This window comes from Hemicordylus capensis, chromosome 1 (assembly GCF_027244095.1).
Source record: "Hemicordylus capensis ecotype Gifberg chromosome 1, rHemCap1.1.pri, whole genome shotgun sequence".
Lineage (NCBI taxonomy): Eukaryota > Metazoa > Chordata > Lepidosauria > Squamata > Cordylidae > Hemicordylus > Hemicordylus capensis.
The window spans coordinates 322003248-322075336 of NC_069657.1; the positions used below are offsets into that span (position 1 = coordinate 322003248).

A 72089-nucleotide genomic window follows, 5' to 3' on the forward strand; every position below is an offset into this window, starting at 1 on the left:
CAATGGGGAGAACTGGGGTGTCCTCAGGCTCCCCGCGTCCTCTCCCTCCCCGTGCCGCAGGCGCACCCCGCACCTGGCCTCTCCCACCTCTGCCTGCCAGCCTTGAGCGAGCCCTGCCCGCCACACGGCGCTCAGACATGCTGCTAGGTCAGAAGGAGGGAGACTTTAGGAGGAAGGCCAGACAGGGTCAAAAAAATAATTTGGAGGGGCTTAGGGGCCAAAAAAAAGGCAGCTGATTTGGAGGCGGCGGGGGGGAAGTTTGTTTTCAAAAAAGGAAGCCAATTGGGGGGAAAGGAAGACTTTTTGATATGGGGGGGGAAGCCAATCGAAGTGAGGGGGAGGGTGTCCTTTTTGAATTTGGGAGTCAACCACCAAGCCAATTGGGGAGATGGGTCTGGGAGGGTTTTTTTTTAGAAAAATAGGGGGTTAAAGGGTGGAACCCCGGTGTGGGAGGGTGGCACGGGCAGTTGGGTGGAGTAGTTGTGGTGTGGGTGGCAAGTTTTTAGCTTTTTGGGGGGGGGAGAGTGGATGGGGGGAGGGCACAGCACCTACCGGGGGTGGGGGAGGGATGCAGTCAACGCTTGGGAACCTGCAGATCAAAGGAGGAAACCCTTATTTAGTGAACTGGAACACAAAGTGTGGGTTCTGGGGGGTGGTTCTCAAGTAATGCTCCTGTGGGGGGAGCATCAAACTCAATGCAGCCTATTTAGTGACTCTAAATTGCACACAACCAAAACCAGAACCCAGTCACACCAACACAGAGGTTGAACCCACCCACTCTGTGACTCTGCCTGCCCAATGCCATGGCAAGCAAGCAGCAGCAAACACTTGATGGCAGCCTCATGGATTGAACATCATGATCATCATCATACGTGTGTATTGGCCCAGCATGTAGTGGCAGCATCAGAGCCCAGCCAGGACCCCACTCAGACTGCCCCAGAGGCAAGGAAGCACTCTGGCATGGCATGGGCCCAGCATGTAGTGGCAGCATCAGAGCCCAGCCAGGACCCCACTCAGACTGCCCCAGAGGCAAGGAAGCACTCTGGCATGGCATGGGCCCAGCATGTAGTGGCAGCATCGCATCAGAACCCTGGACCCCACTCAGACTGCCCCAGAGGCAAGGAAGCACTCTGGAAGGCACCTGTTCAAAAACCACCTGCAAGACGCATGCAATGCAACGCAACACACAGCAGCAATTTCTTTACTGGGCATGGGCATGAAGACACAAGTTTTACAACAGTACATCTCCTCTCCAAGGTTCCCTCCCTCCTCCCCACACCCAAATGCATTTCAGAATAGGGGTGTCCCTATTTAAAACCGCCAGCTAGGGAGAGAAAGGGGCAACAAAAGGTGCACAATCGCACACGCACTAACCCCTCTTCTTCCGGTCCTTCTCCTGCCACTCACTGCTGGTCACGGATTCGCCGCCGCCAGCCAGCCACCCTGGGCTGAGACACAGCAGGGCGGCCGCACGAGGCACACAGGCAACCGGGGTAGTTCAACAACGATGGAGGGGCAGAAGTGAGGAGACAACACTATTTGTGTCGCTCAACTCACCCCCAAGCAGAGACAAAATCAACCAAAAACTATAAAAAGAAAAAAAAAACCGATGGCAGCCGCCAGGTGGGTAGGCTACTGTGTGCGGCTGCAGCTGTGGGAGAGGAGGTGGAAAGTGAAGGGGAGCAGAGAGAGAAAAGACTAAGAGAGAGAGAAAAGAGAGGGGGGGCAGGGACAAAGAGAAAGAGAGGAGAGAGAGAGAAAAGAAAGAGAGAGAGAGGAGAAAGAGAGATGATAGAGAGAAAGAGGAGAGAGGAGAAGCGCAGCGCAGCAGGGAGGGGGGATTCAGGTGTGGGGGGAGGACACAGCAGTAGCAGCGGTCCAAAGAGGTGGGGGGAGCAGAGAGGGTGTGTGTGGTTGGGGGCTAGTGTGTGGCAGGGGGCCTGGGGTAAGTGGAGAGAGTCGGGGGCAAGGAGGAAAAGAGGTGGGGTGGGGGGAGCAGAGAGGGTGTGTGTGGTTGGGGGCTAGTGTGTGGCAGGGGGCCTGGGGTAAGTGGAGAGAGTCGGGGGCAAGGAGAAAAAGAGGTGGGGTGGGGGGAGCAGAGAGGGTGTGTGTGGTTGGGGGCTAGTGTGTGGCAGGGGGCCTGGGGTAAGTGGAGAGAGTCGGGGGCAAGGAGAAAAAGAGGTGGGGTGGGGGGAGCAGAGAGGGTGTGTGTGGTTGGGGGCTAGTGTGTGGCAGAGGGGTGTTGGGGGGAAGGGGAGGGGGCAACAACAAACAGCAAAGGAGAAACTGGAACAACTCGGGCAGCAGCAGCGATTAGGCTGGATGGGGTGGTTGGGGGAGGAGCTGGGCCTGGGCTAGGGTAGGGTCTGGGAGGAGGGAGGGTGGGGGGGGCAGGCAGGGGGGGGAGGAGGAGGAGGAGGAGGGTAGCAAAATATATAAAGCAATATATATCAAGAGAACACAAGCCAGAAGTTTAAAAAAAAAATTAAAAGAAAGACTATAACCAGCAGAAAAAACTTGGGGGTGGGGGTGTGGGGAGGGGGAACCAAACACAGACTCTGAGGGGGGCCACTAAGTGAACAGAGACAATGAAACCACAATTGCTGCAAATTAATAATAGCAAATGAATAAGTGGAACCAAGCAAAGAAAACTGGACTCGGTTTGGCAGCAGCAAACTTGGGAGAAGGCTGGATGGGGTGGGGTTGGGGTGGGGTGTGGTTGGACTTGGAGGGGCAAGTTTGGAGCAGGGAACCAAAACTGATTATATGGGACAACAAGAAACAACAACAGAATCCTCTGGGGGTGGGGGGGAGGGATTCAGGGAACCAACTCGCAGGGCAGCAGCAGTCAGCAGAAACAAACAAAATGGTACAATTTAAGCAAAACCAGCAAGCAATATATAACTGAAACCAATGGAATGCAATGTGAAAATCAAAAAGTTGGACAACAACAAGGCAGGACAAAGAGCAATAATTAATGGAAGAAGATTTAAAGCAATGAGGATGCAGTGGGTGGGAGTGGGGGAGGGGGAGGGTAGGCCCAAAGGATGAGAAGGGAAAGGGGGGGAGGGGGGGGGAGAAAAGCAGACAGACAAGGAACAGGGAAAATTGGGGGAAATTAAGAAGAAAGTAAAGTGAAGTAACACACAGTATACAGACAAGAGACAGACAGAGAGAGGAGACACACAGAGAGTCACAAAGGGCAGGTGGACAAAGGATTAGACAGAGCACACACAGAGAGACACAGGACACAGTCAGGACTCACAGAGACACCAGAGCAGCCAGCAAAGGGCAAGCAGGTCTCAGAGATGATCCCACAACTGCAGCCAAGAGAAGTTTCCAGAGAAGAGGCTTGGGTTTATATAGGTTTGAAATTCCCTCCTTTGGGAGCCCCCACCTTTGCACTCCCCCCACGGCCAACAGGGTGCCAGCTCTCAACAGTGCAACAGCCAAGCAGCCTACCAGACCAAAGGACTCATTCTGGCCAATCAAGGATCAATAGCGCAGCCAATACAATGCCTGGAAATAGCATCACAAAATGGATGCAAGGAGGAGCAAAAGTTTCGGGAAGGAGACACAAAATGGAGGACACACTTTAAAGAGACACTGAGTGAGACTCAATTTCATTCCCGAACCGGTTCGGGAAACCCGAGCCGGTTCGGTACCGAACCGGCTCGAATTCGGTCCGGCTCGGTCCCCGGGAGGGCCCGATTCGGTCCGGGATCGAGCCGCCGGATCCGGACCGGTTCGGACGAACCGGTCCGGATCCGAACCGAACCGCACATCCCTACTGCAGCCCCCTATCTCCAGAGACCTCCACACCCTCACCTGAACCCCACTCCTGCTCCTCCCTCCAGGAGCAGCAGGAGTGGTTGACCAGGCCATTCCTCGCTGCTACCACCACCATGGCCGCTCATTCCCCTCAGGCTGCTGACAGGCCCAGGCCCATCCCTTGCCTGCCTGCCTGCCTGCCTGCCTCTCACAATGGCCTCAGTAGCCCCAAACAGCAGCAGTGGTTGACTGGGCCCTTCCTTGCTGCTAGTGCTGCCATGGCCGCTCATTCCCCTCAGGCTGCTGACAGGCTCAGGCCTGTCCCTGTCCCTTCCTTCTGTCTCTCCTTCTCTCTCCTTCACTCGCTGTTCCCCACTCTTTCTTCCCCCTCTCCTCATGTTTTTTCTCTTTTTCCCTCCCTCCTTGATTTAACAGATTTTGTTCATCTTGTTTCCTCATTTAATTCACACAATGGCATCCTCCTTCTCCTGAAGGGGCTCTTTCCTCCCTCACGACCCGTCTTTTTGCAGACCCCTGCCTGCTATCTTTTTATATATATAGATTCCTCTCCTCTACAATCAAGAACATCTTCCGACCAGTAACAGTTGCATTCAAACTGACCTTAACCATCACAGGCTCCTTCTCCTTATCTGCACAGGGAATCCCCACTGCCCAATCACCACAGTGCCACAGGCTCCTCCTCCTTATCTGCATATGGAATCCTCACTGCCCAATCACGATGGTGCTTCTGCTCTCACAGGCTCCTTCTCCCTATCTGCATATGGAATTCCCACTGCCCAATCAGGTGCTTCTGCTTGCAAACTCTGTCAGCCAATCACTTCCTTTCTACCACGTCCCCACGCATGGCCCATCTTGGAGAATTAATAATGATAAATACCGCCCTTCTGAAAATTCTCTGTAAAAGAGCCTACTGTGAAAAGTGTGCAGTAGATTATGGGGAGTTTACTGATGCAGGCTGGGAGGCTACTCATGTGTAGGAGTCACACAGCACCAACACATGATCAGTTAGCCCGGAATAAGAGCACGCTGGCACCCTTCATTCTGGCTAATAGCCGGGTCTCCCTACAGGGTTTGCTGCCATGCTGCCACTGGGAGCCATGTGGCTCCTGGCAGTTCACACAGCAAAGACCAGGCTTTGCTGCCTAAGCTCAGCCTTTGCTGCCCATGTGAACAACCTCAGTAAATGTTATCTACAGCCAGCATGGTATAGTGGTTAGAGTGCTGTACTAGGACTGGGGAGACCAGAGTTCAAATCCCCATTCAGCCATGAGACTTGCTGGGTGACTCTGGGCCAGTCACTTCTCTCTCAGCCTAGCCTACTTCACAGGGTTGTTGTGAAAGAGAACCTTAAGTATGTAGTACACCGCTCTGGGCTCCTTGGAGGAAGACTGGATATAAAATGAATAACAACAACCACAGCAACAATAACAACAACCACCTTTAGTCATTAGAAAAAGGTTTTGAAACATTATAGTTCTGCAATGGAACAAATTGCCCAGGCAGATTGTAGAACAGGAGGTTACCTTGATACTCCAACTGTTGTTGAGCTACACCTCCTATCACTGCAACTGTTGTGGTTGGGGATAATGAGAGTTGTAGTTCAGCAGTGGCTGGAGAGCCAAGATTGCCTATTCCCTATATAGAATCTTCTTTACTGGGACTTTTCAACAAAAGGCTGAGCAGGCGACTGATTTACTTTAGAGTAGTGAATACACTTCAAGAATAGTTCCTCGAATGAGCTCAGTATGCCAGGAGATGAATTGGCTCGTATATTATGAAGACTGGATAACCTTTTCCCTGGTGAGAAGACTGTAATTTTAACTAACTTCAAAGGCTCTCCCAAGAGTGCCTTCTTGGAGTTTGCCATAATGGTAAGTGCCGGGAATCAAATTAAAACCAAAAGTCAGAGCTGCTTGCTTTGGATTGGCTGAAATAAAGATTTCCCCTAATCCTTTCTACCAAAAGAAAACCACAGGGCTCTGTGGGCGCCAGGAGTCGAAATCGACTTGACGGCACACTTTACCTTTAATCTTTCCTTTGTACATGATTACTACACAGACCCAACTGGTGGATTTCTACATACTCTAACCAACGCTATGGGCTAAAGGTTAAGACAATATTATCATGGTTTTTCTTCTAAGCATGTTTGTGGTGCCCTTGTGGCAGTACAGTACCATAGCAGGGGGTATGAAGATAGGGTCTTGGATAGTTTCATTTCACAATAGGCTGACACCTACTGACAACCAGAAGCAAGGCAAGGGCAACCAAGCAGATATGTTGAAGACAGTGGGTAATTAACATCCTGACCTCCATATGCCAGCATAGGATGCTACCTTTGCTTGAACAGGACATGTCATTGTTTGAACTGGTCTCGCATTAGTATAAATACTGTTGCACTAGTGTAGGAAAGTCATTGTGAGAAGAAAGCAACCTCTGTTCTAAGCTAATTCTTGTGCTAGCAAAGTTAGTAATGGTGGGGTACACCGCATTGCACTACTGCTTACACAAGCTGATATAACCACTCTGAGAAAGTTCCTCTTCCAGTATTGTGCCACTGCAAAGCACCACAAGCACAGAGTCCTTCTGCAAGCCTTGCTGTGGATGCTACCTATGGACTTGATTTGAGTCACATCTGCCTGCATCCAAGTTATATAAGCTTCACCAACTTTTCAATTAGGCATGTCCTGTTTTCCCAAGAGTTAAACATAATTGTATCACCCCACTAGTTTGGCAGAGCATTAATGTATTCAGTGGGAAATTGTGGGAGTGTTAAATTTTGACATGCTTCAAAAATACAGAAAATGTTGAGGGGGCAGTAGTTGTAGAAAACCATTCAGAGCCCTTACAATGCCCATATCAGCACTCCTTTATTTTGGCTTGCAATCCAGGGTTAATCAAGTTGGTGAGACTGTCAATTAGTGCCAGTTGTGATGACAGCTTGTTACATTTTCAAAAGGTCACCTAGACATTTATCTTTCCTGGCACCCTGTAGAAATCAGCTAGATATAAATAATACTTCAGAGATTTGTCAGTATTTCTTCCACCTTATTTAGCACAGCACTAGGTACAAATAGCTCTGATTTCAGAATATTTCAGGCTCACAGTGTTCTGCAGCATAGACTATATTTAGTGTCCTTATGTACAATGGCTGACTGCAGAAGGTTCATTCATCCAGGCAACAATTGTGGGAGCACTTCTCTGCATGCCTGACTTGTTGAGTTAAAAGGAAACAGTCAGGAGAAAAACCATAATTTTGAGCATGAAAACCAACACTGTTGCTGTTGGAGAGCAGCAGCTTGTTTTACTAAAGAAATATACTTTTTGCTGATGCATTTTTATCCCTTCCATACAGCTATACAAGCATATAAAAATAATAGGAACATACTATTAGTTAAGCATCAGTTTAAATGTCCCATGTTTAGAGGTACCTGTTTTTATGGCTCCCATATCAGTACAGGGCAATGCATTACCATGTTGAATGCAATGCATACTAACTTTGTTTTGCCTCCCCTGTCCTTTTGCTTCTTTGCCTCATCAGATTTTCTAGCTCATATGGACCTATTTTCTCTGCAACCTACTTTCCTTCTTGCCCTATCTCCTTTAGGAGAGCTGGTCTTGTGGCTGCAAGCATGACTTGTCCCCTTTACTAAGCAGGGTGCAAATGAATGGGAGACTATACGTATGAGCACTAGAAGATATTCACCTTGGGAGATGGAGCTGCTCTGGGAAAAGCATCTGCATGCTTGCATGTAGAAGGTTCCAAGTTCCCTCCCTGGCATGTTCAAGATATGCCTGAGAGAGATTCCTGCCTGCAACCTTGGAGAAGCTGCTGCCATTCTGTGTAGACAATATCAAGCTAGATGGACCAGTCATCTGACTCTGTATATGGCAGCTTCCTAAGTTCCTGTTTATTTCAACAACACAGAGCACTTGTCTGTTGATCTTTTGTGAAATTCCACCCTCCCCACAAACACTCACACACAATCAAAACAATTATTCAATTATCTTCACAGAATGTGTATGTATGTATGCATTTTTATATTATATTGCAATAATTTGATGAATGCCCACTCAGAATATTCATTAATATTCCATGACATCATAGGAGCTCAGCCAACGGCAGGTTCACAGCTGATACATTTGGTGTTTGTTTTTAGCCTACTTTCCAGTAGGGTTATGAGATCACCAGGCATTCTGTGTGTCCGTGTGTGTGTCTTCCTCCTCCCACCTCATCAACTTTGCAATGCCTACACCAATATGAACCAAATCAGGTACAGTTGAAGGGACACATAGGGACACCTCAATGGCATCATTTGTGATTCGGTCATCCACCTCAAATCAAATTGGTGGACATGTGAACGTTTGAGGGACAAGTGGGCTAACTTGTGGACTGTCCAACCAATTTGAATTAAACTAAGTACATTTGTAGTGAGACACACACTGGGGACACCTCAATGGAGTAGTTTGTGATGTTATCCACCCTGATTCAAGATGGCCAATGCGTAAACTTTTGAGGCGCAAGTGGACTAACTTGTGAACCACTAAATAGTTTGAACCAAATTTGCTACAGCTGTGGGGACACATAGGAGGGATGGTGTAGGGACAACCTGAGGACTGTAGTTTGTAATATCGTCAGCCACCTGAGATGTCCAAGATGGTGGACATTTGAGGCGCAAGAGACCTAACTTGTGGACCTCAATTTGAACCAAAATCAGTACAGTGGCAGAGAAAGGGAAGGAAAGTAGGCAGATTAGTTCTTACTAGAACAACTTGTTTTAATGTGATAGTGTTCCTGTCCTTATCAATTGTATTAGTTTTATTATATAGCAACCTCTTTCTGTTTATTTAAACAGAACAGTCCAGTATAATGCTTCACTTCTTTCCAGAATAGCCATCTTTCATAAGTTTATCTTTACTTATGATTCAGATCATATAGGCTCTGTAGCCTTTGCCCTCAAGAGACACCAAACAGAATCTGTTGCTTAGGGATGATGGCCTTCATGGAAATTAGTTTGAATTTCAAAAGCACAAGACATCTCTTATTAGGCAGGGGTTTTAAAATAATGAATTCCTCTGAGAGTGTGTATTAGGATCAGTGTAGAATCAACCTTCCACAATCAACAGCAACAAGGAAGGTCTCCAGTTTCACATTGAAAAGTAAGCAACTATAGATGTTTCCATTTGTCATGTGGAAATATGTAACCACAGACACACACCCCCACCCAAAAAAGAAGCTCAATAAAAGCATCCTTATTACACAGGCATGGGAATGCCTGTGTATTATGAGGAGTGGTAAAAATCACCTGATACCCCCACCCACCCTTCTGTGGCTTCTCAAAGCTTGCTGTTTCCACTATTCTTCCCAGAAGGGGCACTATTTATTTTATCATATTTTATTTATCACTAGTACACTCAGAATCACTTGGCCCACAACTGTGTCAGTGTTTTGTTTTTAAACAAATCCATGGGGAAATGGCTAAGTTAAGAGAAGTAAAAGTTGAAAAGTAGACATGAAACCTCAAGATCACAGTTCAGTCCCCACCACCCCACCCCAATCTTGATAATGGGATGTTTTGGTTCCAAATAGGAAAGGACTGACTCAAGTGCTTCAGGTAAGGTCTCTTTAGATGGTCTGACTTCTATGCAACATGCTTTCATAGGTTAGTTGAAATAAATATTTATATGCTGCCTGATAGATACACATTTCTAGGCAGCGTACACAAATGACAATATAAAAAACAAACACTTTCACCGAACAATTAAACACAATTCAGAGTAAAACAATTAAAATAATTTCACAGGATAAAAACAATTAAAGAGTTTAAAATTGTTAATTAAAAGCCTGAACAGGTGTCTTAAGGGTCTTTTAAAAAGCAATCGGAGATGGAGAAGTTCTTATTTTGACAGGAAGTGTATTCCAAAGCACTGGGGCAGCCACAGAGAAGGCCTAGCCCCAAGTCACCCCCAGACAAACCAGTGGCAACTGTAAACAGACCTCCCCAGATGAGCTTAATAGGCGGCAGGGTTCATGGCAAAGAAGATAGTCTCTTAAATACCCTTGTCCAGCAGAAAGCTTCCAATCCTATGAGCTGCTAAGTTCAAGAAAGCAGGTTATTAGTTCCATGGCATACCATGATATAAAGGAGGCAAAGTTCTTGCACTTCCATACACATTGCCACATTTATCCCAAGGTAGCTTCCATTTCCCTCAAAAATTACACTACAACTGACTAGCTATGCTGGTGGAATCTTGCTACCTCTAGCCCAAGTCCCTTTATAAAGCCACTCTTACCCTTTCGCTACAAAACAATTCTCTTTCCTGATATTGGCAGGTAACACTTTTTAACAGAAAGTTGGGCTGACTCATAAAGGTCATTGTCTTATGTGGAAAATGAATCATGCTACTTGGTACAAAGGCCTCCAGCACATGTTTTGTTTATGTCAAACAATTTTTAATTACTGATCTATAGTAACACGTGTACTCTAGGTGAAAGTAAGGGCTTATCTACTTTGTTTGATCATATTTTTATGACCCCTGATATGTATATCCCTAGGTGGTGTAAAAGGTAAAGTGTGCCATCAAGTCAATTTGCAAGACACCACTTTTTGCAAGCAAACTAGTTCACACATATTCACCAAGCCAATGGTCCCCTTTGTGGAAGAGTGTGTAGTCTTGCCCTCTTCCTACCATGGTAATGTGTGAGACTGTTACCTATCAAAGTGATTATCTTGGCCTGTATTACTTCTTTCATACAATTGCATTCACAGGGCACTCCAGGTAGAGGTTGTATGTAGCAACCTATGATACCATAGCACAGTACAGCAGTCCATTTAACATCGGAGAAAACTCCACATGCACATTGGCAGCAACACAGAGACAAAACATTCCCTATATGCATATTATTGCGGCTGTAATGGGGCAGACTCTTGTTTCCTTTTCCAGAAATAATACATATGCTCCATTGCTCTTTCATCCCATCCACCCACCCACCACATTGTGATCATATCAGAAACATGTCACTGCTGAATTCCAAAGTCTACATAAAGGTCAATATGGTTCGCATTTGAGGAGGGACAGTAAGTAACTCAGGAAAAAGATGTTTTGCATGCAAAAATCTGTTTTACATATCCAATCCCTGGCACTCATCTAAAACCCTGGAGAGCTGTTGCCAGTCAGTGTCAACCGTTCTGACCTAAATGGACCAATGGTCAGACTCAGAATGAGTACCTCTGTTACAGACTCCCGTCTTCAGAATGTGAAGCAACTTTAATATGTGTGTGTTTGGTTTTTTGCAAAGAAAACCCATATAGACAGAAATTTATGAAAACATTTTTAATAGGTCAGCATTTCAAGAATGGATATAATTTGTTAACAGCAGCAGACCATTCTGGACTGCTAAAGAAAGTTCATTTTTCCTGGTTTTGTTTTCCTCAGTTATTTCCATGGAAAGTATACACACACATACCACACACGCAATTCAACTTTTCATTAAAACTATACACTTGAGGTGTCCCTCTGTATCAGTTATGTAAAAAATAAACAATTTCATAATGACAAACATTAGTTCTAAAGAAACAGATTAAAGAAATTCATCAGCTTTTCACCTGTAACAAATGCATACTGTGATGCTTTGTTTTCAAATAGCAAAAATAAATGAATACATCTTCCTATGAGGGCAACATTGCATGAACTGTAGATGGCAAAAGTCACATGATCGAAGGAGTATTAAAACTCTGACAGTTATTTAAGCATAAACTCAGCTTTTAAAAAAACCTTATAAAAATATCAACAAGAAAGGAAGTTAAAAGGGGGGGGGGAGAAACACTATTTTCTATACAAACAAGATAGATTACATAAGTCCCCCCAAGGCATGTACACTGTCCTCAAGAACTCCCAGTGAAACCCCTTTTACTCATAGCAACAGAGTTGTAGAACAGTATGTCACAGCTTTGATGAATCTGTGTATGTGTGATATATATATATATATATATATATATATATATATTCAATTTGATCTTCCACATTGAAAAACCTCTTTTTGTTCTAGTAGTAAAAGAGAAATGCATCATATAACTTCAAGCAAAAATATATTTGGAAAAGAAATATACTCTACCCAGAATTTCTTAACAATAGACTGATTTATTTCTAACTTTTAAATCTTGGACTGTTGCCTTTTGAAATGCATTCAAATGATTCCTGTAAACATGCGTGTAAAACTGTGCATGTGGGGCTTGTTACCAGTAGAATGGAAGAATTATCCAGTCTTCAAAGGACATGTGAATTGATTTCAAGTTCACAAGGCACTGTTCTAAAACAGTATATTGAGAAGTAACAGAGCCAACATGGTTAAAAGCATTCCCACTTTTCCTTTAACACATAGCTTCCTTCCTGTTAAGTGCTTTCCTGCTACACCAATGTCCTCTTTGCATTTACTAACTCAAAAAGTAGCACAACTGAGGAAATCCAGAGCATAAAAAAATAGAAGTGGGGTAAAGAATTGCAACTATATGGCATACACAAAAAGAATAACTGATCACTGGAAGCTTTTTTGGATTGTATCCAGCCTTGAATGAGCAGAATGGCACTTTCACAAGACAGCTTACAGCTCTTGACACCCCATCCTATAATATTCTTGTGGTGGGGGAGGGGGAGTTCAGGCATATTTTCAGGGAGCGCAAGGGGCTGCGTTGGGGTAGGGGCAGGAAAGCCCCACTGTGTAAGCTTCTGCTATTTTGGATGCAATCCTTTATCTAGTGCCCAACCCTTTACCAGCCAGATAAACCCCGATTTCTTCCAAGCCACTAAAAAAGTAAAACATGAAATTCTTGGGTTGTCACATTGTGCACCAGACACCAGATTTTGCACTTGCAGAGAAATCCATAGATATGCTGCATAAAAATAGCCTTGCCCTATCCACCATAGCCCCACTGAATGGGCAGCGAGGTGTTGACAGCACATAAAACACTTTGAAGAAATTGAAAACTTGAAGTCAGAACAACATCGATATTGACATCGATGGCAGATTACTTTGTTAGAGGACAATGACGTTTTATTAATAGGAAGTTTAGCTAATTTTCAGGGAAGAAATTAACTAACAACTCTGAATCAATAAAGTCTCAGACCATGAAACAGAGTTTCTGCCATGATAGAATATTTTATTTATCATGTCATTAAACAATACAAGGTACTATGAAAATCATTACTGCTTCCCATCTGAAGAGGCAATTATACTTTCAGTTGTTATTTGAAGGAGGACATTCTACCACAAGAGCCTTACTGGGAGCTACAGCAAACAAACGAGCCCCTCCATCATCTGAGATTAGGTGGGTGGTAATGAGAGTGGGTGTTTTGGGTCAGTCTGCCTCATTCCTAGAATGCCCTCCGCAGAGAAGCTTACCTGGTACCAACTGTGATGTCCCTTTGCCACCAGTCTCCCCCCACCCCGCCCCAAGGCAACAGCTTCCTGATGAGTAACTATCCTAGTATTATACAGCAAACACAACAAAGAGCTAGCAGCACTTTAAAGACTAATAATTTTATTGTAACTTAAGTTTTTGTGGACTAGTAGACTGTAATCCAAGAAAACTTATGCTGCAATAAATGTTAGTCTTTAAGGTGCCATTAGACTCAGTTTTTATTTGCCCAGGACTTCCAGCATATGTTTTAGCAAGCTTTAATTGTCACTTTGGAAACTTTGTTGAAAAGCCGTATATAATTAGTAGTAGTAATTATGATACTGATCGTTTTATCATCCAATGGAAGCTAAAACCATTCCATGGTTTTATGGTATCAATTGTATTATTAGCTTTTAGTTTTTTGCTGCCCTGAGAGTTTATACTGAAGGATAGTTAAATTTACTATATATATAAAATAAAATAATGTCATCTGTTGCCATTTAAAAAGAAGTGGGGGTGGAGAGAGGGAGACAACCCTGATTGTTAATTACAGTGGAATTGCTTCTAGTGTTGAATAGGTTTACTTCACCTACATTGCTAAAGTTCATTTAACAGATTGCAGATATTTTAAGTTATCTGGAAAGGCATTTTAAGACAATTCCAGAAGGCAAAGTTTTCCCCGCTCCCCCTACCACTGGGAAGGATTCCAACTAAGTACCAGCCAAATAAATGCACACAACTTACTCATGAATAACTTAAGTCCTATTAGTTTTTTATGACTAACTTAGCCTGGATCCTGTGCATTATTATTTTCATATTTTCTCTACATAACGTAAGCCAAGTTGGATCAGGCCAAGGCCTATCTAGTCCAGCATCCTGTTTCCCCACTGTGGTCAACTAGATTCCTCCAGGAAGCCCACAAGCAGCAGATGAAGTGACATCCCAGTCACTCTAAATACCAGTTGCATGGGAGCAACAGCAGAAGAAGGCATGCCCTTACCTTTTGCCTGTGGGATTCTCAGGGGCATCTGGTGGGCCACTGTGTGAAACAGGATGCTGGACCTAATGGGGGTGATCCAGCAGGGCTGTTCTTATGTTCTTCTCTCCCGCCACTGCTCCCCTGCAACTGTGTGCAGAGGTATGCTACCTTCAAACCTGGAGATACCTTTAAAAGCCATCCTAGCCATTGGCTATCACCTTGCTTGTGGCAGAAAATGCCACAGATCAATTATGTGCAGGGTGAAGAAATACTTCATTGTATCTGTCCTGAATCTCCTGCCAATCAGTTTCATCAGATGACCCCTGGTTTTAGTGATGTGAGAGTGAGAGGAAAAAACTTACTTTATGCATACCATGCATAATTTTATAAGCTTCAATCATGTACCACTTAATGACCTTTTCCCTGAACTAAAAACTCTTCTCAAGTAGAAAAAGATGTCTTTAGGGCAAACATCAAGACATTTGAAGCTGGTGACTTCTCAAGAAGAGAGAAAATCTGGTCTGGTCCATAATGCAAGTGTATTACTCCTTGTGAGAGTATGAAAAGGAGGTGGAAATTATTGTTCTCTCTCACTGTCCCAAACTTTTCAGTCTAATTCCATCCTCCGTAAACATTTCATACCGAACTCCACCTATCTGTCTGTCCATTTTATAAGTTTCAAGACGTTTGTAGATGTTACCATTTTGTAAATCGAAGCGTCAGTGTGTATTTGTAACATAATTGAAAGTTCCTCCGGCCCAATGAAGAGTTGAACATGTTTTTTCCCCAAGCCACTTCCCTCCATCATGCCACACGGCAAGTTTCTCTTGAAACTGAGGGGAATCTGAAAAGGTGTATGACATGGAAAGGCATTCAAAGGAAAAGTCAGCATTTCTAATTGGCACAAGCCCTTGAGTGTGCCTAAAGTAGCAAAGGGGATTTAATCCTTTCCTCCACTGTGGAATTTAATTGTAATCCAGATTGCCTGCCATTTTGTACTAAGAAAGAAGCTGCCATTGATATCAATTGCAGTCTTCCTTCTAGGGAAACAGGAGCATGGGGCAGGGAAGCAATCTGAATTGGAACCTTGGCAGGGCAAAGAGTTCAAGCCCCCTCCCCACATCCTGCAGTCAAAATACAGATTGGAGCCCTCTTGTAGCTGCTATTTATCAGGGAGCAGACCAAGTGCACGAGACCCAAGAATGTGCTTGATGTACACAGTTGGCCGCCAGTCTCATCCACTTAAGCAACAGAAGTTTATAGATTTAATTCTCCCAGATGTCAATAGAACTTATTAATGCCTGACATTTTCTGCCTTGCACTGAATGTTTACATATAAGCCCTCGCTTACAGAAACACGCACTGGATACATCTAAAATTCAAGTAAACTCATAGCCCCAACAGAAATTGAAAATCTGCCCTGATGAAAACAAAATTTGTTAACAGGTTTGTTTGTTTTTTACTAGAACCACGCAGGAACCAAAACAAACAAAACTAGAAAAACTAAACGAAATTTTTTTAAAGTGCACAAAGATAGTAGAATCTATTTTTAATGTAACTGTAACTTCTGAAAACATTAAATTAAATAGAGACTTTTTGGCTCTACTGTGTTGGCATAAAGCAGCAACATTGTTTATAAAAACATAAAAGTTCAGCTAAATATACCATAAAATAGCAGCATTAAAAACTTCTACAATTAAATGGACCTGCAGTCGTTTCCATAAACCCGACAAGTATTCAAATTAGATTTTCCTCCTACCACAGAACCCTGGAGGTAGTGGACACAATCCACACAAAACTTCACATGAGTGCAGAAGAGAACTGTGTACAGAGCAGGAGTTTCTTTGAAGCTTCCACTGCAGAAGCAATAACTGCTGAAAAGGAAAGCTGCCTTTAAAACTGCAGCTTGCCTCTTCAACCGGGAGAGCTCTTTCAAGGAAAGCCCTGGCTACACTCGTGATTCTTCCCTCCTGCACATGGAGCTTCTTTCGCTTGTGGCCAATAAGTTAGTTAGTTATCGTTAACTCCAGTAGCAAAATCTAACTATGATCACATTCTTAAAACCGCACATGGTACTGGAATATGTACTAAAAGTTAAAAATATGACAGTTGAAGAGCCATGTTTTTTTTAAACCTACCAAAAACCAAACATACATCAGAAAAGAACAACAGTGTCCATTGGCTGCAAGTTTTACACTACTGACCGGTGCTCCCCACACACATAAATGGCACTGGGCCGGATGCGTCTTCTGGTGTGACCAGGTAGCTGTGGCAAAAACTTGAAGTACTTGGGCATCAAATCTAAGCATGCATCATGAAACTTCTTTATTCTCCAGTAGTAAATCAGTGGGTTCAGGGCAGACTTGAGGTAGCAGAGCCAAAGAAGCCAAGTGCTTATCTCAAAAAAGTTGTGCTTGTGATAGAAGTGGCTGTTAAATGTGGCAATAAGGCTGTAGGTGGTGAAGGGCGCCCAGCAGATTATGAAGACAATGAACAAAATCAATATGGTTGTGAAGGCACGAGTTTTAAAGCTCATATCAATGTTCATTTGAAAGGGTCTCTGAAGGCTCATGAGACCAAGTTTGCTGGCTTGACTGAGGCATATGCTATCTGGGTGGCTATGGATACGAACTGCATTGTGCCTTACAGTATTGAGGATGCCCATGAAAGAATACAACATCACCAAGAATGGAATGAAAAAGGAAATCATTACCACCAATATCACATAGGCACGGTAGCCAAGGCTTGTGGTGTAGCCAAAAACACACTGAGGTGCTTTAGAAGGTATCTGCAGGTTTGGGTTTCCCACAGAGAGTGGGAAAGCCACGACAAAGGCTGTAACCCATGAGACAGCAATGAGGATCTTTGCACGGTATGGATTCAGCTTATCCTGCCTCTGGACTATAATAAGAAACCTGTCGATGCTAATAATGAGCAAAATGGCTACTCCTTCTATGACAAACAGCCAGAAAAACATGGCAGACACTCTGCAAAAGACATCCCCAAAAACCCATTGAGTAGTGATGATGGTTATCAGAGCAAAAGGCATGTTCAGCACAGCAAGCAACATGTCTGCAAAAGCCAAGCTTGCTAAGAGAATGTTAATAGCAGACCGCATTGCAGTTTTCTGGTAGACCATGAGGCAGACAACAAAGTTCCCAAGGAAAGAAACCAAGAGGATAAATATCATGGCAGCAGAAAGAATGATCTGGAGTGGCAGGCTCAAGCTCTTGAAGTCTGGCTGTAAAGGAAGGGCAGCTGTACTGTTGACTGTCAATGTAGTTACCTCAGTGGTAACCATGGCACCCAAATTATATCTCAGGTGCTGCGTTGTGCCACTATGAACCAAGAAGAAGGGAGTGGTGATATTTCTGTAGGCATTTTCATAAACAATAAAAGTAGTATTCAACGTCCCCGAATGAGCCGACATCAGCATGGCAGAAAAAACCATTGCTCCAGCATAGTAGATGCAGAGAGAGGCAGCGGCTTCAAGGCATTTTAGTATAGAAGGGCAGTGTCATGATCCATGGCCATGGGCTGAATTGTAGTTACATACCTCAGAGAGGGAAAGTAGAGCTTCACCCTTCATGGCAATGCTTTGGTCTGAAAAATCAAACAGGAATTGAAATATTAAAATGAGCAGATTACTTTAGGTTTTACTGTCACTGCTGTGGACTAAAGTACAGAGTTTAAGATAGGGGAAAACCCTGCTCATGACAGCTAGATTCAAGTTAGGAACATACAGGCAGGCAGCACAAATGACAGAGAGGACTTCTTTCCCTTAGTGGAGTTGGGCAGATTAACATACAAAGGAAGTGAGGCGCAAGCTGCCTGAGGTAACCCAGGCAGCTCGTGTCACCTGGAGCCAGCCAAGGAAAGCCCTGTTCTTCTACCTCGCGTTTTACTGAGGTAGAACCAACCATAGGTTCATTCTACATTGGAAGGTGATAATTTTGGTGATCACCACTGGATAGGCGGTTTCCCACGGCCTGCCGAGATTTTGGGCAGTGAGCCGGGGGAAGGAGTGGCTAATGAAAGCAGCCACTGCACTGCTAGCGTGGGTCTCTTTGGGATGTGAGAGGACTACCTCCTCCCAATCCCAGCTTTGGCCTCTGCCGCACCACCACTCATGTGAGCATGTGAGCATGTGGCAGAGGCAAAGGAGGCCACCACACACATGCGGGCAAAGGCACGTGAACTCCTGCCTTCCCCCCAGCCCTCCCGAGTGGCAGCGTGAGGTCGTGTGAACGCCCTCAGTGTCTATTAATCAAATTGCATGTATTGCCTGCGACCCTTTGTCCTTGCCTTGCAGTAGATTTGACTTCTAGATCCACTTTTCTACCACAGTATACTAAAATTACTAAAAATAAAACAGTTAATACTTCCTAAAGTCAATTATATTAGCAACAGCAATCATAATCATAATCAGGAAATAGCTCAGCAGCAGCTCATAATACATTTAGATCAGCAGTAGGCAAATGCCTGTTGGAAAAGAAAAATCTTGACCAGAGAGTGAACAGAAGTCATAGTGGGGGCCTGCTGGGTCGCTAAGGAGAGAGAGTTCCATAATCTAGGTGCCACCACCCAAAGGTACTACCAAATGTTTCTCTGATAACAGGAGGGACCCAGAACAGACACACACATGCCACACAGGACCTCCATGTTTGGGCAAGCTCATATGGAAGAATATGGTTCTTCTGGCCCTAAATTGTTCAGGGCTTTAAAAAGGCAATAACCAACACTGAAGGACAATTGGAAGCAAGTGGCAATAAGAACAGTAAATTATAGGCACCATCTGCTCTCTATACTGGATTACTGAGAACAGTCTAGTTGCAGCACTATGAAATAGTTGGTTTCTACATGCTCTTCAAGGACAACCCCTATAGCAATCAAACCTTGATGTGATGAAGAAATGGGCAATAGTGGCCAGATCTGCTGTTTCCAGAAAAGGATACAACTAGTGTATAACCAGTTATGGCTGCAAGTCCATACATAGTTATGCTCTCTTCAGGTGGTATCCAGCCATCAATATGTACTCACCATCTGGTGTGGTGGTCACATTTCGCTGAGCACATCTGGTAAAACTGCACTGTATGTGTTAGTCTCCCAGATCCATCCAGGCAAACCAGCAAACCGAGAATAAAGTCCATACTTCTCCCTCCCTGTCCTACTTGAATGACTGCCAGCCATCTCAACCCAGTCACCTTTCAGGCAGTGCAACATCTGGTAGCTAGGCAAAGTGCTAGACAAGAAATACAAGCAATTCTTTTCCAAAATAAAAGACTTTGCACATGCTTCAGAGGCATTCAGCCCGATAGGAGAAGAGCTGGTCTTGTGGTAACAAGCATGCATTGTCCCCTTTGCTAAGCAGGATCGAGCCTGCTTTGCATTGGAATAGGAGACTACTTGTGAGCACTGTAAGATATTCTCCTCAGGATATGGGGCCATTCTAAGAAGAGCATTTGCATGCAGAAGGTTCCATGTTCCCTCTCTGGCATCTTCAAGATAGGGCTAAGAGAGGCTGCTGCCTGCAACCTTGGAGAAGCCACTGCCAGTCTTTATAGCTGGATGGACCAATGTTCTGACAGAGTATAAGGCAGCTTCCTACGAATGGCTGCAAACAAAAAGGTAGCACAAGTTACAACTGCCCAGCAGTAAGTTGGTAATGGTGGTCTGTAAGGCTGTAATTGGCATGGTGGTCTGTAAGGCTCCTAGGAGGGACAGGGTTTTTGAACAGTTTCTGCAGTTACTGCCGGATTAACCTGGTAGCAAAAGTAGCATATGCTATGGGCCCTGCACTAAATATTTGCAAGCTGTCTGGTGAAATTGGCATCTCACTATATTCTCACGATCTGGCAACGCCATTGTTTACATGTCGGGGGAGCTGCATGCCGCATGGCACATGTTAGTGGTTCTGCGTGTGTTGGTTGCTGTGTTGTGTGCAGGCGGGGGGTTCTTTGTGCTATCCCCCATGCTCCCAAGCTGCTGTAGCATACGCTGTTACGCCACTGGAGGGTGCACCACCACGGTGCGCCTGCAACAAGGGATGTGTGACTCCAGGGCTGCATGCGGTCAGATATCAGTGACTAATTACTGTCACTTTGTGACTTGCAAGTGTGATTGTGTGCCATGTATAAATGCCCGCTTTGAGGGGGGAAGAGAAAATACATGTGCGAACTTGTCGTGGTGTTCTTCCTTGAGCATGACTGAAGTAGTACGTAATCATTACAGACGTCATTAATAACATGATATGAATACATAATTTCATTCAAATTTAACTTTATTGAATTGGTTAAGTATATGTTAAGTATAAGTGTCAGACATTTGTAGTATTATCTGGATGTACAGCAAATGAAAAAGTTGAATTACTTCACTATGCAAATAAATCATTTATCTTTTAATACTTATGTGCATTTTTTAAAATTTAGGGCCCCCTTATAACATATGCTACAGCCCCCGCACTAGCTTAATCCGGCCCTGGCAGTTATAAAGAAATGTAATAATATTATTTGTTCTCATTCTAATAAATTACATTTAAAATAATCTTTCAAAAATTAATGCTTCAAATCATTTATTAATATTTAATCAGTTAAAAGAAAACCCTAAATTTACATTTCCCAAATAACTATGCTCCTTAAGGAGGTCAGTTGTGGAACTAGGGTAATAAATTTGTTTGTATTTTCATTACAACGGCCCTGTGTTGCTTCTCCATTGATTTCCTACATAGAAGTACCCTGTAAATTAGGGAAATACATGTATCTGTATTATATGGAATCCACAACTGTCACCTCCACAGCATGAATCATTTAATGCAGATTAGTTATCATTAACTCTCCATAGACACTTGGTTGTATTCACAACCAGGATAGATTTGTCCAGCTTTCTAATTTGTGCTTAAGGGTGATGTTGAAAGTCTGGCAATTATGAATATGAACCCAGGGTGACTTGTGATGAGCCCAAGTGCATGATCTTGTGCTGTGCACATAGTATTAGCATTTCATCTCTCAACCTCTGAGACCAGATGCCATCAATCTATCATATGAATACTTATTAGACATGCTACTTTACAGATGGAAAGATTAAATTTAAACTGGTTCCAACATTTACTGACATAGAGCAACTCATTTTATGCAATTTTAGGTTCATTTCAGTCAAGATTATTTTCGATTATTTATTCAGTTTATAAACCGCCTAATAAAACTTCTCTAGATGGTTTACATAAAGGTCAAAAGAAATCTAAAAACCAACAATTAACACAAATAAAACCAAGTTTAAAAGTTTACACAATAAAAACCAACACAAACCAATACAAATAATTCCCCCCCCCAAAAAAGCCTGAAGAAACAGGCTGTCCCTTGAGAGCTTTCTTAAAGTGCATTCCAAAGTCCCAGGATGACCACAGGGAAGGTCCAGGTCCAAGTCACCACCAAACGAACGAATGCCAACTGCAACCGATGATCTCAGTAGGTGGTGGGTTCATGACAAAGGAGGTGCTTTCTTAGATATACAATCGGCCCAAGCCATTGAGCTTTATAGGTAATAGCCTATAACCGATGTTCCCAGAAACATACTGGTAGCCAGTGAAGTCCTTTTAGAATAGGACAACTGCGGGGCAACTCTTCAGGTTGCCCCAGAGAACCTGGCTGCCACATTCTGCAACAATGGTAATTTTCAGACTACATACAAAGGCAGCCCAACCATAGAGCACACTGCAGTAGTTAAGCCTAAAAGTTACCAATATATGCACCACTGTTTTAAAATCCTTTATCTCAAGAAATGGATGTAGTTGGTGTATCAATTGAAGCTGATAGCAAACACTCCGGGCCACCGCCTCAATCTGAGACACCAAGGAGAGATATGGATCCAGGAGTACTCCCAAACTAGTTACCAGTTTCTTCTGGAGGAATGTAACCCTATCCAGAACAGGCAGATCTAAATCCTCTCTCAAAGAGGAATTTCCAGTCATTTGGTCGAATTTTAATGTATTATTTTATGTCTTGAAACATAAGATATGTATCTTTAGAAGAAGTTGGGTGTGTCCCCCCCACTTTTTTTCCTCTTGTTGGCTGTATCTTATGTTTAAGGGATTTTTCTTTTTTCAGTTATACTCGTATATATTATTACTATCCTCAATCGTGTTTTTTACATTGTCATCTTAATTTCATTGCAATAAAGGGAAAGTGGGGGGAGTTCTAAGTCCTCTCGTGAGTTCCATCCCTGCACAAGAGGACCTCCATCTTACTTGGATACCGCTTCAGGTTGTTATCCCTCACCCAGCCCATTTCTGCCTCCAGGCAGGCATTTAGGAAAGTTACGCCATTTCCTGATGACGTTAACATGAATAAATAGATGTGGGTGTCATCAGTATACTGATAGCACCCTGCACCATATCTCCTGATGATCTCTTCCAGCAGTGTCATGTAGATATTAAAAAGCACCGGAGACAGTAGGGAATTCTTGTTTTGAAGAGCAACAGTCTCCAAGAGACCATCTGCAATTTGCCCGAGAGGTAGGAGTGGAACCACTGTAAAAACGGTGACTCTGTCCCAGTCTGAACTCCCTTAGGTGACTCAGAAAGATAGCGTAGTCGATGGTATTGAAAGCCACCAAAAGATTCAAAAGAATCAGAGTCACACTACCTCTATCAGTTGGAGATCATCCATCAGGCTGACCAGGGCAGTCTCCACGCCATAACACACCTGGAAGCCAATATGAAATGGGTCCAGATAATCTCTCTCCTCAAAGACTGCCTGGAGCTTAAAGACCACCAGCCTCTAAACCAACTTGCCCAATCATGGGAGGTTGGAGGCAGGCCTGTAATTGCCTAACTGAGGGATCCAATGTAGGTTTCTTCAATAATTTAAGTATTTAAGAGTATTAAATACAAGTATTTACGGTATTTAAGAGAGTGTCTTCTTCTACACAATCCCCATCGTCCACTACATTTGTCAGGGGAGGTCCGTCTGTGCCTACCTTTAAGTTGTTAGTGAACCACGACTTGAAGGTAGCCACTCAGTTTGGCGGCCACTCAGGGACAGGCCTTCTCAGTTGTCGCTCCGAGACTTTGGAATGCGCTTCCCGTTAACATAAGACTCTCCCCCTCTCTAGCGGTTTTTAAAAGATCTTTGAAGACGCATCTTTTTAACCAGGCCTTTTAGCTTTTGTAATTTTAAAAATTGTAAACTGTTTTCATTTTAAGCAGCTTTTTGGAGTTTTAATTGATTTTAAAGTTTTATTTATTTGTATTGTTTTATAGTTGTGAACCGCCCCGAGACTTTGGATTGGGGCATTATATAAATGAAATAAATAAATAAATAAATGCCTCCTTAAGCTTCTTTGCTGCTCATATTTCCAGGAGCATAAACCTATAAATGCACTCTGTATCATAATCGCTCGGATTCAAGTTGAGTCTTTTGCCACTTGCACTTGCACTCTAGTAATCTACTTTGCTGCTTCAGCTCCTTGCTGCTTCAGTTCCCGTAATTCTCCCACATACCACGGCAGCGAATTTTTAAGCAGGTTAGAAAAGATGCTTAGGAACAATCGTGTCAACTGCCCTAGCAAGTTCATCATTACTCCACCAAACATGCTAATATGCAATCTACAACAGCAGGGGACATGAATCTTTTCAGTTGTAACGAGGAATAATTTAACATTAAATATCCCTGACAAGGAGGCCCACAAAGGCCTATGACTCAAATAATGTAGCAAGCAGTGAGGAGAGATGCTAACAGCAGTAGCCCACAAGGGAGGAACGTGAATGGAAGCATGACAGGAACAAATAATTCAGGGAAAGAATGGCAGGTAACAGAAAACAAGGGAAGCTCTTATGCTCATCTGCTTCAGTTCTCTGTAAGGCACACCAGGGGCAGCAAGTTAACAGATATAACTAGTTAGAGCGGGAGAAAAGCTAGGAGCTTCAAATATACTGAGGAAAGTATTCATCAGGATGTTCCAATGCAGGGTAATTATTTTTTAAGTAAAAGCAACAAGTAGTCTTGTGGCACCTTAACAATTACACATTTATTGCAACATAAGCTTTTGTGGACTCCAGTCCACTTCATCAGATGCATGAAGTGTGCTCCTCAATAAGAAGGGTATGTGTATACAGGTGAAACTCGGAAAATTAGAATATCGTGCAGAAGTCCATTAATTTCAGTAATGCAAATTAAAAGGTGGAACTGATATATGAGACAGACGCATTACATGCAAAGCAAGATAAGTCAAGCCTTAATTTGTTATAATTGTGATGATCATGGCGTACAGCTCATGAAAACCCCAAATCCACAATCCCAGAAAATTAGAATATTACATGGAACCAAGAAGACAAGGATTGTAGAATAGAACAATATCGGACCTCCGAAAAGTATACAGTGTACTGTGCTTGATTGGCCAGCAAACTCGCCTGACCTGACCCCATAGAGAATCTATGGGGCATTGCCAAGAGAAGGATGAGAGACATGAGACCAAACAATGCAGAAGAGCTGAAGGCCGCAAATGAAGCATCCTGGTCTTCCATAACACCTCATCAGTGCTACAGGCTGATAGCATCCATGCCACGCCGCACTGAGGCAGTAATTGCTGCAAAAGGGGCCCAAACCAAGTACTGAATACATATGCATGCTTATACTTTTCAGAGGTCCGATATTGTTCTATTCTTCAATCCTTGTCTTCTTGGTTCCATGTAATATTCTAATTTTCTGGGATTGTGGATTTGGGGTTTTCATGAGCTGTACGCCATGATCATCACAATTATAACAAATTAAGGCTTGACTTATCTCGCTTTGCATGTAATGCGTCTGTCTCATATATCAGTTTCACCTTTTAATTTGCATTACTGAAAGTAATGGACTTTTGCACGATATTCTAATTTTCTGAGTTTCACCTGTATATGTATGTGTGTGCATGTGCATGTGCATTTATATGTTTTACACACAGAAATGCAAACAGCAAAATCAAATGCAAGAGGAAATACGAGAGGCTTAATCAAGCTTTAAAATAAAAACAGTGACAATCCACAACAGCAGTAATAGGCAACAACAACCTCCTAGCAACATTAAGTTAACTAAGTCTGTAATGCAATTAAAAAAACCCTTTGTTCCTATTAAGGCCTACAGAGATGGTGTCGAGCCTCATTATAAATTTGAGTCCACTTATTCTTTTGCGTAGCAACTGACCCATTTATAGACAGCAGAAGGGCACCACTGGCAGACAACAGCATCTATCCTGTTGGAGGATAAGCAAGTGAATGAGCCCCTGATAGTATAGCTAACATACTCGGTCTTATAATGGTGTGATACAAGTAGCTTGGGGACAAAGCTGGCACTGAGGTTTGTAGGAAGTCTGATCTCTGACTTTGTGTTTGTTACATAATTTGTGGCCGTTGGCGAGTAACCTTTTAAGATTGGAGACCATCTATAAACAAGGACAGGCTTACCATGCAAAGCTATAGGTCTAACTTCAAAAGCAGTGTCCTTATTAGATTTTGATAATGAAGGGGATGAAGCTAGTTAGCTTGTTTCAGCCAGTCTTAATTTGTTATGTATCATCATGTCTCATCAACGTAATATTGTCCATTTATGAGAAATCTGCTGCTCTTCAACAATTCTGTAAAAAAAGAATGGATAAGTTGTAATAGTGACCTGACCAGACCGGTCATTCACTGCTGCTATTTTTTGAAACAGAATAGAACTGGGTACTTAGGAAGCCTCTTCTTTCTTCTTCAAAGGAAAAGAATACTGTTAAGCAGTCATGAAACCATCTTACAGAGACACCCACTATACATTTATCCAGAAGGAAGTATCAGTATGTGGTGAAAGTGCATAGAATGGCAGCTTTAAGGTTCTCTTCCAGTTTCAATGATCTCATAAACTGCATTTTAAAAGGTAGGGAGGAAACTGCATTTCTCCGGAAGAAATACTATACAAGATTAGATTGGATCATTTCAGTTTGTGATTCCTGAGGAAGTGGACAAACTGCTTCGGATTGTTCTCTTGACCAGTGTTCCCTCTAAGACAGAATCCCAGATGTTGTTGACTGCAACTCCCATTGCACCTAGGGGTGCTGGGAATTGTAGTCAACAATATCTGGGAATCTCTGTTAGAGGGGACACTGCTCTTGACGCTTGCCCAATTTGGCTTATCTCATCTGGCAATCATATTATCAGAGAGAGTCTGGCAAATATTATAAATGCTTCTCTGATGGAAGGCAGGATGCCTCCTTGTCTTACGGAGACTATTACCAGACCACCTCTGAAGAAGCCTGCACTGGATCCCTTGGAGTTAGCTAGTTACAGACCTGTTTCTAATCTTCCGTGGTTGGGCAAAGTGATTGAGCAGGTGGTTGCCTCTCAGCTCCAGACCGTTTTGGATGATGCAGATTATTCTAGACCCATTTCAAACTGGCTTTCGGCTATGGGGTTGAGACTGCCTTGGTTGGCCTGATGGATGATCTCCAACAGGCTATTGATAGAGGTAGTGTGACTCTGCTGATCCTTTTGGATCTCTCTGCAGCTTTTGATACCATCAACCATGGAATCTGGTAGATTCCAGATGGTGTCACTTGGAGACTCTTGTTCTGCAAAGCGAGAACTGAAGTGGAGTTCCACAAGGATCCATACTGTCTCCAATGCTCTTTAACATCTACATGAAACAGCTGGGAGAGATCATCAGGAGGTTTGGTGCAGGGTGTTATCAATATGCTGATGACACCTAGATCTATTTCTCTATGCCGACCTAATCAGGAAATAGCATATCTTCCCTAAATGCCTGCTTGGAGGCAGTAGTGGCCTAGATGAGGGATAACAAGCTGAAGTTGAATCCAAATAAGATGGAGGTACTTAAAGTGTGGGGTCAAGACCCGAGAGATGGTTTAGATCTGCCTGAAAGATCAGGTACATAGCTTGGGAGTGCTTCTGGTCCCAAAGCTCTCCCTGGTTTCTCAGGTTGAGGCAGTGGGCAGGAGTACTTTTTATCAGCTTCGGCCGATATGTCAGCTACATTCATTTCTGGAGGTAAATGACCTGAACACAGTGGTACATATGCTGGCAACCTCCAGGCTTGACTACTGTAATGCACTCTACATGGGGCTACCTTTGTACGTAGTCCAGAAACTACAACTGGTACAGAATGCTGCAGCCAGATTGGTCTCCGGGACAACACGAAGGGACTACATAATACTGAATTTAAAAGAACTGCACTTACTGCCAATATGTTTCTGGGTGAAATCCAAGTGTTGGATATTACCTATAGAGCCTTTTATGGCTTGGGCCCAGGGTTTTTAAGAGAGTGCCTTCTTTGTCATAAACCCTGCCTCCTGTTACCATCTTCTGGAGAGATTGTTACAGTTGCTGCTGGCTCATCTGGTGGTGACCTGGGATCAAGCTTTCTCTTTGTCTGCCCTGGGGCTTTGGAATATGCTTCCCACTGAAATAAGAGCATCTGCTTCTTTGTTTTCAGGAAGACCCTCAAGATTCATCTGTTCTCGCAAGCTTTTAATTAGATTTAATTTTAATAATTTGTTTTAATAACTTTTATTAAATTCTATTGTTTTAATTGTGTTTCATGCATTTTAATCTGTGACTTTTAATATTGCTTTTAAAATTTTGCATACCGCCTAGAAATGTACATATCAGGCAGTATAAAAATATGATAAATAAGTAAATAATCACTATTTGTCTCTTACTGCTTCAAGAACTTATCGGCCTAGGAAGCTCTTTTGTTGCAACTCAAGTCCTTGCATATCAAAAATTCCTACAGACACATCACTATTTGTGCCTTAAATGAACATTACACATTGGGTTCAGCTAAACTGCTAAGGTTATGTATAATCTTAGCAGTTTAGCCGAGTCCAATGTATAATGTTCATTTACAGATACACAGGTTTTCATCCTCAATATAATAAACTGGCTGCTCTGCTAATGAGACTGGTATCAACCATAAACTGTTCATCTCTCATAGCCTAGCTAAAGTACCAAATAGAACAAGCGGGTTTGCCAGCAAGTATTCAGCACTGACAGGAACTTGGAAGAAGTAGGTCCATATGCAAGTTTCCAGATCTTCCCACACAGATGACTTACCCTCAGTAATTTTAAAGACATTTTCCTTTTCTTTTGTAGTAGGAGCTGCCATCATTTCAAGCCCAAACCCACTGATTGTTCTGCAAGCAAAATATTAAGGTAGGGGCCAGATCCCTAAGCAATGTTCATTATGCTGGTGGAAAAAGCCACTGGAAAATTTTTGTAGCTCACTTACATCCTGAAAGAATTCCGACGACTGTAGAACCTAGTATGACTAAATACAGAAGAAGACAGGGCTCCTATATCTTTAATAGTTGTCCGAAAAAAAGGAATATCAACAGACGCAGCATGTCTCATTCCAGCAAGGAGAGGTTTCATCATAAACTGCATTCCACAAGAGCAAGTGTTTAGAGCAGGGGTGACTAGCCTGAGGCTCTTCTACTGTTGTTGGCTATAACTCCCATTATCCCTCGTCACAATACATTTGAGCTGGGGTTGATGCGAGTTTTAGCCCAGCAACAGCTGGAGAGCCTTGGGTTGGCTGTCATTCATTCGATTTCCATAGCACCCTTCCAAAAACAAAAAAAAAAGGCTCAGGGTGGTTTACACAGAGAAATAATAAATAAGATGGATCCTTGTCCCCAAAGGGCTCACAGTCTAAAAAGAAACATAAGACAGACACCAGCAACACAAGAAGGAAAGGAAGGGGCGCCTTCTTGAAATTTTCCATTTAAGTCAGCAACAAACATGCACATACACCCCCAAAGTGAAACGATAAATTCAGCCTCCTTTTTAATCAATCCTTTTCTTATTTCAGTCCTTAACAAGCCTTCGAGACTCCCAACAGCCTGTTACCAAATGCGCCTGAAGCAGATACAAAAATGGAGATGTGAAGTCCTCCTCACTTAGGCCAAAGACAATCATTTCTAAACGACGCCTAATGTCCCTGGGATAAGTAAGCACATAAAGTGGACCAACCCAGCTGAAAGGCACTAAGAATGATACATAAACATGTAACCAGATCTCAGATGTCTGCTTCAGCCAGTGATTAAAAAATGATTTTTTTTTAGGGGAAAGATGTTCAATGATCAATTCAAGCCATTAGTTGGGATAATCCAATTGTATTACCTTTTGTTCAGCTCAAGTGACATTGCTCTTAAGGACCTGAACTCTAACCACTATATATGATTTAAAAGATCAACATGGTCTTAACACAGGCCTTAACATATTTTCTTTGGATCTAGGAGCCAGACAAATGACACTTGACAAGATTTCTGGACTTAGTGACAGACATTGTGGAAGGGAGAGGTAAGTGGGCCTCTTATCTCTTTACAAGTAATGTAATTAGAATAGGAACAGGGCGGTTTGGGACAAATACATATTTTATTAAGTCTCCCTCTCTCCTACATTAAGCCGAGTCTTAACGTTAGATTTCAAACAAACCTTAACAGAGACCGAAGGCACGTTATGCTGTCAAGCATGGCTCTTGTGGAAACTGATGGAGTTTGCATGGAAGATTGTTGGTTTGCACTTAGAAGTTCTCTAAGGGGACAATCTCAGTTTACTTGGAACTAAGCACAATGGAGCTCAGGGGATCTCATTTTCTAGATATGACCAGGATCCCCGTGCAGTCCACAAGCAGATGAAACTCTGATCTGGCAGTTTATGTGCAAGAGCTGCTGTTACCCACAGCCCATTTACTCCAGAAGTCCTATTACATACAAGTGGGTTTTAGCTTCAGGCCTTATGCCTGCTTTGAGCCACACCACTGACAAGAATTCTCTGTGTGAGCAACAGAGTCCCACCCACACACTGAAGCCTGCAGAAAAGCAGACTAAATACATAACCATTTATTATTGAGGATGCAATCAGAAAAGGCATAATGAGGATACCCAAAATTGCTTTCACTTCAAGATGAAGACCTCTTGTACATTCAAATTTCTGCTTACATTACATAAACAACTTGTTCACCTATTTCATCTATTTTTATATCTGTTTTCATCTATTTATTTTTATGGTTGGAACACAAAGAGAGCTGAATCCTGCAAAGATCTAATCACCTAACTTCTACTGAAGTTCCTGCACAGCAGTTCATAGCAAACACCTGTTTTGTATGAACAACAATGCAATCTTCAAAACACACACATGTTCTTGGGAATTAGGAGCCAAAGGACAAAATTACGGGACTATAGTGACATTGTGGAGGGAGAGGGTAAATGGGTTTCTCTTTATAAATTGCCACCTTTGCCTTACTTTCTTTTAAACTCAGAAAGAAATCTATAGCTGATAAATTTATACTGCAAACCACCCAGGGATTTTTTTTGTATGGGGTGGTATACAAGTGTATTAAATAAGTAAAATAGCTGCCATGCTCTGGCATTGGTTTTAGTTTAACTATACTGTTGAAGTAACTTCATGGTATGCCAAGTTTTTCTTTTAAAACATATGTTTTATGTTGTGCTATGTTATGCTATGACCTTCTGAATATCCTAGTCCAGATGCCATGGTTATATTTCTAGTCACCATGGCTCCCCGGCACCTGCAATTTGTCAAGCTCTGACTTAGAAGTAACTTCCATTGAATAAGGGGGGCTGCCTTCTAGTAAACATGTCAATCCTATGGCCACAGTATTCAATGATAAGAAGTGCAAAATGTTTTGATTCCATTCAAAATAGTTCCCCAAAGCATCTTTTTAGCAAGTTAACAGGAAAAAAATTAACTTTGTTTTAATGCATTAAGAGCCATCTAAACACCAGAGGCATGATCCATATACACAGACACAGTTGTCCATATGGGAGAATATCTGCATTTATCCACTCGTTAATCCAGTTGTATTATTTCACCAAGTGAATTTTACCATCCATCAGATGCAGTTGTATGGTAAAATGGCAATCTGCATTCATCCAGCCAACCAACCAACCATCTGGGCAATGTGGCAAAGCACCACATAGTAAATGGTTGCTTGTATCCAGGGGCATGGCTATAATTGAGCGAAAGGGTTCAAAGAACACAGGCCCCCAGCTCCTGAGGGCCTTCCAGATCCACCCCTTCCTATTTTTTTCATTATCTCCCTCACTCTGGGGTGCCGCCAGAGAGAGGGATGAACACGGGCCACCTCTCGCCTAGCTACGCCCCTGCTTGTATCCAAAACAGAGCTGTGTGCTCCAGCCAAAGTGGAAATATATATATTGCAAGTTAGTACTGAGGATATATGTTGATAAATTATACACTGTCAGACTCGTCTAACATATCAGGTCTTACTAAAGCAGATGCTGCATGTGTGTAGTGTAAAAATAGTCACAGAGTAAAAGAACACTGAATTGTTTCAGTGATTCTGCCCAACAGGATTGCAGATAGCCTGTAAGAGGGAGGCAACCATGGCTTTCCAGCTGTTGTCAAACTACAACTCCTATCATCCCCAGCCACAATAGATTGTGGCTGGAGATGATGAAAGCTGTAGTTCAACAAGAGCTGGAGAACCAAGGTTGCTTGTCCTAGGCTCATATACATTATATTACACTTTAATATTAAAGTGCCTGCTCTCCGCTGCCTCAGGTGTGCACAAAATGCTTCATGCACATCCCTACTCCCAATCCATGAACTGTGTTTTGAAGTTTGGGCAGTGTTGGTGAGCAAGAAGCAGCAGCGTTAAACCCTATTGACATTGTGGATATCATTGCTCTTCCCATCCAGGCAGAGAGAGAGAGAGAGAGCGCGCGCGCGAGAGAGAGAGCGAGCACGCAATGTAACTGGGCCCAGTGCCAACACTGAAACTAAGTGGAAATGGATCTGATCAGTGCCTAAGTAGACCACTGGGAGCACGATGAAGCTGCTCTGAATTTTCTAAATGTATAGTATGCAAGTATACTAATCTGTGGTTCCTACGTCTCCTGAACACCAGACCCCTATTTAAATCCTTCTTCAATCTGCATGCCTGATAAAGTTTACTGATATTTGGATTTTACGATAGAGGAACAGCATGTAAAGTTATTCTGTATATAGTAACGAGTAATAAAAATTAACAAGGCATTTTTTTAAAAGCAGAAAAGTATTTTCAAATTCCTAGTATTTCATATTCCTATCCGTCTTATCTGTATGGATAGGCTTTAAATACCAATTCCAAATAGCATGATGTTCCGTGGACACTGCTGCCACTTCATTTCCAAGTCGGTTTCCTTAGCAACACTTAATCCATCTGGCTGCAGGCTTCTAAATTTTACTACCATGTTCCTATCTACACCAGAAATAGACTACAAAGGAATTTATACTAGCAAGCATGCAAAGTCACTAAAATAATTAATCATGCTAATGAATCAAATAGTGAGGTTATTTTTTAAAAAATCAGAAAGAGCCTGGCTTATTATATATTAAAAATGCTTATCAGTCCATGACTGAAGCATTAAATTGCTCCCAGTTCAAGTTTGCTTGAAAGATCCCTCTCTTCTACTTCCCAACCACAGATGCTAGATACCAGACATACCAATCAACAAAGGAATTCAATATGGCTGCCCTCTGTTTGACATGGAGCAGAGACTATGGTAACAACTTTTCAGAGGCAAACTGGTTTCAGTTTTGTTCAAATGGCTTAAAGTTTGACAACTTTCTGGGCATATGAAAAATATTCTCAAAATCAGCTCAAAATAAAACACTTTTTGAACTCTACACATGCTTCACCCACCCCTCGCCCTCCACTATGTCATGTCATGTACCATACATACAAGATACAATATGCTATAGATTAAGGTTGGGATACAAACCACCACTTGAGTTCATGCAAGAAACGTGCACTACTACCACAGGAGAATCACTGACCTACTCTCTCTGAACACCTGACACCGCCACTCTCTTGGGTAAAACTTCCTCAGTTTCAAAAGCAGTTAGCCATGCAGTATGGGGCTACATTTAAAGAAAAATAAGTCCACACCCCCTGGGATTCACAGAACAAGTTTCACAGTTTTGGGCTCTTAGGCTGTATATATCTCCCATACACCTTCCCAGTTTCCATGCATATTCACTTGATATCTCTCCCTTTGTCCCCCCCCCCCCATTCAAGCTTTCATGCTGTCTGAAAACTGCTCCATTTGTCTATCAAACCATGCCCTGTCTACCATTAATTCTATCCTTAAAACCAGCTTTTGTACTATTTTATTTTTGCAGATTATCTCCTTTTCTATGTTGTCGCCACTTTCCTTCTTCTACAGCCTCCTTGCTTTTTATTTACCTTTATTTTCTTATATGTGCCTGTTGTATTCAGTCAGTGCCCTGTCCAACTTATGTAAATCACTGATAGAACTTCAGACTTTTTAAACATGTAGGGAGGGAAGAAACACAGGTGAGCTGTACTTCCTCTTCTATACTCCTATCTAGTCTAGATGATCCACTTAACATGTGTATGTCCATTTTCATGTTTGTTTGTAATGTCTACTATATTGTGTGTACTTGGCACACTGGATTTTCTTTCTACCTCAGAAACCCATCTCCTAAATTCTGTGATTGTTCGGTGTGATATGTTCTTCCTGTGGTGTTTGGAACATCTGCATTGTATTCATATAGTCTGCAACTTTAAGTGACATCTCGTGTTCAGGTTTGGTGAACACAAGAAAGTCTGAGTGACTAGACAATCTACTTTCCGGTTTCTATGGTTGTACTTGACAGTACTGGTGCAAACAAATGTCTCTGTGAGGGTGTCTTTGCACTTCACAAAACTAAGAGTATATGGTTTACATTTCTATAAAGCCTTCCCCCACTTTTCTCCTTTGATTTAAATTATATTTATGCAGGGGATACACTTCCAGAATTCATCCTCTTCTGACCGACATCATGGCACTTCAGTGTCTGTGCTTTTACAAATGTATCTCCTCCTCTAGACTGAAGCATTTGAATGGCTTGTGTGTTCCAAATTCTTATCTTAAAAGAGCTCTCTTTTAAACAGAAAGAGAACACATACATACAGACATGTTCAAACCTTTGCATTGTGTGATCACAACATTAACTCTAATGCAATTTTTAAAAACAGGAAATTGTGTGTCAACTAATAAGGAATGGCATAAAAACTGTGGTGGGGGATACTAACAAATCTGGAGTAGAAGGCAGGACTTTAAACCTTCACACTTCGCAGTAGAGCCAACATATAGGAGCACAAAAAACTTTGGAAACAGTAGCTGATAGCCTGAATAGCAAAGCAGGGATGCAACAGGAGGCTGCTTCCAACACAACTTGAGATTTCTTCACTTCTGCAGTGTGGGATGGGGGCAATTTTCACTGACAATCCTTGCCTCTAGTGCTCTGTACCTTCCAAAACCTATGTCGCTGAGGTTGTGCAGCCCTCTGAATATATGTTTGGAAAGTACAAAGCACTTTTGGAAGCAAAAAAGATCAGCAAAAAAATCAGTACCCCACATGCTGCAGAAGTGGGGAAGCTTCCCACTGCATCCTTGCTCCCTTAGCCAGAAATTCAGTTAGTTTCAGCAACTTTCTATCAAGGGGTATGATTCCTTGAAGCTGTTGAGGGAAAGAGCCCTATGACCATTAACACAAAGTTGTTCAATCTTTCCCCTCACCATACAATATTTACCCTTGTCTACAGGGGATGACACTTGTAAGAACTAGTCACATAAGTCGTCATGTTACCTAGATAAAGGAAAGATTGTGCCATCGAGTCAGTGTTGACACCTGGTGAGCACATAGCCATGTCATTTTCTTCCGTACAGGAGTGGTTTACCATTGCCTTCTCCCGCGCAGTATAAGATGATGCCTTTCAGCACCTTCCTATATCACTGCTGCCTGATATAGGAGTTCCCCACATTCTGAGAAACACACCAGCAGGGATCCGAACCAAGAGCCTCCTGCTCTCTAGGCACGTTGCTTCCCCGCTACACCATTAAGTGGCTTACCGCACTTATTTTGGAACATCTATACGAGACCTTGTTTAGAACACCTCAAGCTATTTCTTATGACAAGATGTGTATGCTTTATCTGCACATCATCCCATGGACACAGGTACAAAATCCCAGTTTCAGATGTTCTGAACAAGTTGGTGTTACTCATCAGTTCTTTCTCTTGACACTTAATCTAGAGTTCAGAGTGCACTTTTTGTGTACAGCAGTACATTCTGCAGTGTTGATAAAAATAGATGTTTGTTTAAAAAAAGAAGTTTGAATTAAAATAGGACTTTTTAAAATAATTTTTTAAAATCCAATTTACATTTTAGAAGAACATAGGTCAAAGATATCATCATGAATGTCAATCATAACTTCTAATTATATTCCATATATTAACAGCAGCACATGGGGATGAGAGATGATAAACCTGATCAATCGTATTCTGCAGGTGGTGTACATGCAACATACGCATATACACTTAAGTGCTTGCCCTCCCCTCTCTCTTTCTCTCTCTTTAAAAGTGCAACGAAATTAGACTGAGTCACACTTTATGTTCAACACTCATACGAGTCTATAGTGTACACAGGTACAGTCATTCACAGGTTTTGTTGAATGCAGGTACAGCAGTACACCTCCTATCTGTACCATGCATTTTAAGGGCCTGTATCCAGATTCAATTTTAAAATTAACCCATATAAGATCTTTTACAGAAACATGTATACAGGTGTACAGCCATCTGTTAACTTGTACATCATAATGTCTGAATCTGATCAAAGAAGGCCAATGAATTAATAGAGAATTGGGGGGTGGGGGTGGAGTAGATCTGAGCAAGGAGGAGGAGTCTAGATATAAATGAAAGGGGTAGGGTAGGGGAATAAAAAGTGAAACCAAAAGAGAACAAAAAGAATTCATGCAGTCCTGAGGAAACTTTTTCCAAGTGTATCCTCCATTGTTGAAAAGAAACATCTATCATGGTAGCAGGCAATAAAAGAGATCCCATTTGGGAATATTTTAATCAAGATCCTGTACAGTACCTGTGGATAAGACTGGCATGTGTGTGAGATACAAACAGTGCAACTAAAGAAATGCAACGCCTGGTTGCCAAAGCGAAACAGCATTATTATTACTACTATTACTATTACTATTATTGTTACATTTATATCCCGCTCGTCCTCTAAGGAGCCCAGAGCGGTGTACTACATACTTAGGTTTCTCCTCACAACAACCCTGTGAAGTAGGCTAGGCTGAGAGAGAAGTGACTGGGCCAGAGACACCCAGCTAGTCTCATGGCTGAATGGGGATTTGAACTCGGGTCTCTCCAGTCCTAGTCCAGCACTCTAACCACTACACCATGCTGGCTCTCTCTTATGAGTTGTGTGCACCTATTACAGCACTGGCAGCCAGTAAGGAAGGCGGCGAGAGACACCTTTAAGAAGTGATTTCCAGTGGGGCCGCCGGCACCGTGAGCAGTAGCACCCTGCCCATCCTGCGCAGCAGCTGCCAGAGCTCCAGCACTCACCTAGCCTCTGTGCATGTGCAGAGGCCACTTGTATGGTTAGCATGGTGTTGCTGACCACGCAAATAGCTTCCACACATGTGCAGAGGGCCAGGTGAGTGCTGGAGCTGGAACAGCTGCTGCGTGGGATGGGAAGGCCGCTGCTGCTCACAGTGGCTTGCAGGTACCACCAGAAATCACTTTTTGAAAGTTACTTCTTGCCAGCAACCCAGCACCACTCTCACTGGCTGCCACTGTATTATAGCGTGCACTTACCTTAATACATATTCACCGATAGATGTAGGTTTCATTTTTAGAAGGTTATATTAGACAACAAGAATTTATTTTTACAAGAAAATGATGATTAAATAGAATCTTCCTGACTAGTGATGTAAATCAGTAAAATTGAGTCCTCCTGTGAAGTGATTTAAATCATGATTTAAATCAAATCAACCCTGATGTTCAACAGCACCAAGCTGGCCGCTGATGCTAAATAAACACTGGGTCGAGTATGTTCTACACAAATAATTGCAAACATAGTGAGAAGACAGAGGGTAGGCGATCAAAAGCAGCACAAACCAGGTTTTCAAAGCATTCACAGTTGCCATTGTTCCTTTCCTGCGGAATGCACAGGGATCAAAACTGGCCCAAAGCAATTTTATAGGTAAGGAGGATCAGAGCTAATTTTGCCATGTGAAAGTATTCTAAACAATTCTCCCTTCATTTCAATTAGAAGCTACAGAAAGTGTTTATAGGCAAACAGCTCGTCACACAGCTTTGTTCTAAGACCGTACTACTTCAGACTGGTACCGCTCAAGTCAGACCACATCTGGAGTACTGTGACCAGTCCTGACTACCAAGCTTTAAAAAGGTATAGAGAAACTGGAATGGATTAAGGAGGAGGATAATGAAGATGATCGGGGTTTGGAAAACAAAGCCTAGGGGCACAACTGAAGGAACTGGTTAAGTTTAGACTGGAGAAAAGATGAATCCAGCAGGGCTGTTCTTATGTTCTTAAGTCCCACCTCATGCATAAGAACATAACAGCCCTGCAGGATCAGGCCCAAGGCCCATCTAGTCCAGCATCCTGTTTCACACAGTGGCCCACCAGATGCCGCTGGAAGCTTACAGGCAAGAGTTGAGGACATGCCCTCCCTCCTGCTGTTACTCCCCCGAAACTGGTACTCAGAGGCAACGTGCCTTGGAGGCAGGAGGTGGCCGACTAGTAGCCGTTGATAGACCTCTCCTCCATAAAGTTATCCAAACCCCTCTTAAAGCCATTCAGGTTGTTGGCTGTCACCACATCTTGTGGCAGAGAATTCCACAAGCTGATTATGTGTTGTGTGAAAAAGTACTTCCGTTTGTTGGTCCTGGATTTCCTGCCAATTAATTTCATGGGATGACTCCTAGTTCTATCGTTATGTGAGAGGGAGAAGAATTTCTCTCTATCCACTTTCTCCACACCATGCATGATTTTATAGACTTCTATCATGTCTCCCCACAGTCGTCTTTTTTCTAAACTAAAAAACCCCTAGTGTTGTAGCCTTGCCTCATAAGAAAGGTGCTCTAGGCCCCTGATCATCTTGGTTGCCCTCTTCTGCACCTTTTCCAGTTCTACAATGTCCTTCTTTAGAAGTGACGACCAGAACTGTACACAGTATTCCAAGTATGGCTGCACCATAGTTTTGTATAAGGACATTATAATATTAGCATTTTTATTTTCAATCCCCTTCCTAATGATCCCTAGCATGGAATTGGCCTTTTTCACAGCTGCCGCACATTGAGTCAACATTTTCAACGAGCTGTCCACCACGACCCTCTCCTGGCCAGTTACCAACAGCTCAGATCCCATCAGCATATACGTGAAGTTGGGGGGTTCCATCCCAATGTGCATCACTTTACACTTGCCAATACTGAACTGCATTTGCCATTTCGTCACCCATTCACCCAGTTTGGAGAGAACCATTTGGAGCTCCTCACAATCTGTTTTGGATTTCACTACCCTAAATACTTTGGTGTCATCTGCAAATTTGGCCACCTCGCTGCTTACCCCTACTTCTAGATCATTTATGAATAACTTAAAAAGCACCGGTCCCATTACAGATCCTACTTCTTACTTCCCTCCATTGTGAAAACTCTCCAATTATACCTACCCTCTGTTTCCTCTCCTTCAACTAGTTACCAATCCACACATGTACTTGTTCCCCTTTATTCCATGACTGCTAAGTTTTTCAAGAGTCTTTGATGGGAAACTTTGTTGAAAGCTTTTTGCAAGTCCAGGTATACTATTTCGACTGGATCACCTTTAGCCACACACTTGTTGACACTCTCAAAGAACTCCAGAAGGTTTGTGAGGCAAGATTTACCTTTGCAGAAGCCATGCTGGTTCTCTCCCAGCAGGGCCTGTTCTTCTATGTGCTTTACAATTTTATCCTTGAGAATGCTTTCCATCAATTTGCCTGGAACAGATGTTAAACTATCAGGGGTGCACAACTCAATTTCTCTGTGTAAACCGCCCTGAGCTATTTTTGGGAGGGCGGTATAGAAATCAAATGAATGAATGAATAGCTCACTGGGCTGGAACCAACCATGTCTTGGTGTGCAGGGGCTGAGATAAATTTTCAGCACATTAATTATTACATTAAAATAAATTAAATAAAAATATTAAAGAATGTGAGCAGACAAAGGGTTGGAGTCAGGGGGAACGGCAACGGCAAAGAACGGCAAAGTTACTGTTGCTGGTGTCTCTTATGTTTCTTTTTAGATTGTGAGCCCCTTGGGGACAGGGATCCATTTTGTTTATCTTATTTATTTGTTATTTCTCTGTGTGAACCGCCCTGAGCCATTTTTGGAAGGGCGGTATAGAAATCGAATGAATGAATGAATGAATAAATAAATAAAATAAAAGAGGAATGATGTCAGTGGGCTCCAGCCCTAGGGAAGATCTGCTCTTAAACAGCCAACCTGATTCAGCTGCGGCTGGTGGTCAGCAGGATAGACCAAGAACTCTTCATAACTCCTGCTGCTGCAGCAGGATATTCCTACCTGTAGGCCAGCAAAAAAGGCCCTGTGGACCAGATCTGGCCCCAGGCCTTATGTTGTGCAGGCCAATTAAACCAGCCTGTAATTTCCTGGATCGCCCCTGATCCCTTTTTGAAAATCGGTGTTATATTTGCTACTTTCCAGTCCTCTAGTATAGAGCCTGATTGTAGGGATAAGTTATATATTTTTGCAATAAAGTCAGCAATTTCAAATCTGAGTTCTCTATGGACTCTTGGAAGGATGCCGTTTGGCCCTGGCAATTCGCTTGTTTGATTTTTCCAGACAGTTTAGAATGCCACCTCATCACTTCTATCTGACTCAGTTCTCTAGCCTCTGTCCCCAAAAAGCCTGCTTCAGGAACAGGTATATGCTCAGTATCTTTTGCCGTGAAGCCAGATTCAAATAACCCATTTAGCTTCTCTGCAACCTCCATATCCTCCTTAATAATCCCTTTCACTTCCTCATTGTCTGACGGTCCAACTGCCTCCCTGGCAGGTTTCCTGCTTCTGATGTATTTAAAGAAGTTTTTGTTATCCCCCTTGATGCTTTTAGCTAAATGTTCTTCAGACTCTTTTATCACCTCCCTTATTGTCACCTTGCATTGACTTGATAGCACTTTTCAAATATATGAAGGGTTGTCACATAGAAGAGGGCAAGGGCTTGTTTTCCTCTGTCTCAGAGGGCAAGAATAGATCTAATGGGCTCAAATTACAGGATGGTAGAGTTCAATTTAACTTTAGGAGACAATTCTTAATGATAAAACCAGTTAATGATGAAACTACTGGGCTAATTTCCTGCATCAAGCAGGGGGTTGGCCTAGGCAGCCTTCTCCAAACCTATGGAGTCTATGACGGCAGTTGGAGATTGGGTAACACACACATCCCTACAAATGGAAAACAAATCTCCAGGAGAAGGGCAGACTAGAACTCTCATACATAACATATAGTTTTCTATTTGCAGGAAGTTTTTAATAGGGGGTAGTGTTCCATCATGTGATTTCCCCAACTGCAGTCTAAACTGTAGCCAGATGGCATCCACCCAAGAGTTCTGAAGGAACTCAAATGTGAAATTGCTGATCTCCTAGCAAAAATATGTAACTTATCTCTACAATCAGTTCCCAGGACTGGAAAGTAGCTAATTTAATACCGATTTTCAAAAAAGGATCAGGGAACTACTGGGTGGGTGGGGGGAGACTATAGGCCAGTTACCTTAAGTTCTGTGCCAGGTAAGTTCATGGAACACTTACTTGAGGAAAAATTTGTTAAACATATAGAAGAATAGGCTTTACTGAAGAAGAACCAGCATGGCTTCTACAAGGGCAAGTCTTGCCTACTAAGCTTTGGAGTTCTTTGAGTATCAACTGTAATGTGGATAAAAGTGATCCAGTTGACACAGTATAATTGGAATTCCAAAAAGCTTTCAACCAAGTTCTCCACCAAAGGCTCTTGAGTAAACTTAGGAATCGTGGGATGAGGGGACAAGTACATGTGTGGATTGCTAACTGGTTGAAGGACAGGAAACAAAGGGTGGGAATAAGTGGGCAGTTTTCACAATGGAGGGAAGTAAGAAGTGGGGTTCCCCAGGGATCTGTACTGGGACCAGTGCTCTTTAACTTATTCATAAATGATCCACAAGTTGGGGTAAGCAGTGAGGTGGCCAAATTTTCAGATGACAAACTATTTAAGGTTGTGAAATCCAAAACAGATTGTGAGGAACTCCAAAAGGATCTCTCCAAACCAGGTGAGTAGGCAACAAAATGGCAAGTGTAAGGTTCAGTGTAGGCAAATGTAAAGTGATGCATCATGCATAATGGGGCAAAAAAACCCAGCTTCACATATACACTGATGGGGTCTGAGCTGTCAGTGACTGACCAGGAGAGAGATCTTGGGATCAAGGGGGAAAGCTCATTGAAAGTGTTGACTCAGTGCATGGCAGCTATAAAAAAGGCAAATTCCATTCTAGGAATCATTAGGAAGGAGATTGAAAACAGAACTGCTAACATTATAACCTCCATATACAATCTATGGTGCAGCCACATTTGAAGTACTGTATATAGTTCTGGTCACTGTATATTAAGATACTGTATAACTGGGAAAGGTGCAGAAGAGGGCACCAAGATGATCAGAGGCCTGCAGTACCTTCCTTAGAGGCAAGGCTACAGCATCTGGGGCTTTTTAGTTTGGAAAAGAGGTGACTATGGGGAGACATGATAGAGGTACATAAAATTATTCATGGAATATAGAGAGTGGACAGACACACATTTCCACCTCTCTCGCAAGATTAGAACCAGGGGTCATCCCATGAAACCGATGGTCTGAAAATTTAGGACCGACAAGAGGAAGTACCTTTTCATACAGCACATAATCTGTTATCCGTTGTCATGTTTTTATGCTTGTTTATATGTTTTTAGCTTGATGTTTTTACTGCTTTTATTGTATGTTTTAATTTTTGTAAACTGCCTTGGGGTTTTCTTTTAACGAAAGGCGGTATAGAAATGTAAAAATAAATAAATAAATAAATAATCTATGGAATTCAGTGCCACTGGATGTGGTGATAGCCACTAGCTTGGGTGGCTTTAAAAGGGGCTTGGACAGATTAATGGAGGGCCTATCAATGGCTATTAGTCTAGTGGCTATGGGCCACCTCCAGCTTCAGAGGCAAGATCTCTAAATATCAGTTTCAGGGGAACAACAATAAGAGGGCATGCCCTCACCTCGTGCCTGTGGGCTTCTCTGAGGCAGATGGTGGACCACTGTGTTAAACAGGATGTTGGACTAGATAGGCCTTGGGCCTGATCCAGCAGGGCTGTTCTTATGTTGTTAACTGGTGCAGTCCAGCAGCAATTATACCATGCCATAAGAGTCCTATTCACACATTATGCTCAACACATACATTATGTTCACACAAAAACATATACATGTAACAGACATTTGTATGCACATACAGCTGTACAACATAATGTCTGAATAGGACTAAGGTATTTGTATCATAAGCCTAAGCATACTCAGAAATACTCTAGAAACACTGTAAGTTACAATTAGAAGCAACGTAGAATTTTGGGCCAAAATTTGTGTCCCGAGAGATCTGAAATATACTCAAAGCTCAATAAGCTAAAATATACACAGAGATTTAAAATATACTCAGAAAATATATTTAAAATATACTTATTGTAAGCCACCCTGAGCAACAAGTATACTGGAGGTGTGGGTTTCAAATATTTTAAATGAATTAGTACTTCAACAACAACAATTGATATGCCACTTTTCAACAATTTTCAAAGCGGTTTACAAAAAGAAATAATAAATAAATAGGATGGATCCCCATCCCCAAAGGGCTCACGATCTGAAAAGAAACATAAGATCGACACCAGCAACAGTCACTGGTAGTACTGTGCTGGGGGTGGATAGGGCCAATTACTCTCCCCCTGCTAAATAAAGAGGATCACCACATTAAAAAAGTGCTTCTTTGCCAAGTTAGCAGGTGTAACTTAGCCTCCTGTTCAAATTTTACCAATTTCATGAATGACTGTCACTTGTCTTCCTGAAGTAACGGCCATTTAAATCACAATCAGGCTGAGAAAGAAAAGGAAGCAAGCTCTTGAAAAGGGGTCAGCAACCCCTGGTATGCCTTCCAAGAGTGGCAGGAGGTGGTTCTGTGTGGTACTTCTGATGTTGGTGTGAGGAAGGCTGCTCCACTCTTTCCTGTGCACTTCCTCAGCCCCTCATGGCCAGCTTGCAGACAGTACACGAGCTGGAACCCTTGCTTTCTCTCTCAAGCCTCCCCACTAGTGAACTGGCTGCAACCCAGCCAGGAGAGGCTAAGGAAGCACACAGGAAGGAAGCAGAATGGCCCCGCCACATACCCCAAATCTCCTTCAGAAGAGATTGTGTACCAAACTTACCCCAGTCCCTTCGAGATCCTTGGACCCATTCCACATTCAAATCAAATCAATCAATCAATAAAAATCAAATGAATGAATGAATGAATGAATGGGGTTTTGTCTTGTGAATTATAGCTTATCTCGATGTATTTCCAGGTTTTTAAAATGCTGGTTTTAAGCTACACTTTCTGAAAATGCCAGAGCAAACAGGGAGAGGCACTGAAGTAGAATCATTAGCATGATAAGAGGATTACTCGCTTTAGAAATGCAGATATAGCTCTTTAGAAGTCTCTCCTCCACCCCATTGGCTAGAAGGAAAACACAGACATGTGATGTGAACTTGCAAAAACAAAAACCAAGAGCAGAGGGGAGGGACTGCAAGTGCCACAAGTGTAATTTGAAGCGGCTTCGCTCAACATATACCCCGCAACATGAAGCCATGTGCTAATAACTCCCTGCTCCAGTATCTAACTCTGCAGCATCACAGCCTTGGGGTTAACGTGTTTAGCCTCAATGCTAATATTTTAAGCAATGCTAATGACCTTACAGCTTCATGCCGACCCATATCTATTTCAAGGGCCAAGAGAATCATTGGGTAGGTTTACATAACCCTCAGTAAGGCGCCTGGGAGAGACAATCAGTAGTTCTCACAGCACACGTGTTCCCATGCAGCGTTTTGCCTGAACCCGCCCAAGTCCAGTTGTCAACTGGCCAACCCAACTTGTTACCAGCCTCAACTTGAGGTTTGCAACCAAGCGCTGAAATTGAAGGTTGTTAAGTCGGGTTAGTAGGCTGCCAACTGGACTTTGCTGGGTTCAGATGACATGCCCCAAAGGGGTGCACACATCATGGGGACCTCTGGTTCCCTCTCCCAAACTTCTTACTGACGCATGTGAACTCACCCATAATATCCTTTTCCATTGTGTTACAAGAAGAACAGTGGGCTGAAACTTCTGGGAATATGCAAAAGGGTGTTGGTCTTAATTCATGGTAAAAGTGGTGTGATTTAAGTACTTCACATCTAAAAACACATGTAAATTTAAGACAAAATAAAGAGTGTGTTGTTACACCCACATTCCTTTAACAATGCATCTTTCTGGAGAAATACATGTGCTGTCCACAGAGAACATTTCATAATAAGATTGCTTACTGAACATTAATTTTTTGCACAGGTATTGGGAACTAAATGTATCTCAGGGCCAAGCCACATTACACACAAGTATGTGCAGTGGAAATCCAATAGCTTTCTTTAATTTTAAAAATCCACAGACATGCATTTGGAACCACTAGAGGTGAGGTAATTTATAGAGTGAGGGAGTTAATTACACTTTCCTTCCCTCCTCCCCCACTTCTCAACTATCAAAAAAAGCCCTCCCAAAAGAGGCAAAAAATGAAGTCAAAAATTACTACCAGGCTACTGTTTCATTTGGCCTTAGATGATACTGCAGTCAAAGTGATTCAAAAGATTGATTTGGTATTATCAAACCAACTATGATGCACATCTTCGTGAGCATCACACAACAGTATGGAGAGAAGAATATCAAATTCCAATATGTTTTGAGCCTATTGGTTCTTCATCAGTCTTGACTCCAATTAAATTTTTATTATTTTTAGAATACAACTTTGCAGACTACTCCACACAGAGTCCCATGGCTGCCATCTAAGATTTCAGCCCTACACACTTGCCCACAGAGTCCCACTGAATTTCAATGCACTAAGAATGTGTGAGATTCATATAGATGTAATGTACACACCAGTGGAGGCTGGTGGTGACTGGGGTAGGGGGGTTAAGCAGAGCAGGTGATGGGTGGAGCCACAGGTAGTGAGAGGTGCAGGAAGATAAAACAGAAGTTGTACTCCTCCTCTCCAAACGAACACAAACCAAGAAGCCAGCAAAAGATCAGATTTCCAAACACCTAGCCAGCCTTCCCGCTCTCTAACCAAAATGGTAATTGGATTCTTAAGTAGCTAAAAGAAAGACTTCCCCAACCTCTGGGCACTCTGATTGGTTGCCTGAGGAGTCAATCAGCCTAGATCCTCTCAGATTGGATTATAGGACAGTCCTAGGATCTCCTACTTTGCAAAAACAAAAGTGAGGATGCTTATTGGTTCCTGCCTTATTAATATTTTAAAAGATCTGGGGCTTTTAATTTGTTGTTTGCTACTCACCTCACAACTCTTAAAGCAACTGCAGGCTGCTCTTGCCTACAGCAGGCTGTAGGCAAGAGCAGCAGGGAACAACAGAGGGAGGCAGCAGGCACAGAAAATGGAGTCAGAGACAACATTGCTGACTGAGAAATTTAAGCAGAGCGCTGCCCATTTTGCCCACAGATACGATCTGCCCCTGGTACCCACTATTTTTACCTGCTGTTGTAGACTCATTTTCTTAAATAGTTCAGCAAGTCAGCACTATCATAAGGTGAGTTTAATCTTTAATATCAGGAGATTTATGTCCTATCCCGCTTCAGGTTCTGCAAGGCAGAAAATACTTGTACGATATGAAAACTGTTTCAGAGATGTACAATAGAAAAGGACAGGCATAAAAGGTTAGAATAAAAATATGAATCTAACCCATCCAAACGGATACTATCCTCCTTACTTTATCCACATAAGGGTAGGATAAGGGTACGATTCAAACTGGATTTGAGACACATAACCTCAGGCCTACTTTCACTCCTTTGGTTCTCACCTTGATGTCAGGATGGTTCCAAGATAGGGTTGCCAGGATTGGCCTGCAATCTCCAACTGACTATTGAGCGCAATCTTGGAGATTTTAATGATTTGAAATATATCACATAAATATAAATATCATATAAATAGAGGGGGCAGGGGGACTGGGAAAAAGATTTCAGGAATAGCTTTGGTTAGAGCTGGCTATCCTATTACTAGAATCTCACCAAACTCAATGTACAGCACTCATTCCTCTAAGTCGTGAGCTCACTAGTCAACCTAACCTCTCCGTTGTCCAGTCCTTATCACACTGGGCCAAAAACCACAAATATTCCTTCTTCCCAACCATAGCCATCCATTCCATATTTGGGCCAATGCTCCACAACCATAATATTTAGGCAGTACAAATGTTTAGAATGTAACTAGAGCAGAAACAAATTAAATATTCAACTAACATGATACGAAATTCACAAAAAGTCTCATTAATAAACCCAAGAGCCAACTCAAATAACTGGGCAAAAAGATGGTACAGTTCTCCATTCTTATCACCTCGGAATTCATATTGTGAAGTTTCTTATTTGAGAGTAAGCAAACAACCAAGACTTACATGTCAGAGAGAAGGGATTTGAATTTGTAGGCCTACCTTTTCTATCCAGTTTAATACAAACCTTTTGTTTTCTGGCATTTAATATTCATATAACTAGATGCTAGCTGATAGCCTATTTGTGCTATATCTGTAAGGCTCTCGACTGTCTAATTATTCTGACCACATTTCACAAATCAAGTTTCCAGCTCCACAGACCGTAAGAGGAAGTCTGGTGAGCGTAAAAGCTTCATTAACATGAAGGCCTCAGGGTTTTAAGCTGTTAAAAGTTTTGCCTTAACACGATAGAACTCAAATGATCGACAACCAACCTATTAAAAAACCACTTATCAGCTGGCAAATGCTGAAGTTTTGACTATTGTACTGAAAAGCAAATCAAACTCTTTAATTGATTCAAGTTTTGTCAAGGATTCAGGTTTAAATCTTTACAACAATAAGTCAATACTCACATTTGTGAATATGCATTAGCTATTAAGAACTGCCATAGTACTGACATAGAGTACAATCCATTATAAAATTCTTTATAAGTTGGAACAAAATGAATGCTGTCCAAAAAATTGCTTTTCAGATAGTGATTCCATTTTATTTTATTTTATTTTTTGCCAGATCATCGTCGTCTGGTTTTTTGCACCTATAACCAGAACAAGCAACAGTTACAAAAGATTTGTCTTGTAGGAAGTTTATCTGAATAATGATTTTAATGAAAATATTTAATGGAACCTGGTGGGGGGGGATGCGAAAATCTCAAGGAATAACCTAAATCAGAATTAGTAACATAGGAAGCTGCCTTATACAGAGTCAGACCACTGGTGCATCTAGCTCAGTATTGTCTACACAGACTGGTAGCAACTTCACCAAGGTTACAGGAAGGATTCTCTCTCAGCCCTATCTAGGAAAAACCAGGGAGGGAACTTGGAATCTTCTGCATACAAGCATGCAGGTGCGCTTCCCAGAGCGGCCCCATCCCCTAAGGGGAATATCTTATAGTGCTCATATGTAGGTTCCCATTCAAGTGCAACCAGGGAGACCCTGTTTAGCAAAGGGGACAATTCATGTTTGCTACCCCAAGACCAGCTCTCCTCACTGGCAACCCTAGCTCAATTTTGCTATACACTGAAATGTTCAGAAGAAATCAGTGAATTGTGGTAATTTGTTACTTATTAAAAATAATTTTTATGCATTTTTATGCTAAAGAACAATTTTAAAAAAATAGCAAGAAGGCTATGTTAACAAGGAAGGACAGAACAATGACCAGGCTAGGGTAGACTGCAAGCTTTTTTACCAAATAATTTATTATTATTATCTACATTTTATATCCCGCTCTTCCTCCACGGAGCCCAGAGCAGTGTACTACATACTTACGTTTCTCCTCACAACAACCCTGTGAAGTAGGCTAGGCTGAGAGAGAAGTGACTGGCCCAGAGTCACCAGCAAGTATCATGGCTGAATGGGGATTTGAACTCAGGTCTCCCCGGTCCTAGTCTAGCACTCTAACCACTACACCATGCTGAATAGTTTAATGAGGTATAAAGTCTCAGTGGGGAAAATCCTAAAGAGCACAACCCTGATTTATTAAACATACAAAATTATCCTTGGATTAGGTTTCAATAGGCTTCTAGGAAGCTTCTCACTCAAAGTACTGACTGGACTGAGACTTGTTTAGCTTTAATATTGTAAAGGTACCTAATGGCACTGCGAGGAAGTAACTTGCCTTGGGAGCAAGAGGCTGCTGGTTCGAATCCCCACGGGTATGTTTCCCAGACTAAGGGAAACACCTATATTGAGCAGCAGCAATATAGGAAGATGCTGAAAGATACTGCACTGGAGATGGCAATAGTAAATCCCTCCTGTGTTCTACCAAAGAAAACCATATGGCACTGTGGTTGTCAGGAGTCAGCACCAACAACTTTACCTGGCACAACTTTACCTTTACCATGTTCCCTCAGACCTGAGAGGAGAGCTGGTCTTATAGTAGCAAGCATGACTTGTCCCCATAGCTAAGCAGGGTCTGCCCTAGTTGCATCTGAATGGGAGACCTGATGTGTGAGCACTGCAAGATCTTCCCCTCAGGGGAGGAAGCCGCTCTGGGAAGAGTAGAAGGTTTCAAGTTCCCTCCCTGGCTTCTCCAAGATAGGGCTGAGAGAGATTCCTGTCAGCAACCTTGGAGAAGCTGCTGCCAGTCTGTGAAGACAATACTGAGCTAGATAGACCAATGGTCTGACTCAGTATATGGCAGTTTCCTATGTTCCATTTTCTGGATCTTAACCAGTGACAGGATGATATGCATAACGCACCATGTTCTTATTTTCACTATCAAATCACCTGAAAAGTCACCAGTCTGGTCCGACCCATACATTATAGCAGTGTTGTTCATTGTAAGGCCCAAGGGCCAGTGGCAGCCCCCATCAACCCTGAGTGCGGCTCCCTGACTAACCATTTCTTGAGCCTGTGCAAAGCTTCAACCAAAGCAGAATACTCTGCACAGTCCCCTTGGCACCATGCAGAGATTACTAATCTGATTGTGCATTTCTGTGCTTTGCTAAATTCCAGTGTGGCTCCTTTAAGAGAAACTGGGCTATCTTGAGCCCCGACACCATCTTGGAAAGCCCTGCACAGGGAAATGTAGCCCTTCCCAGGGCTTTTCTCCTGGAGCAATTAAGAGAGGGCTGTCTCTCTCTTAAAGGGCCACCCAGCACTGAGAAAAGCACATACTGTGCAGAGTTCAGCACAGTGGGAAACGGCTCTCACAAAGAAAGTTTTTTGCCAAAGTGGTCCCCACTTGGGAGGAAAAAGTGAATACTGTATCACTACATTCTAGCATCGCTATGGTCAGTAAATGCATCATCAGTTGCAGAACACTTGTTGCATAACTGTATCCTGTTAACAGCCGAGAAGCTGAGATGATGCATTAACAAGACTGGAGTAAGTGACAGCTTACTGAACTAAAGAAAACTGTTATTTCCATGCGATACATAGTAGATAGCATATTATTTTTGACTGAACTAGTATTTATTATACCACCTCACTCCAAAGGCTCTAGGTATGCAGACTGAAAGCTTAGGCCCAATTCTTCTTACTGTATGTGAGTGGCATGATGTAGTTCCTCTAATAGCAAAGAATGCCAAAACTACTTTGAAACCTTGGAATCATGCCAATGCTGCTCTCCTACCCAGCAAAGTCAGTTATGACCATTATTTTCAATGGGTCTCAGTCATGACTAACTATCTTTGGATACAACCCTTAGTGTGCCACTTCTGCATTAATATACTTACATATTGGGTATTTTACGCACATCAATTCAGAAGCAACTCAATTAATCGTGTACAATGATGTAATGACTTTTGGCTTCATTGGTCAGTTGATCATGACAACCCAATCCTAACTACCGTGTTTCCCCGAAAATAAGACAGTGTCTTATATTAATTTTACCCCAAAAAAATGCATTAGGGCAATTAGCGGTACATCAGAAATTACTGCTAGGTCTTACTTTCGGGGTAGGTCTTACTTTTGGGGAAACAGGGTATTTTATGTAGAAGTAAGGTCTCACTGAAGTGCATACAACTTCCAGGTCAAGACGACCTTGCCAGAAAAAAATCCCATTTATAAGAATGTTAAAACTTCTCCTATAGGATAAAAAAGTAAATTACCAAAAATACATGACCAACTGTCTCATCCATGAAGTTCTAGGAACTTAACCAAGCAAAGCACGAAACAATATCTTTGGTAATCAAGTTCAATACGGACCATGAACACTAGTGAAAAGTACAGGTAACAGATGACAGTGGTTGACTTTTCAAAGTAACTTTGGAAATATCTATCTCATGTATTGCAGAGATCACGGTACGGCCTACTCAATCCAGAAAATATTTTTTTGATTGTTTTCCTGAAACTGCTTGCTTGGAAGTAATCCATCAAGAAGAGATATCTCACAAGATAGTGGTTTTAACACTGCAGTCTAGCCTATGTTACACCAGGACCTTTGCTACACTATTTGACATATACTGTGTACTCTTCAAATGTAATTTTTAAAAAAAGGAATATATTGCACAGATAGAACGAGCAGAATTACACGTGACATTCCTCTTGAGAATGCACACTATGTTTAGCTTGCCATATATCTTCTCGACCCTTTACTTGGGTCAGATGTAGAGGAGGAGGAAGAGCAGAGATACACCAGGCATGGGCTCCTCTCACACACCTGCACACAACCCATGAGACCAAATGCAGCTCCTGCAGTCACATATGCAGCCCACCAGAGGCTCACTAAACCTCCTGCAAAAGCAGGAAGATAGATTCTTAAGCACCTGGCAGGCCACATTTCATTGCTGGTAGCTGCATTTGATTTAATGGCTCACAAGTTGTGCAGGTAAGCTTTAAAATACAGTCCTTTAAAGGGTTTGTTGTTTGCTGCTGCTGCTGCTGTTCCTAAAGGCTGCCTTTTATTTTTTAACTCTACAGCGCATACCCATATAAAAGATGTAGCACAAATAAGTAATCTCCAAAGAGTGAGAAGAACAACAGTTAGCTATTTTTCTTTTAAAAAAATCATTAGACAGAAAAAGTGCATACACACAAGCAGATGTATACCAGTTTGTCTAAACAAGAGCTTATATATAAAATACAATCCTAGTCAGTACTGAAAATTCTCCAATAGCTGGCTGCAATATAATTCAAGTACTCCAGGAGGAATTTAGGAAGCAATGTGCAACTTGCAATTGGTAGTCTGAAAGTAGTTTACATTTGAATTATTTTAATGTTGACATCACAAACCCCTTTGCCATACTAAAGCAAACAATACAATATGAAAACACACTACTATTCTATTAAATAGACTGAAAGATAGCAGGAGGTGCCGTCTTCAAGATTTGAGAGAAAAAGGCTCATAGTAATAGTATGCACGTGTGTGTACACACACACAAACAGAGATAATCTAGGGCTGCAATCTTAAACATACTTACCTGGAAACATACATCTTTTTTATTTCAGTGGGACTTCAAAATAGATATGGTAGGATTATGCTGAAATAGCACAAACCCAAACCTATTTATTCATGTTGAACTTCGGTCACATTGAACTCAGCTGAACTACTCTGGAGGAAGTGGCTAGCGGCTACACCGCAATCCTAAATACGCTAAAGAGGGAGTGACAGTGGAATTCATTTCCAAGTACACATGCATAGGATTGTGCTGCTGATGTAAGTTGTGAGGAATAGGAAATATTTTGAAAATATCAAGAGGCAATATTCAACCACTACTATCTTAACTATAAGCTTATTTATCCTACAAGATGATGGGGAGTCTTTACCACATACATGAATCACAATTCTCTTTATAAGGGTGGGAGGAACCCTCAGTTAATGGTCAGTTCCCTGAAAAGCCATTATAAAAAGAGTATGTTTCATTAATCAGATTGTTGTGGTTGTAATCCTTTATACAAGCCTAGGTTTAACTGTCAGAAACCAGAATTCCGAAAAGGAAAATAAGCTACAAAAAAGTATTAAATTGATGAAAACCACCTCATGTTATTTTTCAGATTTACAGAGATCACATTTGAAACATATTACAAGGATCTTGTACAACCATTTTCAAATCTATGGTCTTGACTGTATGGCTTCCAAAAATGCACAAAAACAATCTGTTTTGAAATAAATTCATCTGTATGTTCATTTCTGTCATCTTGATATATCCATTTCTTCCCCCCCTAATAAATCACCCCCTCACATTTTCTTACCAGTTTAAGATGTGGCAAGCGATCTCATTTGTCCAGCAGTGTGAGCTTTTCCCCCCTTTCTAACTATGATTGAACTTTTTGCCACTTCAGTAAACCCAGTACAGGTACTCAAAGTTTGTAAATCCTTAACCCACCTCATTTATGCAGCATGCATATACACAACAAGATCACTGTGCCCTTTCACTACCACCCCTGGGTATTCTATACCAACACAGTATGTACTGAAACAATCAATTAAAATAAAAAAATAAAGAATACAGCTTCCTACCACTCTCCTGATAATGGAGACAACCATTTGCCAAGCAGCAACTCTCCATAGTATGCACACAGCCGTTTGGTAAGCTGGTCTCCTGTACTGTCTTGTCAAGCAATGAGAAGAATCTTACCACACCTGATCAGATATCTCAGGGGAGCAGTGGAGGGCAAGATTTTCTTTGGGACAAAACAATTAGGGTACCAAGCAGTTACTGCCTACTGTGGGAAGCTAAGGCTTGGTAAATGGTCAACCACCAGGGTACTTAACTAACAGGTAGAAAGTGGGATAGCTAATCTGCATTAGTGGCTCCCAGAATAAAGCTTTAAAAAGAATGTCCCTTATTGTCTGTTCATCGTAAGTTATGTTTGTTATTGGGGATCAGGCAGCGCTTAAACGAGACTGAGATAGAATTCATCAGGACTTAGTCCCAACTCTTGCAAATGTTGGGGCATGTCAGACCATAATATACTCATCATGCAGGCACAACCAGGCTTCATCTAGCCAAGATCTGAGAGAATCAAGGCAGACTTCAGGTCCAGCACCTCTCATACAAACTGAACACTGGATTCAGGAGTTCCAAGTATACTACACAGAAGGATCAGACAAAAATAGCAAGCATCTGGATAACACCACATATACAAAATCGCACCTGTGTGTATGCCATGATGGTACATCCAGAGAAACAGCCATCCCGTGTTTCCAACAATGTTAATTAGCACCTCAACTTCACCCACAATAATGCACTGGAAGAAGAGGATAGAGGGGAGAAGAGATCTACCCTTTAAGAAGTAACTAATCCAGATTAAGTGTCTCCCAAGTTGGCCGCTAAAATATAAAGTAACGAGAAAACTAGACCGAAGTACCTCTCTGCAATTAGTTGCCTCCCCTTCTCCATAACCAGAATTTCTGGTCGGGATCACTGCAGCCACTTTCACTGGATTACTTGACAGCCCCCTTTGGGGTCATCACGGCCCACACACGGGTCTGTTTCATTTCCTCTTACAAACACACAGCAGCTCGTCCTTTCACGCTGATTCCCTGAGGTTCCACCTCACCTCCGAGCAAAGGGAATGCCTTGCAGATCCGAGGAGGAGGAGGATGGACGCATGGCAGCCAGAGCCGATGTCCTCCTGGAACTTCCCTGACATCGAGGCAGGAGCAGCAGCGGCTGCAGCAGCAGTTCGCGTCTACCCCAAATTGGAAAGAACAAAAGGTTCAAAGCTGGGGGGAGGAGGAGACAGCAGCCGCCAAGGCAGCAAGTGAGAAGCATTGCCTGCAAGCTGAGGAGGGGATTTCTTTGGCCGTTTACCCCTCGCGCAGCCCGCCTTTTCCTCCCCCTCCGGCTCCTAAGCGGAGCCTCCCCATGAGCTCCACGCGGAGTGGGAACCTAGCCAGCCAGACGGCTCGAGGAGAAAGACGAAGAAACGTGTCTTTCCCCCGCCGCCTCTTCCTCTTTCCAGTCCGTTTGCTTGCCTGGCTGAACTAAGCCGCGGCTCCTGCGGTCGCCAGCGTGCAGGGCGGAGTTCCAGGCCGAGCGGGGCGGAGATTCAGGGCCCCGGGCGTGCGCCTAAGCGAATCAGCGCGCTCTCCCGGAGAGCATCGTCCCTCTAGGCACGTCGCAAAGGAGAGCAGTACAAGGCAAGCCTAGCTCCCCGAGGCTGTAGGTAGACAAGGGTGCGCGTGGGACCCGCTTCAGCGCGCCCTGGCGCTGCACGGAGGAATGTGGGTGAGCCTTCCAGGCTGGTGCGTGCGCAACAGCGCGTGGGGAGCACTGGCACTGCTGCCGCTGTTGTCTCCCTCGCGAAAGAAAGCGGCATTTCAACCTGCCTGCTAGGAGAAGCTAATCAGCGTGGGTCTCATCCTGCTGCACACAGGAATGTCATTTGCAAGACGGACGGATCTCCCGCTTTGGGCAGTAACAGGAAAGAGAGAAGCAAAAAGCAAGTTCGCTTTTCTGCCTCCAATGAAAGCACAGGAAGACCCGCGAGTATAGGGGACTTCCGTGTAAACGGAATATCGCGGCAGTGGCAATACCTTAAAAAAAAAAAAAAATTCCAGATGTTAAACACTGTTTCTAGAACGACACAAACTTCTGGCCTTATGTTCATAACGCGATCCTTTTATTCCATTCGTAAAGTGACCCTGTGAATGTGATGAGGATCAGGCGGGGCGGGGGAGAGAATGGGGGCGGAGGAGACAATGCGTACCGGTCTCTTTGCTCCCCTGGTGCACCTATTCAGCCGCAAGTGTGTCAGCTTATGAGGCAACAGAAGGACGCAAACTAGACAGGGCCACAAAGTGGGATTCAAATCTATTGCAATTGTAATATTGTCATTTATCATCATATGTATTACTTTATTTTAAATAAGCATACTTGCAAGTAGTAGATGAAACGAGATTGATCAGAGGCATAGTGAGGGCAGCAGGCCAGACATAGAGAGACACCATTCGGCGTCTTGCTAACTGTGCCTGCCACCAATGCCTAACCATCCACAACCATTCTTAAAGATCCATAACCATTCTGGATGCCATGGTGCCACTCATGGTGTGGTGGGGCATTGAATGGGAACTAGATCTTCTAGTAGGCATACGTGTGTAATCTTGAATGTTACTTAGAAGTGTTAACATTTGCAGTTGCGTCAGCCTCCTACTGTAAGTCCATAATTTTTGGGGTGGAGGGGTCAATTTATTTTAAAATCTTATTAACACCAAACGCAGTACTTACAGTACTTACAATTTCTAAAACAAGATCTCATCAGGAATTTACTTGTTAATTTACTTATGCTAAAAGGCATAGAGAATAATGAACGTTTATTATTTATCTGACTAACAAATTAATTCTCACTAGCTAGCTGGGCTGGGTGCAGAACATCTACGCCTCTAGTTCACCTGCCCCCAGCCGCCATTTTCTCCCCTCACCGCCGCCATTCTTTTTCCCACCTCTCCCACAAGCCTGTCCGCCAGCACTTTCCTCTTTCCCTGCCGGCTGCTCGTTTGTGAACTCTTGCGAGAGCTGCCACACATGAGATTAGCAATGGGTACGCCTTAGAGAAATATATATGTATATATACTAGCTGAGCCGGGCAAAGAGCATTTGCGCCTCCGCCAGCCCAGCCAGTCCGCATCTCCTCCCCCCCCCCGCAACCCGGCCCACTTCTCCATGCCCACCTGTGGTTTCTGGCTGGTGGGCTGGCTGGAAAACCAGCCCACCACCTCCTTCCACCCGCCAATTCTTGGCGGCCAGGCCAGCCCGCTGCTTCCTTCTGCTGCTCCTGGCAGCCTGCTTCTTCCCACCCGCGGTTTCTGGCTGGTGGGCGAGCCGGAAAACCAGCCTGTAGGGATGTACGGACCAGTCCAGAGGGTCGGGGGCTACCGCTGCTTACTATAAAGGCCTGAACGGGCCAAAAATGATCAGTCTCCCCGGCCACAGCGGTGATTTCAGAGGCCGGCAGGGGGAAGGGGAAACCTCACAGACCCCCTCCCCCCCATGGCATACAGTAAGCCCCCCCGAAGGGGCTAAAGGTATTTTTACATTCATTTTTTAAAAAATAATCCGCGAACTGTCTGGACCGGGAGAGGGGTTTGATGGGGGCTGGGCCGGACTTGGTTTGTCTGATTCGAGTCCGGTCTGGACTCAAATCGGGCCAGCCGGTTCCGTGCACACTGGCCTGCCACCTTCTCCCACCTGCCCATTCCCGGCTGCCAGGCCAGCCCACCACCTCCTGCTGCTCCCACCAGCCGGCCGCCCACTGGTGGCCGGCATCTCTATTTTCTCCCATCCCCATTGCTAATGGGCAGCTGCTTGTGAACTCTCACGAGAGCTGCCACACATGGGATTAGCAACGGGTACGCCTAGGAGAAATAAATATATAGATAGAGATTATTCATCAGCTATATCTATATCTTCAACCACAGCATTTTCTCACAATATGCAGGTGTTTTAGCCTACTTTCCAGTAGGCTTAGGAGATCACCTGACATTCCATGTGTGTGTCCACCTCATCAACTTCACAGTGCCTGGACCAATATGAACCAACTCAGGTAAAGTTGTAGGGACACTTCAGTAGCATAGTTTGTGATTATGTCATCCACCGTGATTCAAGATGGCAGGTGCATGAACTTTTGAGGTGCAAGTGTGCTAACTTGTGAACCGCCTAACCTATTTGAACCAAATTTGCTACGGCTGTATGGATACAGCTGTAGGCTCAAGGGCATAAGAACATAAGAACAGCCCTGCTGGATCAGGCTCAAGGCCCATCTAGTCCAGCATCCTGTTTCGCACAGTGGCCCACCAGATGCCAGGGCGTAGTTTGTAATGATACCATCCACCCCAATTCAAGATGGCGGGTGTGTGAGCATTTTAGGCACAAGAGGGCTAACCAATTTGAACCAAATTTGGTACAGTTGTAGTGAGTGTCACACAGGGACACCTCAGAGGCATGATTTGTGATGATGTCATCCATCTCAATTCAAGATGGTGGACACGTGAACATTTGACGCGCAAGTGGGCTAACTTGTCTAACCTTGTCTAACCTATTTGAACCAAATTTGCCACAGGTGTAGGGACACATAAGGATGGCTCAAGGGCGTAGATTGTAATGATGTCATCCTCCCTGATTCAAGATGGCGGACACATGAAGGTTTGAGATGCAAGTGGGAACTCATTTGTGCCAAATTTGGTACAATTGTAGGGACACCTCAAACACATAGTTTGTGATGATGCCATCCACCCCAATTCAAGATGGCAGAAGCATGAATGTTTGAAGTGCAAGTGGGCTAACTTATTAACTGCCTAACCGACCTGGACCAAATTTGGCCCTGTTGAAGGGATAGTGAAAGGAAAGTAGGAAGATTAGTTCTTACTAGAACAACTTGTTTCTTTATTATGAAGTTTCATTCCTGCAACTAGGCCCTGCATCTCCTTGTTGTGCTGCTTACCCTTGAGATGTTTTCCCTTTTTTTACTTAGGAAGGAATTTCGTGAGAATTTTCCCAAGTAGGAAGCAGCTTCAGACACTATAAATTCACCCTGCTGTAGCCTGCAAAGGGAGAGGCAGTCCCGCTCCCACTGCACCACTCTCCTGTGTACCACACGCACACACACTTACGGCTTGTCTAAAGAGAGCTTGTCTGAAGAGGGCAGAGCCCTACCCATGATGGTGGGTGCCCCCATGATTGTGAGGCTGGATTGATCCAATCTTGCAATCTTCATATAAGTGCTGCTATAAGCGCGAGGAGTGGGGTGTGCAGGTGAGTAACATGATGGGCTTGGGACTTCCTCTCCCTTCAACTTGCTGTGCATGACTACGATGGGGTGAATTTATAATGTCTGAAGAGGACTATACTCAGAATCCTTGACCGTTTTCCTGTGACAAAATGTGGGGGAATATAAGAAGCTGTACAGTAAATAGTGTCTTCACTTTTGCGTTCCAATTCTTCTTTCTACTCTTCCTCCTTTCCTATATTAGATAGGTTTAAGATCACAATTAAGGCTATCAGGGGCGTAGTTGGGGGAGAGGGGGCCTGTGTTCACCCCTCTCTCTGGTGGCCCCCCAGAGGGAGGGAGATAATGAAGGAAATAGGGAGGGATGGAGCTGGAGGGCCCTTGGGAGCTGGGGGCCCGTGTTCTTTGAACCCTTTCGCTCAATTATAGCTACGCCCCTGAAGGCTATCTTGTTTTGGCTCAAGCTCCACAAAGCCAGAAATTTGGAATTTAAGGATGATGCCTTAATAGAAGTGCCATGTGATCAGCAATGATGTTGTGCAGTGTCACAAATTGTGCTCACTTGCGACTTGTCCTCTGCACCCATACCTTTCCTTGGTCTTTGAGGCCCAGTTCAAGGTGGGAAGTTTGGAGTGTCTGTCACCTGCAAAGATGCCCCACATTGCCTATGTTTCATGAAACACTTGCCGAAAGAGTGGACCACCGCCACCAAGTGTCAATTTTAGTGTTTTGTTTTAATTAAAAATCTTTTTTTAAAAAAAACTCATCCTGCAATACACCTAGCAGTTCTGCAGGAGCCAGACTGAAATGAAACGTGATGCCCATATGGTGTATCTGCCATTTTGTTTTGTTGGCAAAGTGCACAGCAGAGCTTCCCAGCAAATGTGCGTCATATATTAGGCCTGTTTGTCTCCCACTTTCCTACCTTTAATGGCACCCAGAATAGTTCATCTTGCCTCATGATGTAATTTCAGAATATCCAGAAAGATGTCTGGGGAGGTAAAAACTGAAGAAATTCAATGTTTTTAAAAGATGAGTTATTTTTTCCTAGAATAATATTGGGATCATAAAATTATATTGTTAACTGTATGCAAGTACTTACATCTGAGCTGCTAAACATTGCTGAGACACAAATTTTAAACTACAGAGGTTTTTATTGAGTTACTTGTCATGTCCAAACCATTATTTAAGGATTGTTCTTTCTGAGGAATATGTGGGCACTTAATATTCCTATTGTTCCACCTTAATAGATTGTAAGTCAAATTGTGTTTCAACCCCCCAAAAAGGCAATACCTTCATTTGTTTTATGGTAAGTTACAGGCTCTTGTGTTCAATTTCTTTAACATGATATTACTCGGAAAACAGTGACAAAAAGAAATCAAGTTCCAGTTTTATGGCCCCAAATAATTGACCAAGCTCTTAAAAGAAGACAGGGAGAGAACGAAGTGTCTGAAAAGGAATTCCTAGTAGACTTGTTAGCTTCCAGGAAGAGTAGTCTTCTTGACCACTGTCTGGGACAATACTATGAATAAAAAAGAGGGAGATCGTTCTGGAAGAGTCCAGATCTCTCTCCCACCCACCCCCATTTATGCTCTGGTACTTTGGACCTTCTGATGAGAGCACTTCCTTTTTCTTCCTAGCTGAATAATTGGCACACGTGTGTGTGCGCACACACACACACAGAGACAGCCCATTCAGCTGACGAAGCCCAGCTGTTTATCAATGAGATGGTGACCTAGTTTGCCTGCTTCTGGCTGTGCTGTCTGCCTCTAGGCCCTGGAAAGCACCTGACTCTCCACTTACTCTTGCTAGTTGATATTCAGGAAATTTTCCACACATCAGATTCCCCCCCCCCCATATGCTCTTTTTCACAGGAGCTGCATTTTATCAATTTGGTATCCCTAATTCCTGTATTTTCTTTAGAAGATCATACTGTGTCTCACAAATTGTTTTTAAAGCCAGCGATTAAGTCATAAATGACCTACAAAACAGTGCAAAGGACAAAATTTGGGAGAAAAGTAGGCCATGTACAAAAAATTTGGGTTTGTTTTCCTTCTGCTTTTTGAATTGCTTATTTTTTAGTGAAAATGTATTGATGGAACTTTGCCATTGATCTGTTTTGCCCTTCTGTTGGAGAGCATGTTCCATTTGGCTCCTAAAAATGCTCTCTGGTCCCTATAAGTTAGAAGGAAGTTTAATAGAATGCTGATAAATTGCACCTTCACAGCTTTTGATTGCCTTAGGCATTCTCATTACACTCCATCTTTTCGAGAGGTAATCAACAAAGAAGCACTAATGCAATTCTAATATAAATCCAACAATACCAGCCAGTTTAGTTTATAACCTAATGCCAGAGAGGCAAGTATGAAGAAATGATCTAGGAAGAATGACTTTCTGTCCAGAAAATAATTAAGTGCCTCAATATTTTTAAAGTGTCTCTTCACAGCTTTTAAAATTGATGATCTATTATATGGTTAAGGCTCCTACTTCATTAAGGTGATTGCTAAGATAAGTTACTTTCTCGGTGGTTGCTAAGATAAGTTACTTTCTCGGCTAAGATAAGTTACTTTCTCGGAGTTCTTTACCTAAAGGCACAGCATTTCATAAATCTGAACTGAGGGCTTCTCCTTTTTTGATGCACGCACTCAATTTTTCTGATTCTTGCAACAAACCTTTCCTTTCATACCAAAACACATGCAGCAATTTTCTGGCCAAAAGTCCGCATGAAGGCTAAGAGCCAAGACAACCAGCAAAACTATTAAGCCAATCAGACCAAATTTTCCCCATGAAGACACTAGAGACTCAAAATCTACTTCTGTAACTCAAAACATAGTTCTGAAATTTGGCAAACCGTAGGTTCAGGACAAACTTCAACTCCAGGACATTCTAAACTTGCCTCTATTGTCGGAGTAAGCTCTAAGACTGGACAAACTAGACAAGAACACTCCTCTACAATCAGCTCTGCTAAAACTAACTCCTCAGCAGAGAGAAACTTCCAAACATGATGTACTCCAGGGACCACTGTCACAACACTTTCCCAAGAGGCAACAATTTGCCAGACAACTAAAAGAGCGACCACCTTGAGCAAAATAGAGAGGGCCATGGGGGAGATTTTACTATCGTTTCTGCTGACCAGGGATGAAGGCTAAAATCTGGTTGGTTCCTCTGGACACCCAGGCAAAAAGCCTCAAAAACCAGACGGTGGAGAAGGTCCAAATTTGGGAATACGCTTACACACTGTCCCTGGGGATAGAACAGGCTTTCCTGTCTCTTCGCTATGTGCAAGAGGGGGTTTCCTGCCCCAAATGAAAGTTTTCCAGTTTTCAAATTGTGAGACTAAATTGCTAGGTATTTTTCCAAAATTACTGGGGCACAGCGCCGGCTGAAAGCCCAATTTCTTTGCAGACCGAGTTGAGCAGGAGCTTCTAAAAGCACAATACAACAAATAGCTAAGATGTAGCGTTTCTCTGGCGAAAACTGTAGGCTAGAAGAATGGGGCAAGAAGAGGCAGGCACTTCTCTAATGAAGGCTGCACTCTAAGAAACCTTTTGGCTACACTAACTTAGAACACACACTTAGAACACAAAATTAGAGCAAAACTTCAAAGCACTATACACAGGCTGTAAGCTTAGGAGTGGTGCATGCCTACCAGCTGGACTCATCAAACTTAAAGTACAACACAATACAACTTAGGAACAGTGCAAAACTTGACTAACTAAAAGATCTCCCTCCCAAATGGGGCCGCTTGGCCCCGTTTGGGAGGGAGACCACGTCCCCCATGTCTGATGTCAGATGTGGGGGTGTGGCTAGCTGGACCCCCGCATCTAACATCAGACGCCAGGAGTGGGGCTAGGGGGCCACGGCGGTGGCCGCACACGGGCCACCACCAGACTCTCAATGCTGCTGGGTCCAAGCCTACTGCCCGAACTTTCTCCACCAACTACTGTTAATGGAACTGGCCCAGTGGTGTTTGGTCAGCTCACCAATTTCCGGGCTTTGTGGGGGAATTAGCTCTTAAAGGAGGTCAGTTTCACCAGCTTTAATTTGTGTGAGTGTTTGGACTCAAGAAAATGACTGGATTGAGACAAGGTGATAGCTTCAAAATTAAAAAGAAGTATTTATTTGAGGGAGGGGGAATACAGGAAGAGAATTGCGTGGTTAAAGCAATAAAAATAAGTTCCTTAAGCAAATTAACTATGGTAAGACATTTCTAACTTTAAAGAGCAATAAAGTACATTTCTAATTTAATCAACTTCAATGAGGCGTTTTAACTTAGATTCCTAATTGTGTAAGTTCCCAGATGGGCACAAGAAAGAGGCTTGAGAGAGAGAGCGATGGGGGTAGCTTGGATCTAAAAAAGAGATAGTTGGGTGCCCAAGAGTGGGGCAAGCATTCACCTTCACCTAGCTGGACGACGGGACTTCTGGGCTGCAGAATCTCGCTCCTCCGCATGGAGGGGAAGAAGGAGGGTTCTGGGGATTAGTGTAGGGAGAGGCACCCATGAGAAGAGTTTCTCTGTGGGTTCAGCTTCCTATGGGTGCGAGGCAAGCTGGATGGACTGGGACAAGGACCAATCCAGATAGTGATGTGAAAGCTGGACACCCCCTGGCGTGGTGGAGGGTGAAAAGCCAATCGCCCAAGCTGGTAGTGATTTCAAGCTCTTTGTGGGATGAAAGAGAGTGTGATGGAATGCTCAATGGAGTCCCAAGTATAGCATACAAGGGATCACTTGTTGGAGTCCCAGGTGGCAAGATCAAAGGAACACTTGTAGCAATGGAGTCCCAAGTAAAAGGCATGAGGGAACACACTGTGTCATGGAACCAGGGATGTTTATATCCCAAAACATGCCTTGGGGGAACATTCCTACTGTCATACTTTGCTGATTAGAACTAGTGCCAGGGTGGGCCTGCATGACATGCATTGTGTCTAATTGTTCTTCCTGCATGAGACAATGGGGGGGATTGCCTTTTGCAAGTAAGGCTGTTTGTGATGAAAATAAGAGTATGCAGGTGCACAAAAGAGTATCCCTGCCAGGACAGGCTCTCCAGTAATCCTATCAAAAATTTCAATGGGTGCACCTCTAGCGCTACGTCACTGACTCATCTTCTTTGTAATGGGGAGACCATTACTTCACTGCCTTATCTACTTTTCTTCCTGCTTGGCATAATCGACTCCTTAGCGTGTTACCTCCTGTGAAAGGAGTGAGGTGGTTCCATCTAAGTTCAGAGTGGCCTTGGATGCCAGTTAACTCGCTGTAGGTAGCTCTTGAGTCTGCTTAGCTGGGACCCCCATATAGGGAGGGAGCGTGCATCTTGATCCCCGTTCCAATTTGCTTTGTAGCCAAATCTAGGGGCAACTAGCCCATTGCCAACTAAGTGACCTGTTCCCCTTGTATCTATAATCAGAGAGCTCACGTTGCGGTGCAGCTCTTGAGCATATCCAAAGTGCAGTCTCCAAGCCTGGGGATGCAACTGCAAACAGGGAATCTCCCGGGAGCTGAGTAGAATAAGTGTAGCTGGTAACATATCTCAGGTTGAGCCAGTGGCCAGAAATACTTTCTGTCAGTTTCGGCTTACACACCAGCTGTGTCTGCTTCTTGAGATAAATGACCTCAGAACAGTACACATGCTAGTAACCTCCAGACTTGACTACTGCAGTGCGCTCTATCTTGAGCTGCCTTTGTATGTTGTCCGGAAAGTGCGGTTGGTACAGAACGCGGCAGCCAGGCTGGTGGGTCCTCTCGATGAGAGCATGTTATTCCTATATTAAAAGAACTACACTGGCTACCAATAAGTTTCTGGGCAAAATACAAGCTGCTGGTTATAACCTATAAAGCCCTAAACAGTTTAGGCCCTGGGTATTTAAGTGAACCTCTTCTTCACTTTGAGCCCCATCGCCCATTGAGATCCTCCGGAGAGGTTCATCTGCAGGTACCACAAACCCATCTGGTGGCTACAAGGGGCGGTTGCTGTTGCTGCCCCGAGACTCTGGTATGTGTCCGTGCTGAAATAAGAGCCTTCCCATCTATGACCACTTTTAAAACAAGTCTTTAAGGACCTATTTATTCACCCAAGCTTTTTAACTAGTCTTACGGCTTTAAATTGTTTTAAGGTTTTAATTTCTGTTTTAATTTGTTTTATTTTGCTGAAAACTGCCCAGAAACAGAAGTTTGGGGCGGTGCACAGATATAATTAAAAATAAATAAATAAATGGTGCTTAGTCATGACTAACTTAATCTGGATCTTGCCTAATGCATTTGTTATATTTCGCATAGTGGTTGCCCTCATCACATGGTGGTGTGATATTATGGTATGAAACAACTCTGCTATGATATTGCTGTATCATACCAGAAAGTTGCTGGTTCAAATCCCCGCTGGTACTATATCGGGCAGCAGCAATATAGGAAGATGCAGAAAGGCATCATCTCATACTGTGCAGGAGGAGGCAATGGTAAACCCCTCCTGTATTCTACTAACGAAAACCACAGGGCTCTGTGGGCGCCAGGAGTCGAAATCAACTTGACAGCACACTTTACCTTTAATGATGTCACTGAGACTATAGTTCTTGGAAGGTTAAGAGGAATACCTTCCCATTCACCAGGGGTGTACCAAGGTTGGAGTGGGCCCAGAGATGAGATTTTAAAATGGGCCCCTCGCTGCCTTCCTCTCCTCCAGGCCCCGTGTCTCTGCTGCAGAAGAACATTAAGGACACGTGTAATATAGTGTAGCAGATTAACAGAGGACAGGAGACTACAGTTACAAGGTGTAAACAACAGCAGAACAAAATAATACAACCGTATCTGAACCAATTTCCTCAATAAATATTTCTTAAAATAGCCTCACTATATTTGCAGTATAGTGTAAAAATAACATTGGATTTAAACTATTAGATACTTTCACAGAACTACATCTGAATTGAAGAATGCTGTTCACACTTTATTCTACTGTATAGGAATGTAATGATTTTAGTCATGATATATATTTATTTTAAAATTATTATTATTGCATGTATAATGGTAGAGCATCAACATTACCTTGACACACTGGGCATCCTAGTAACAAACAAATGTTCCACATTCATGCATAATTAAAATTCCAAGAAGATATTTGATTTTACACAGATAGGTTAAAGGGAATTTAGAGAGATCACTGGTGAGAGGCTATGCATGCATGGAGGTAATGAACACAAACTGGGAATAACAGTAGGGATGTAGGATCATGCTGCTGTCTGGGAACCTAAACTCTTTAGTAACAGAAGAAACCCTTTCTTCCTAAGAAAATCACAGATTAGGGCCCACTTCTTCCACATCAGGCTAAACAAATGTAGAGCATGGCATTTTATCATTTCTTCTGCATACCTCAGTGTATGTAAAATTCTTCTTATATAGAAGAAGAATATAAAGAAGAATACATTATAATTCTTCTCATGTATGCTCCTGTGGATAAATCTTCAATGCTGAGAGTGGCATCCAGCACTGGATGCCACTTTCCAGTGCAGCATTATGGATGTCTAATGCTGTACTTTGGGGCTGCTGGGCAGTTCAAAGGCAGCACCGGGACTGTGTAAAAGAGGTGGTTGTGCAACCTCTGCTTCTGCAAGTTCCCTTATTTGGGACAGTGGGAAAACTCGCAGAAACACTGGTTGCTCAACTGCCCCTTTTGTGAAGCCTTGATGCTGCCTTTGATGGGTGCAGCACCCTCGTACTACAGCATTATGTATCTTTAACGCTGTGCTGGATGTCAGCCAGTATAATGTTAGACCTTTCTGAGTCATAAGCCAGAAACACTTAAGAGTGAATGGCATGGGTGTACCGTCTTCCATAGTCTTCCAGAGTGGATAGATTAATCCACCACTAAGATAAAAACAGGTTTAAATCATTGATTTCAATCAAGTTCTCCACTGATACTTCTTCACATATTTCATAAACCATGCTGCAAATCTGTTCCTAAAATATGTTGATTTACAACTCAATAGAGCATGTGCTGTACAACAGGGTGTTTTTTTTAGTTAACTTGATTTTTACTTTAGGAATTATACATAATACCTAGTTTTTTTAAATGTAATTAAAATTAATTTAGTCTACTCAGAAAGAGAAATGAAAAACCCAGAAATGTCCAGAAGCAAGATCTGGTAGTTACTAGACAGTGAGGCTATTCACAGGATGGGAGAGAATCGGGCTAGCGGAGGCTAGCCCAATCTCCTCCCATTGTGTGAACCACCGGACTCGGCTGTGAGCCCAGTGGTTTGCAAGCGGGTCACCCACTTCTGTAGCCCGGTGCTTAAACCGGGTTTGCAGAGCTCCGCAAACCCGGTTTAAGCAATTGTGAGTAGCCACGGTGTGGCTCCGCGCTTTGGTTACTCATGAGTAGACCCCCGGTGGGAGGCTGAAAAGCAGCCTCCCCGCTCGTGGGTCTCTCTAGTATGCCCTGCGTGCTTGCACAGGGCATACTGGAGCTTCCGGGGGCTGTGCAGCCCTCAATCCTCCCAGCCCCTGCCGGCTCTGTCACGGAGCCAGCAGTCTGCTCTTTTGATTCCATTTTGTTTCCCAAGCATAGACATTTGTCCCTTTTTGAGTGCAGAATTAGCACCTTATAGACATATTTATTCATTCATTCATTCATTTGATTTTCTAAACCACCCTTCCAAAAATGGCTCAGGGAAGTTTACACAAAGAAATAATAAATAAATAAGATGGATCCCTGTCCCCAGAGGGCTCACAATCTAAAAAGACAAATTAGAAACAATCTAATTTTGTGTGTTTTGATGTAGCAGCTTGTATTCTGTCTTTAGTGCTTCATCTCTGGCCAGTCAATCAGATAAACAGCAACTAACAGCAAATAATGTACATGTTATGGAATATTGTTGCATTGTTGTAACCAGGTCAGCAGTGGTTAAGAATTCTGGCTGAGAAGGAGGGACTGTCTTCCTTTTTCTAACCAAAAAGCATGGTGGTGCTTTGGTTGAAGTTCATTTGCCCAGCTTGTGGCACTGGGAGAAGGATAATCTTTCTGGAGCGACCATGATTGCAGACCTATCGCATGTGATACTAATATTCTGTCCTCACATTCAAGTGGCACTTTAACTGCTGTTCAAGAAGGATAGGACAACATTCTGCCAGAGAACAAACCCTAGAATGCTCAGAAGCTGCTAGTGAGAACTTGGCCAAGAAGGTAACTTGGCCAAGCAGACACTAAACTACTTTCCTTGAGGCTCAGTCCAGGCAGATCTTGTGCTGGGCATTAACTGTAGCAGAAAGACCTTTCCCATCTTTGTATTAGACAGCTTCAATGTACCTCCATTTTCTCTTTACCTGATATACATGCCTGACTTTGTAGGCTTCATGATTAGTATGATTACGGGGCTATAATTATTAGCACCGTTTCCATTTCTTGTGCTTATGTCAACCTATTCCTATTAGATCTGCCTCCCTGGAAATCATGGAAGCCACCCACAGGACTATTTGTATAGAATTAAATGTATCTTACTTTTTCTAATAGATAGATAGACACACAATTAGCTGGTGTAACGCAGCTATCCTTATTATTGTCCTACAAAATTTTAGATTTATTTGTCATGTCATAAATATATCATGGATGTAGCAGCAGTTTATAGATGTCTGTAGTAGAATGCAGAAGATAACCAAACAGTGGGCGAGTGCTTTCTTATCGTTTGACTGCTTTACAGTAAATGATGCAAGCAATTTGCCATCCGGAATAGTTCAATCTGCTTTTCTGTGAATCAGAAAATTGACATTGAATATTGTATCAATGATATTTCCAAGGTTGGGCAAAAGAATGGACAGAAGAGCCTTACATGTTGGAACAAATCTTCAAATTAGATTAATTTGGCGAGGCTGTGTGAATTAAATGGAATGGCCACGCTAGACTCAAACATGGTACCCAGGGAATTAACACTTGCTTTCATTAGGATCAGAGAGCTAGAGTACAAACACTTTGCAGTGTCCTCACAGTAAAGAACTATTAATCAACTGCTGACAACTTGGTTTCTTTTCCCAAGGAAGTTTTGGCAGTTTCTGCTGTTAAAAAGTTAGGTGCCATAGCAACAGCCAAAAGTGATGCTTTTCTGGAAAAATCAGGCCAAGTATATATTGATGTAAATGTAAGCAGGAATAAAGGGAACAGTGGGCAGAGAGGCAGTGTAAAGAGACAAAAGTTCCTTCCATGGCACAACCTTGAGGCATCCACCACCAAATCCTATTTGGTGTTTCGTGGTGTGAATATTAATGCTTCAGGGTTTCACTAGGTTGAATGTCGATTGAGTTAATGTTTTTTTTAAAGGTTACCATGAACTTTTCTTCCAAGGCTTCTGGTTTTGAATTTTGGATGCAGAGCCTCCTAAGTAGTGCAAACAGTTGCCAAGAGTAGCAAAGCACTACGGCCTGCTAGCCTTAGAAACATTATACATATCACAGAAGGTTATGTACCACTTTAGGGAATAAGTAGGAGGGCCTGTTTTAGAATGCTTTCCACATGCTAAGTTTGGTAGTACATCAGAACAAAAGGTTTAGTGTTGCACTCTCCCTGATGATCTAGTTTTACTATTTGCTCAGCACTTTTTATCTAGCGGGGGTCCCCACCAGAAGTGGTACAGTTTAGAATTCTACCACCTGCCTGCTCCCTTTTTCTTCATGATGTGTAACATGCCAGGCAAGAGAGCTTTGCTTTACTTAGGGTATAAAGATTTAGAGACAAATCCATGCCATCTTTGGCAACATAGACATAAAACGCTGCCTTATACAGAGTCAGGATATTGGTCCATCCCGCTCATATTTGTTACATTGGCTGGCAGAAGCTTTTCAGGGTTTCAGATGGGGTTTTCCCAGCCCTTTCTGGAGTTCTTAGGAATTGGAATTGGAACCTTCTGCATGCAAAGCCATGTATTACTATAGAGAGGAGAGCTGGTCTTGTGGTAGGAAGCATGACGTATCCCCTTAGCTAAGCAGGGTCCACCCTGGTTGCATTTGAATGGGAGACTTGATGTGTGAGATCTATAAGATATTCCCCTCAGGGGATGGAGCCGCTCTGGGAAGAGCAGAAGGTTTCAAGTTTCCTCCCTGGCTTCTCCAAGATAGGGCTGAGAGAGATTCCTGCCTGCAACCTTGGAGAAGCCATTGCCAGTCTGTGCAGACAATACTGAGCTAGATAGACCAATGGTCTAACTCAGTATATGGCAGCTTGCTATGTTCTTATTCTAACACTGAGCTATGCCCTTTTCTCAGTTTGCACCTATTTAGGTAATACTGCCTCCTAAATTATAAATTGCAAATCATGGGAAAGAAATAAATGCCAATCCTTTAAAATTTGCTTCAGCAAGCATTCAGATAAAAAATGCTATAGCATAATATTGCTATATTGTGCTAACTGGGCAAAGAGGCACCTTTTACTGTGGTGATTCTGTTTATTTAGCAGGGGAAGAATAACTGGCCCAATCCACCCCCAGCACAGTACTTCCAGTGACTGTTGCTGGTGTCTTTCTTATGTTTCTTTTTAGAATGTGAGCCCTTTGGGGACAGGGATCCATCTTGTTTGTTTGTTATTTCTCTGTGTTAAACACCCTGAGCCATGTTTGGAAGAGTGGTATAGAAATCGAATTATTATTGATGATGATGATGATGATGATGATGATGATGATGATGATGAAGCACTCCTATTATAAAGATCAATGGAAAGAGCTGGGTCTCTATATAATCCAGAAAAATGATAGGAAGATCTGGGAATTGGTGGCAACCGACATTCAGACTAATTCCGTCTCAGATGCACATATTCCAGCTGAGACCTGGTTGAAATACTTCTCAACCAACTATGGTAGCACTCCGAATGAGGCAACTTATGAATACCCAATTCCTGAATCTGGTCCCCTTCCAGAGTGGCCTGTAATCACAGCAGTGCACTGGAGTGTGAGCAGTTGATTGCTGCGGTGACCCTGGGGAAAGCCCCTGGAGAGGACTTGGTGCCTCCTGAGGTATTTAAATTGAATGCCCACTGGTGGACTTCCATTTTAATAAGGCTTTTCTCCAAAACTGGTAACACTTGTGTGGTCCCCCCAAACTGGAAACAAGGTATTGTTTGTCCAATATACCGGGGGCGGGGGGAGGCTATAGGCAGGAGCCTGCTAATTACCGTCCAATCAGCTTCCTGGATGTATCCTCCAAATTATACGTTTCAACACCTTTTAAACTACTTGGAGGATGGGGCAGATATGATGAAATTGTTTCACTCAGAGCTGGCAGGCTTCTGTGGGGGTCACCATCACAGCACAATAGATCACTGTATCACCTTGAAAGCCTTGATCCAGAAATGTGCTAACAGTCCTAAAAACTCCTTTATGTTGTGTCTATTGATAGATCTAGATTGCGGGAAAAGCTTAAGAGGACTGATGTTGTCAGATGGCTACTCAAGGTTACTGATTGAACTGTAATCTAATCTCATGGGCAGGGTGAAAGTGGGCTGACAAGGATCACTATCCAACCACATTTTATTAGACAGAGGAGTCAAACAGAGCAGTCTATAGCGGGCTTAGAAGAATGCTAGTCAGATTGGCCAATTACTACAAAGAGGATAAGTTGAGGATCAACTACAATAAAACAAAAGTGGTAGTTTTTGGTAACAATAGAATCAAATACAGATGGACAATTAAAATTCAGCAAATAGAGCAATGGTCCTCTTTTAAATATGTGGCTATTTATCTTGGTCAGTCCATCTTAATGCAGCCCTATTAACTGCACAACATACAGTGGGGATCATTTAAAAATTTTTATTGGGGGGGTCAATTAATAGCTCCCACTCAAGAGCCAGCATAGTGTAGTGGTTAGAGTGTTGGACTAGGACCGGGGAGACCTGAATTTGAATCTCAATTCAACCATGAAACTCACTGAGTGACTCTGGGCTAGTCATGTATCTCTCAGCCTAACCTACCTCACAGGGTTGTTGTGAGGATAAAAATAACCATGTACACCACTCTGAGTTCCGTGGAAGAAGAGCGGGATGTGTGTGTGTGTGTGTGTGTACACATACATATTCCAGAGCAAAGTCATTCCACAGCTTTTGTATGAGGCAGAGATTTGGAGCAAAAATGGAAAGTGAGTGAGAAATTAGAAATAATCCAGAACAATTTCCTGAGGAAAATTCTGGGCCTTCCCCCAGGGCACCCCTACTGTGCATCTAAGAATGGAGGCGTAGCTGTGCTCAATTTCTTGTTAGAATCTATCTGATACTGCTAAAATATTCTAAGAAACTTGATAACCTTCCAGAAGACCATCTAGTTAAACTGTGCTATTGGCACTACCAAGAAAGGAATCAGTGGGCAGATACGCTATCCCATATTCTACAAATGTACTCTATGCCTTCACTAGAGGAACTTAAGTCCTGGAGCAGGGGGCGGAATCCATGATTGGCTCCTTGAGCGGAATGCCAGCCAAGATGCTGGTTTGGTCCAACACTCAGAGTTCTCCCTATGGTATCCTCACTTCAAGAAAAACAGATTCACTTCGCAGTACCTACTCAACCTCACCAGCACACCATTAAGGAAGGGATTTACCAGTTTGTGTTTTCAAACCATGCCATCTGCATATCTTGAGGGTAGATTTCACAGAGTTCCTGTGGAACAGCACCTCTGCCCCTGTGGCCATTAGTAAGTCATTAGGAAGGGGATTGAAAATAAAACGGCAAACATTATAATGCCCTTATACAAAACTATGGTGCGACAACACTTGGAGTACTGGGTACAGTTCTGGTCACCACATCTTAAAAAGGACATTGTTGAACTGGAGAAGGTACAGAAGAGGGCAACCAAGATGATCAGGGGCCTAGAGCACCTTTCTTATGAGGCAAGACTACAACACCTGGGGCTTTTTAGTTTAGAAAAAAGACAACTGCGGGGAGACATGATAGAGGTCTATAAAATCATGCATGGCGTGGAGAAAGTGGAGAGAGAGAGATTCTTTTCCCTCTCACACAACACTAGAACCAGGGGTCACTCCATGAAATTGATTGCCAGGAGGTCTAGGACCAACAAACGGAAGTACTTTTTCACACAACGTGTGATCCACTTGTGGAACTCTCTGCCACAGGATGTGGTGACAGCCAACAACCTGGATGGCTTTAAGA

At 42.9% G+C, this 72089-nt stretch overlaps 1 protein-coding gene across 6 annotated transcripts; it reads right to left on the bottom strand.

The window, feature by feature from the left end:
* Positions 1 to 11109: 11109 nt before the first annotated feature.
* Positions 11110 to 54498, bottom strand: GPR63 (G protein-coupled receptor 63). 6 transcript variants are annotated; one of them, XM_053287565.1, is made up of 3 exons: positions 54051 to 54498; positions 53797 to 53928; positions 11110 to 17769 (listed from the first exon to the last, which is right to left on the bottom strand). In XM_053287565.1, the coding sequence occupies exon 3, from the start codon at positions 17615 to 17617 to the stop codon at positions 16358 to 16360; it is 1260 nt and encodes a 419-aa protein (XP_053143540.1). In that variant the 5' UTR covers positions 17618 to 17769; positions 53797 to 53928; positions 54051 to 54498; the 3' UTR covers positions 11110 to 16357. The 6 variants fall into 6 exon arrangements, with proteins under 6 accessions (XP_053143540.1, XP_053143541.1, XP_053143544.1 ...); XM_053287566.1 differs by lacking the exons at positions 53797 to 53928; positions 54051 to 54498 and adding exons at positions 25604 to 25773; positions 53605 to 53769; XM_053287569.1 differs by lacking the exons at positions 53797 to 53928; positions 54051 to 54498 and adding exons at positions 25604 to 25773; positions 52754 to 52781.
* Positions 54499 to 72089: the final 17591 nt, after the last annotated feature.

Coding starts and splice junctions, on each gene's coding strand:
- GPR63 (XM_053287565.1), bottom strand. CDS start 17,617: ATGGTTTTTTCTGCCATGCTGATGTCGGCTCATTCGGGGACGTTGAAT.